The sequence below is a fragment of the Thamnophis elegans genome, chromosome 5, assembly GCF_009769535.1.
Source record: "Thamnophis elegans isolate rThaEle1 chromosome 5, rThaEle1.pri, whole genome shotgun sequence".
Classification (NCBI taxonomy): Eukaryota; Metazoa; Chordata; class Lepidosauria; order Squamata; family Colubridae; genus Thamnophis; species Thamnophis elegans.
Genome location: NC_045545.1, coordinates 13,560,316 through 13,621,263, shown reverse-complemented (window position 1 = coordinate 13,621,263; position 60,948 = coordinate 13,560,316). Strand labels below are relative to the sequence as shown.

General features: G+C 39.1%; 1 protein-coding gene across 4 annotated transcripts; it reads left to right on the top strand.

Moving 5' to 3' along the window:
- The first annotated feature begins 4,662 nt into the window (after positions 1-4,662).
- On the top strand, positions 4,663-31,711 carry ZNF326 (zinc finger protein 326). 4 transcript variants are annotated; one of them, XM_032218759.1, is made up of 11 exons: positions 4,668-4,784; positions 8,639-8,762; positions 10,670-11,075; positions 13,830-14,025; positions 17,461-17,562; positions 22,598-22,712; positions 23,482-23,629; positions 24,320-24,419; positions 25,575-25,705; positions 29,241-29,336; positions 30,953-31,711. In XM_032218759.1, the coding sequence occupies exons 1-11, from the start codon at positions 4,769-4,771 to the stop codon at positions 31,232-31,234; spliced, it is 1,716 nt and encodes a 571-aa protein (XP_032074650.1). In that variant the 5' UTR covers positions 4,668-4,768; the 3' UTR covers positions 31,235-31,711. The 4 variants fall into 4 exon arrangements, with proteins under 4 accessions (XP_032074652.1, XP_032074650.1, XP_032074653.1 ...); XM_032218761.1 differs by lacking the exon at positions 17,461-17,562 and having other exon boundaries at positions 4,663-4,784; positions 13,830-13,959; XM_032218762.1 differs by lacking the exon at positions 10,670-11,075 and having other exon boundaries at positions 4,671-4,784.
- Positions 31,712-60,948: the final 29,237 nt, after the last annotated feature.

Below are 60,948 nucleotides of genomic sequence, written 5' to 3'. Positions count from 1 at the left end.
AAACCCGGAGCAGTTTCTGCTGCGACAGCTGGACTGTGGGGCTGAGAAGGGGGCGGGAAGAGCAGCGGGGCTGGCGGTGGGCGATGGTGGCAGGCTGGTTCGCCTCCTCCTCCTCCAACAGGCAACAGCACTGCCGGATTCAGTTGCAGCCGCCTGCAAAGGACTTCCACACGTTTCCTTAAGAAATCTCTGCGCGGCAGATAAAAACTGCTGCACGGGATTTTCTTGCAACGTGCGCGGCCGCGCACGCGCGCACCTTAGAGGGAACAGTGCAAGCCACTCCCATCCAGTCACATGACTGCCAAGCCACTCCCACCTAGTCACATGGCTGGCAAGCCACTCCCACCTCATCACATGGCCAGCAAGCCACTCCCATCCAGTCACATGACTGCTAAGCCACTCCCATCCAGTCACATGACTGCCAAGCCACTCCCACCTGGTCACAGGGCTGGCAAGCCACTCCCACCCAGTCACTTGGCTGGAAAGCCACTCCCACAAAGCAGGCCACACCTACAGAAGAGGTTCCAAAAAATTTTGAAACCCACCACTGATGCAAGATCAACATCGGTCATAAGTAACAAATTTCTTGCATTAATGTATGGCACTGAAAAGCAAGGTGCTAAAATCCAGCGAAAAGGCAAGTCAGAAAGCTATAAATACCAAATACCAATACCAAATACTATCTCGTACAGATCATACAGATTAACAGGGTTGGAAGGGACCTTGTAGGTCATCTAGTCCAACCCCCTGCCCAAGCAGGAGACCTTACACCATTTCTGACAAATATCTCCAAGAGCTTAGTGAAAGGATAGGCCATATATAGAAATAGGAATCAGCTAGCAAAATTCTGGCCCCTCATTTAATTTATGAAATACATTCCACCCTTTCTTCCAGTCAATAGTTTGAATGCAAATCTCACTTTCCTACTTCCAGATCCCAGTGTTTTATGACATATTCTGTTTTTCTCCTTCCCTACTGTTTTAACACCAAACTTAAACAAGAATTCTGGATAATTCAAAAGCTGGCTGAAAACATTACATTTTAGTTGATCCTATTAAAGCACGGCATAATTGGATGTATTAAAACCAGGAACTTTAGAAGAACATTAAAAAAAGAAGATGACACAAAAAACCTTGCTTTTTTGCACAGTGCCTTTAGAAATGGGAAAAAGGATTAGAGGCTGTGGTAGAAAAGCTTAGGAAAATGGAATGTCATGGCAAAATAGGAGCATTGGGAAGAGAATTGGGGTAATAAACATTTTTTGAACGCTCTCACAAATTATATTTGCATGAATATCTTGATCTAATGTAAAAAAATTTGAATAATTTTTTTTTAATGTTTCATCCTAAAAGGTATTGTGCTTTGACCCAAAATAATACCAAATCCAGCAGTTTATATTGTGGGAAGTTATCATCCAGCCCTCTCCCAGAAAAATGAAATATCCTAGGAAATATTGAAAAGGCAGAATATTTCTCTGGATATGAAAAGAAACATGTTTTAAAAGACAGAATAGTTGCCTGTAGCTTCCTGCCCATCCCCACTTTGTCAATAGGCCATTGAGAAGGCCAGGCTAGTCCACTTTACATAATAAAGACTCCTCCACTGCAGCCCCAGGGGGGATGAGAGTAAAGGCATGATAATGTTGGAAATTTACTCAGCTGAGCACATGGCATCTGAGAGCTCATCCATACCTGGATTCAAAACACAGCCTAGAGAGTAGCCCCTGCATGGCCCCATGGGAGTCTGACAACCAATCAGAATACATTTCTTACATAGGAACAGGAAACAGAGAGGTGGGACTAAACAGGGTATAAAAAGCCTAACGAGCCCCTCCTTCAGCCTTCTCTTCTTCTCCACCAACATTGAAGCATGTGATCACCTTTTCTGTTCAGAGCTCAAACCATGTGGCCCTGTCCAACAATAAACCATCTTTCCAAGCAGCCTCCATGTCTCCAGTGTCTTCTTCCCCACTTGGAGCTGAACCCAGAAGGACATTTCTTTCATCAATATGTTTCTAACTTTAAGTGACAGCAAATGATTGACCTTGTCTGAGCTTGGAATTTAAATAGGTTTGAGCTGGTTAATACTTACCTAGACAGGGAAGTTGAAAAACATCCATGAACGAATCAATTCCATTGTATTTCCAGGAAAAGTACAAATGTTGTTACAAGAATCATATTCAACTAAGAGAAAACTTTATTTTTAACATTAGCTAAAATAATTGACTGGTAATTTATTAACAGTAGGAAAGAGAAATACTCCTTCAAGGTTATTATATAAACTATAAAATCAGCCTACACCAAATAAGGTTGTATGCTCCTTTTATTGTTTACGTTTCATCAGTAATTTATAAAAAGCAACAGAAAAGTGAGTTTTTGGTCCATTGTTCTGCTTGGTGGGAGGGACACGGTGGCTCAGTGGCTAAGGCGCTGAGCTTGTCAATCAGAAAGGTTGGCACTTTGGCAGTTCTAATCCCCAGCGCCACATAACAGTGTGAGCTCCCATTATTTGTCCCAGCTTCTGCCAACCTAGCACTTCGAAAGCATGTAAAAATGCAAGTAGAAAAAATAGGAACCAACTTTGGTAGGAAGGTAACAGCATTCCATGCGCCTTCGGTGTTTAGTCATGCTGGCCACATGACCACGGAGACGTCTTCGGACAGCGCTGGCTCTTTGGCTTTGAAACAGAGATGAGCACCGCCCCCTAGAATCAGGAACGACTAGCAAGTATGCGTGAGGCGAACTTTACCTTTATCTCTGCTTGGTGGCCATCAAACGTACTTGAATGTATTACTTTAATACAATCTGGTTTTTATGATATTGTACTTTGAATCCTGTGCTGCCAGATCCTGGATAGATTGAGTGGCGTATAAAAACTATTAAATAAGCAAATAATCTGGATCCACCAAAGTAGGAACAAAAAGCCCCTTTCTCCAGGAATACCTTTATACCTTTACATGCATGATTGTGAGATGGGCAGCTACAGTATACAAATGTGATGAATGCATAAAAGTGATCTATGCTAAGTTTTAAAACTTAAAATGTCTGTAACTGTCCCTCATGCACTACACGGAATCTCACCTGTGACATCTGTACAAGTGATTGAACACCACTGAAGTAACCCTTGAAATTTGGGTGGAATATGAGATGCATAAATGCATATTTTTAGACATTTCTTTTTTTTAAAAAAATCAATCAATTCTCGCTTACCAAGTGTAGGAAGTTATCACCTAGTCCTCTCCCAGAAAAAAAAGAAATATCCCAGGAAATATTGAAAAGGCAGAATATTTCTCTGGATATGAAAAGGAAGAAACATGTTTTAAAAGACAGAATAGCTTCCTGCAGCTTCCTGCCCATCGCCCTTTGTCAATGACCCATTAAAGCCTGAGCTAGTCCACTTTACATAATAAAGAGTTCTCCCCTTCAGCTCCAGAATGATGGGATTAAGACATGATAATATTGGCACTTTACCCAACTAGCCACATGGCATCTGAGAGCTCAACCAAACGTGGATTCAAAATGCAGCCTAAAGAGTTGCCCCTGCATGGGCCCAAGGGAGTCTGACAACCAATCAGAATACAAGCTCAAGATCAAAGGCCAGAGAGGGCATAAAACCAGGAATTCAGCATCTCAGTCCTCCCTTCTCTTTTCTCTACCAACACTGAAGCATGCGATCATCTTTTCTGTTCAGGAATCAAGCCACGTGGTCCTGTCCACCAATAAACCATCTTTCCAAGCAGCCTCCATGTCTCCAGTGTCTTTTTCCCCACCTGGAGCCAAACCCAGAAGGACATTTCTTCCAACAGCAGTCCATAGTAAATTGAATTCATTGTACTTAAAATCTACACGTGTAAATATATCTAATTTGAATAATGAAATAATTATTTTTAGTTTTTCCTCCTGGCTTCAAAATTTTAAGATAACTGTCACTTTTTTTTTTTTTTACTGCGAGCACACCTGCCCACATTAAAAATGAAATTCTGTTGTCTGCTCTCAAGAGCAAGTGTAATATATAAAGGTAAAGGTTCCACTCGAACAAAAGCGCTAGTCGTTCCTGACTCTAGGGGGCGGTGCTCATCTTCGTTTCAAAGCCGAAGAGCCAGTGCTGTCTGAAGCCGTCGCTGTAGTCATGTATCTGGCAGGACTAAACACCAAAGGCGCATGGAACGCTGTTACCTTCCACCAAAGGTGGCCCCTATATTTCTACTTGCATTTTTACATGCTTTCGAACTGCTAGGTTGGCAGAAGACATAATTAATATACCTGCAGTGTCCACCACTGACACACAGATAAGTACACACACACACACACACACACACAGACACTAATCACTGTCCATTTTGACAAAACTTTTTTCTCTATGCAAAAAAACAACAAACACATGTTGCACAACATCTCATTGTCCACAATTCCGATACCAGGAGTCTTAACATGCATGCGTATAAATATCAGACCACTAGGGGGCGATCAAGAAAGCGGTTCCTACTCGGTTTTCCTTCCCGGCCAATCTTCCTACAGCTGCTGTTATCTCTAGCGATTGAAACCTGCTCGTGCTCGCCCCACCCCCTCTCTCTCGCCTTTCAACGGCTCAGAGGTTTTTTTTTTTTTTTGACGTAGCCATTAAGCGTGCTCAGAAGCCGCACGTGGCGCGCCGTGCTCCTCTACGTCGCTCGAGCGGAAGCTACGTCACAGGGAACTTACGAACGCCGCGCGTAGAGCGACGCCACTTCTAAACCGCGCTTAGAAAACCCCCGAGGGCCGTCGTCGCCATGGATTACGGGGAAGGTGAGGTTTTTTGGGGGGGATTTGCCGTCGCGGCCGTGGAGCGCCTTGGCCTCCAAATGGCGGCGGGAACAAACCGCAGCGCCGGCGGGAAACGAGCGTGCCGGCCTAGTGTGGTGGTGGGGGCAGTGAGAGCAGGGGGGGGGCTTTTCCTCTCAGCCGGAGGCGCGCCATGTTAATTCACGAAATTCCCAGCGTGGGTTTCGACACAAAAGGCCCAGGGGAGCCTGAGGAGGCCGCGCTCCTCACAATCCCCGTCCCCCCACGACCCCCTTGGCCTAGTCTACCTTACCGTCTTTAATCCCAATCCCGGCGCGAATAATAGTCCTGCCTGAAGTCACTAGTCATATTGAAAGGAGGGGGGGGGACGATAAAGGGCGTGGCTTTCTGTAATGGCGTAGTAACTGATGGCGACGAAGACCCTCGTATAAACCTATTCCGAACCTATTCACCGGCCCAGGAACTGTTAGATTTTTTTTTTTAAAAAACTCGGGCCACATCTGGATGGCTGGAATTTTAACCGAGGCAAGAAAAAGGTTTTTTTTTTCCTACGGTAGATCTCCGGGCGGAGGCCCCGCTACGTCACCTGGCGTCCACGTGATCCTTGCAGTTTTAGGGAAGCTGGTCCTTCCCCACGTGGGGAGGAATGGGAGCGAGGGATGCCCTCCTGGAAGGGCCCCGGAGCCGAACCGAAGGGGGAAGGTTTGCTTTTTTCCCGCCTGCGGATGGGAGGTGGTTCGGCCTTCAGCGTTTCACAGGAGGAGCGTATTCGATTTTGTTTAGTTTAGTTTTATTATTATTTATAGGCCGCCCTTTTCCCTGAGGGGACTCAGGGCGGCTTACAAAATATAGGGAGGGGGGTACATTGTTGCTGTTTTCCGGGCGTTTTCTTTTATTTGATTTTAGAAAACTTATATTTTCTTAAATATAAAAAAATAAATACATTTATATTTATATATGGGTTTGGGTGACACCGGGCCGCTTACAAAGATAAAAACCCAATATAATTCATATTGATATTGTTTCCTGATTAAGTGTTTTACCTTATGATTCTTGACAAATGTTTTTTTTTTCTCTTTATGTACACTCAGAGCATATGCATCAAAGACATGTGTCCAATCACACTTGGCCAATAAAGTATTCTATTCTAACGAAAAATGGTAGAGGTAGTTGTCAACTTAATGACCACGATTGGGCCCAGAATGTATGTTGTTAAGGGAGACATTTGTTAAGGGAGTTTTGTCCCACTTTAGGACTCTTCTCACCGCATTTGTTCAGGGAATCACTGCAGTTCTTAAATTAGTAGCACAATTTTTAAGTGAATCTGGTTTCTCCACTGACTTTGCTTGTCAGAAGTTCACCAAAAAGAGACCACATGACTGGGACACTGCAACTGTCATAAATGTGAGTCAGTTGTCAAGCATGTGACCATGGGGATGCAGCAATGGTCATAAATGTGAAAAATGGTCATAAGTCACACTTTTCAGTACTGTTGTAACTTCGAACGGTCACTAGGTGAACTGTTGTAAGTCAATAACTTGTAATACCCCCTCCCCCACAGCAACAATGACTCAATCAAAGAAACCACTGGAGGGGCTGCATCACTTTCTCTCGGGTCAAAACCAGGTCTTTAGGGCCTTGCAAAAGCATATATCAAAGTGAGGGTCAATCTTATTTCTGTGTGGATGATGTTCCACAAAAAGGAAGCAGAACTTTCCTGGTATTTGTTAGATGAACCTCCTTAGGAGAGGGGACCCATAGCAAACAAACTTGCTGTTACTGCTGGTTGTCACATTCTGCTATCATAAGAAGATATTTATAATTTTTTTTTGCTGGAAACCTGCTTTTTCAGATATAATTTGCTAAATCAGCTGCACTTTATATAGGGTGGTCAAATGAATATATAATCCTGAATAAAAATTAAAATAACTCCTGAGATTAAACATTTCACTGATACTGTGGTTATTGAGTAGTTTCATGGAAGTAGTAGAATACTTTTATAGAAGTTGATAGTTTTGGCTGGTAAATGTATAGATACATATATAAAAGTTTATATGGCCAGAATTTATTTGCTCTGTGGAATAAAAATAGCTACCAAAAAACAATATAAGGAGCTCAACAAGAAACTTGCAATCATAGCTCTGCCTCCTCTAACATTTATTTGCTATGCATTAATTAATGATGTGATAAAAACAGAATAGTCATAAATTTCAGTGTAAGAAGTTGAAAAGTATTTAAATCCTCATGTATTATTTTTCCTCCCATTCTAGGAAGTGGGCATTAAACTAGTTACATCTCACCAGACCAGTGGTGGGTTGCAGACGGTACGCCCGGTATGGGCGTACCGGAGCCTACCCGCAGCACTGGGTATTGTTCCTGTATGGTGCTCCAGAGGGCCCACCCGCCCGCCCGAGCTCCTTACCTGTCCTTTTAAAGCCTTCTGCCCTTACGTGCACAGCGCATACAGCACTTGTGCGACGCTCCGCCAAGCAGCTGGAGCGTTGTGGAGGCCTCACTGGCATGTATGACACATGTGCGCAGCACGCGTGTTCATGTGGAGGACGCTGGGCCCCATTACAACTGTACGAGTTGGTACGGGATCCGGAACCCACCAGTGCACCAGACCTGGATAAGAGATAGATGAGGATAGTTACGATAACTGACTTGCTAGAATTTTCCAGGGTCTACTCATCTGGGAAAGTATAAAAGGTTTAGTCTGACATGATTCTGTCTATTGGATGTAGTGAGATAAAGATTTGGATTGTTCTATGTCTTTCTTGAGCTGGGCCTGACAATATGCCACTTGGGGACAATTGCTAGTAGCAAATTTGAAGTTGGAAGACATTTGTGTGGATAAAAAATATACTACATAAAAATTTCATAAAATATCCCTATAAACATTAATGAAATGTTCTTTTCCCAGATATTTCTTGGGTATGCCTCATGTATGGTCTCATTTTATTTAACTTTGTCTCTCTTATTATCAAACTTGTATGTAGCCAATTAAAGCATTTGCAACGGTTTGTTCTTTGTGCAAATTCCTTGCTATTCCATGTGTTCTTTAAATCACTGATAAAGGTTTTCTAGAATTTTAATTTTAAAATTTATCAGAAATGTTAATATGATTAGCTGACTTGCATTTAGTAGACCCAGGTAAAAAAATAAACTCTATATAATTTTAAACCCTGTATTCATAACAGCTAAAATTATGAGAAATGAAATATTTTATTGAGGAAAATGTAGTGCAGCAGGCATAATATAACATTTACTATTGAACCACAAATATATAACATTTACTGTTGAACGTCTTGGAAGAAGCAGAATTTTAATATTTTGGGCAAAAACCTTCTTGATCATCCTATGGCCCTTCTCTCAGATTTTATTTTTTTGGGGAAACAAATAAATATGGAATGTTTGTGCTTCATTTGCTTAGTCTCATCTCTTCTAGCTGCTTTTCTGCAAATTAGCGTTCTTAGTTGAACCAGAAAGCAGAGGACAGATAGTTTTCTTTGTGTGATTGAATTTGTATGGTCTTGCTGTCTAGAGGTAAGCATCTTGGTGGTATCTTTATTATAATTTCTTGGGACTGGAATTCAGGTAGGCCTTAACCTACAACCATTCTCATAAGCAAAATCAATGGAGAAAGCTGAATTCATTTAATGACCATATGAGTTATTTAACAAGCGTGTGGGTCACTTAACAATAGCAGTAAAATGGGGTGCAACTCACTTAACAACTGCATTGCTTAGCAACAGAAGCTCTGGTCCCAATTGTGGTTGTAAATTGAGAGTGCCTAATTTACTAATCTGCAACAGTTCAGTAATCTTAAATCTCTCTCTCTCTCTTTTTTTTTAAAGAAATGGACCGTGATTATGGACATGGTGCCTATAGTGCCCCAAGAGCTATGGACTCTTATATGAATCAGTCATATGGAATGGAAAGCCATGGAGGCAGCGGTGGAGGAGGAGGTGGCGCTGCCAGGTAAAATACTGAATCATTTGCTTTGTATGTCAAAGATAATATAAATATATTCTGAAGTATACCTCTATCCAGTTTAAGTGTTCCTTGAGCATATTGCAGGGTATGGTGCATTATTATGCAGAAATGTAATGTGTAGCCTATTTTAAAATAATTTTTATATGAAAAATAATGCTGCAATATATGTTTTATCTCATCTCTTTTAAAATCTATTTCAACAAATGATTTTTAAAAACCTAGCAATTAAATACTAGCACAGAATCTAGAACTGAAATGCTCTTAATTGTATCAGAACTGCTGTGTTTGCTTCCCATTCTGTTTGAAAGGAACACTTAAATTTAATTTGAATAGTAATATATTTTGCAAGAATATTCATTGGTAGACAGCTTTTCATGTCCAGATTATTTTATTGGCAGGTACTAATTACACTAAAACACACTTTTGTGCAGTGTTTTAAAATTGTTCCTAGCACTATAGCAATATTTCTGGCAAAGTTTGATTTTTCACTGTGCCTGCAGTTGATGTCTACTAACGTCAGATATAATTTAATTCTAAATTTGGCTTTCTTGTAAGAACTCTGCATTTGAAACAAAATAACTGTATGATATATTAAACCTGGTTACAGTCTCATTTGCATATCCTAATTCTTTGATGGCAGCAAGAAGAACATGGTTGACAATTTCGATTCTTCCAGTTTTTTGTGGCATTGATTGTTAAAAGAATTGGGAAATTAGCTGTATAAATGCACAGTGCTTTTCAACAAATAATATAACTAACACTGATGTAAACTATTTTGAGAATCGAGAAAATGTACCTACCATTTAGTAATCTGAATATGGTTGGAATTTACTGAATGCATTATATAAAAAGTTTATTGTTGTAATGGACTGCTTTGTAGTTGGTATTTTTAATATGAAAGTTTTGTATTTAAAGTATGAACTGGAAACAAGATAAAATTAGCTTTCTCATATTGTGATTTTTAATTACCTGCATTTGAAGTTTCTTTTCAAGTTCTTTAATTATGAATTAAAATATAGTTAATACTTTGGAATGAAAATGAATTCCTATTTCCGTGCAGTTTATGACATTGATGTTATCCTGTACCCTTTTTTCTGTTCTTCAATTAGTATCTTTTTTAAATGCTACATACAGCTTTTTGGTAATATAGTATTTGCATGTAAACAGCCTTTCTCTGTGCCAAAGGGTCATTAATATTTAAGATTTATTTTGACTTTTCAGTTCTATAAAGGGTGTTTGTCTTATTCCCTACAAACAGGCAGGTGAATCTACAACCTTCCAAATGTTTTCAAAGCCTAACATTTCTTAGCATTTCATTCTGGGGCTCATGTCCAACAACATTTGGAGGGCTATAGATTCCCCAGTCCTCTCTGATACATTGTAAATGTAATAGAAGATGAGACATAGTTAAGAAAAAGTATTTAGATTTCTTCTGTAAGATATAACAATTATGAACCATTGAAATAGCAAGTTAAAATAGTTGCATTATTGATACTGTCACAGCTTCTTAGTTGAGAGCAAAGTCTTTCAAATGCTATTGAATTGTTTTTGGCATGACTTTAAACAAAAGACTTTTATGAACCTTTAAAATATGCAGGTGCCTGCATTCGTTAGACTAGGTCTGGGCACAATAATGAGGTGAAATAATTTTAAGCAACAAAATTTAGTGAAATTTAGGCATTCTGAATTTTAATACTATCTTTAACTGAAAAGTGACTCAGATAGCTTTCTGTCTGATCACAGCTTGGAAATGCCCAGCCCTAATCAAAGCAAACCCTACCAAAGTAAAATATACATTGATTTTAGTTGATAAATGTCAACTGATAACTTGTCTTTTGAAATGTTTAACTTTAGTAAGCTTACTTTTTTTTTCCTCACTGCAACTTTTCCAGGTTTGGACCTTATGAGTCTTATGACTCCGGGTCTTCTCTGGGTGGGCGAGATCTGTACAGATCTGGCTATGGTTATAATGAACCCGAACAAAGCCGCTTCGGAGGTAGTTATGGTGGTCGATTTGACAGCAACTACCGGAATAGCCTTGACTCTTTCGGAGGTAGAAGCCAGGGCGGGTCTAGCTGGGAAGCACCTTACTCACGCTCAAAATTGAGGCCTGGGTTTATGGAGGACAGAGGAAGAGAGACTTACTCTTCCTACAGCAGTTTTTCTTCACCCCATATGAAGCCTGCACCTGTAGGCTCTCGGGGGAGAGGAACGCCTGCTTATCCTGACAGTGGATTTGGAAGCAGAAACTATGATGCTTTTGGAGGACCATCAACAGGCAGAGGCCGTGGCCGAGGAGTAAGTACAGAATCTTTTCAGATTCTTTTCACTAGTCACTCTTTTAAACCCTTTCAAGACCATAGCATTAAAACAAAAGCACTGTATATCACACTGCAGTTTTTGCCAAACTGTTAGGGTTGATGACCTTCCAATCCGGTTTGGTGTTTACCCAGAACTTAGTACCCTGTCTCTCTCTTCATTTACACAAGTAAATGTACTATAAGATTAGTTGCTAAGGTTTTATCATATCACTTTTTTTATGAAAAGTGAATATTAAGGTATTGGGTTTGGTCTAAAAGGGGTTAAAAGGAATTGCATTTTTCCTTGTTAACACTAGCATCTTGGCTAGTGGGAGAAGTCTTGAAACTTTGTAAAGGTTAATTAGAACCTTTTTTCATTTTAAGTAGGTTAAAGGTGCAATGTATGTATACTGTTTATGTTAAAGGATAAATGCCACAGAACAGATTTTGTTGAGGCAAGAAGCAATTAGTTCTTCCTACCCAATTTTAGCTTACTTTAAGGTCACTTAGACTTACATGGAAGGGAAGATTTAATACATTCAAGCATTAAAAAAGATAATTTCAAACCATTATTAAAGGGATATCAGAATTGTTCATGCTGAAAGAAAGGTAACACTGTACTCAACTATGTTAGTTGTGTTATAATTCAGTACTAGATGCGCTCACATGCTGGATCTAATGTTTTAGTGCACGTTCAAAGGAACAATTCAAAGATTATTAACATATCAAATATTCGCCTACCAAATCAAAACATCACTAACAGCATTTTAAACTTCAGAAGATTCAAGTTATAAGATGATGTCCCATTAACTTGCTTTATAATTTCATATCTGAATTTATATAGAGAGTTTCATTTCAGTTGATCATTAATAGATGCTCTCTTAAAACTTTTTAAATATTGAATTTCAAGAAGTTGGCCTTAAGAAAACAATTACAAGTTTAAAGTAGATTGCAGGATTAAATGTAAATTGGAATATTTTAAAAGTTTTCTGCATGCCTATTATATTTTAATTGATTTATCTAATGATACATCTGAAGAGAACAATTGGCATTTAATCCATAGATGTAGGAACCCTAGTAATCTTTCTATAATTTGTTGCTAAAGGAATAAGCTGATTTGTTTAGTCTGTAAACAGTTGCCCCTTTTCTTGAGCTTAGTGTTACTCTTAAGTACTAACTACTTTAAGAAATAAACTGCTTATTTCTGTGAAATGCATTGCACCTTTAATAGATTCTGAAAATATTTGCTCGTGCAAATCTACATCACCTAGAAAGTGTCCTTTGATGTATGTAATATGCAGGGTGAGAATATTGCTAGACTGTTATTTACTAGAACTCAGTTTGTTACAAAGTGACATATAGAACATATGCATGGATTTGTTTAGTATAATGATCTCTAACACATTGTGGCCTGCTAGGAATAAATGCTACTCAAAGTAAAGAAATATTGTATAGACGTACTGCCTTTATTGTGTCTAAGGTTTACTATTAAATATTTATGGCAGTTTATTTATTTCTGCTTATATAATATCACTCATCCAGTCAGATGAGCCTATATTACGGTCAGTAGAATCTTGTGTGTGTTTATTCAGAAGTAAGTGCTACTAACTTCCAAGTAAGTATTACAGATAATTTAGGAGCCTAAATTATAGCTATTATACTCATTCCTTTTCTTCAGTTTGTTTTATAATTCAGTGCCTTAAAATCATTGAATTCAATCATGTAGGTTCTATTATAAGATAGATGTCCAAATTAGGGTTAGATTTTTTTTTACTGCTTTATTGATATTCTAAACTTTATTTTTTCCTTTTGAAAAAATTTGATCTAAGAGGAGCTAATATTTTATTTTGCTCATTATTCCTTCTGATATAATTAATAGTTTTTTAAAAAAATCATTGAGTTTACATTTACTACACAATTATCTCAACACGGGATGGATAGACACACACAAGCTGCTGATTGGACTGAATTGTTCATAAAGATTGAAGATTTCTAATCAGTTTTAATATGTCATGCATTGTATTAGCTTTACTTGTTATATGAGTGGGAAAAGAAAAGACATTTTATGAAGGTAGCTTTTTATCTACCTAAATTAACTGCTTTAATGCAGGGCTATTTTACATATTTATAATATATAAATCTTAAAATCCTTGACTCACATAAAAATTCTATGTGTATTTACTTGGAAATTACTGTTTAGTGAAAATAGGAGTATATGAGATATACTACTTTAAATATATATTTTATATAAGTAAAAAGTTTCATAAATGAAACTGGAATCCCATTACAATTGTAAAGAGAAAAAAATATTTGGATATTAACAAATTTTAAACATAGGCAATATTATATACAGAAAACCCTACATACATATTCAATGAGCATATTTTAAACCAAAATATTTTAAAACTTTAATCATAGTAAAATATATACATATATACATATAGTTTTGTAGAAATAATTTTTCTTCTGTCTGTTTGAGGCATTATTTGGAGAATCCTGAGAATGAACCTGGGTAAAATTCTAAGGCTCATAGTCTGGACCAATGATTTTGAATAAGCAGAAATCCATTTGATATAAACACTTTAAATAAAATATTTTAAAAACTAATCAGTTTGCAATCCTGGTGTGTGTTAACTGACTAGTATTGCATTTTTTCTTGAGTTAAAATATTTTAAAATACGTTTTTATATAAGCTAGTTTGTTTATGGTCAGCCATATCATTTTCTAATACTTGGTCTTCACCTATTTACAGTATATGGGAGACTTTGGAGGCATGCATAGACCTGGAATTGTGGTAGACTATCATAACAAACCCAGTAATGCAGCAGTAGCTGCACGAGGAATAAAGAGAAAAATGATACAGCAGCCGTATAATAAACCAGGTGGGACATTTATCAAGAAACCCAAACTGACAAAACCTAATGTGAAGATGAACCAAAACAAACCTAGTAAGTAATTGAATGAAAGATGTGAATTACAGCTCTATTTAATATTTTCTGAGAGGATACATTTATAATGCATTGCTGTTCCTCATTTTCCAGTCTCAAAGCGTCCCTTCTATTACCAGTTGTTCATAAGGATTGACCTTGGTGGCACAAATTAAATTTGTTGAAAGATAGTTACAAGATATTTCACCAACTTTGTGCCTATATACTATGCTCTTGATTAAGGAAATTTAATCTGTTTATATGTATAATGATTATTTTCTGATTTTTTATTGTGAAGACTACTTGCTATGTGAGATGCTATAGGACTGTTATCAACAGAATAATAGTCCTCCCAAATTTAACATATTCTCTGCACAATTACATTATTATTGAAATTCATCCAGAATGTTATGCTTTTAAGGAGGGACCCAAGTGACATGCCAGTGAATGATTTTTTTGCATGGGTTTTTATACTTTAAATAATTATTGATTGGATGCGCCAAAAGGTTTTGATTTGTGTTATGAAATTTGAGAAAAAAATGGCCATAGTGCTTTTCTACTAATAAAGTATTGATAATATAGCAATAGCAGTTAGCCTTATATACTGTTTATAGTGCTTTACAGCCCTTTCTAAGCAGTTTACAGAGTTAATATATTGCCCCCCAACAATATGGATTCTCATTTACTGACCAGAGAAGGATGGAAAGCTGAGTCAACCTTGAGCCGGTCAGAAATGAACTGCTGGCAGTTGGCAGAGTTAGCCTGCAATATTGCAGGCTAATATCAATGAACAGTTTATATAAAAGAGGATAAAACAAATTGTAACCCAGATATAGAGTATATACAGATACTGTGTTTCCCCGAAAATAAGACCTGGCCTTATTTTTGGGGATGTCTTATTATTTTTGAGGTGCAGGTCGAAGCGATTGTGGTCACCTTATGGCTGCTGCTGTGTTGCAATATTTTTGGAAAGGGCTTATTTTGGGGGGAGGACTTATTTTAGTGCATGCGCTTAAAAGCCCTATTGGGCTTATTATCCAGGGAGGTCTTATTTTCGGGAAAACAGAGTAGTCCTCGAATTATGACCACAGTTGAGCCCAAAATTTCTGTTGTCAAGCAAAACATTTGTAAAGTAAATTTTGCTTCATATTATCTTTCTTGCCACAGTTGTTCAAGTGAATCATTGTAATTGTTTAATTAGTAACATGGTTGTTAAGTGAATCTGGCTTCCCCATTGACTTTGAATCTGAGAAAGCTGCAAAAGGGGATCACATAACTCCAGGACCTCAACTGCCATAAATATGAACAAGTTGTCAAGCATCTGAATGTAAATCATGTGACATGGGGATGCTGCAATAGTCATAAGTGTGAACTATTATTATAAGTCACTTTTCACAGTGCCATTGTAACTTTGAACAGTCACTAAATGAACTGCTGTAAGTCAAGGACTATCTCTTAATTTTAACATCTGAATTTCTAATAAATATTTAAATGTATTTTGAATAAAACTAAAACAGGAACTGTAAAAGCTTTGAAGAAGTGTTTTGCAAAAAAATTGAATTAGTCTAGACTTGGTTTCATTGAAAAATAACAGGTCTTTTCAGTTTCACCTGGTGAAATACCTTTATATAAAAGCTGCACATTATATAATTGTGCTATTTCTTGCACTACCTTTATGGGTTCAAGTTGATTGTTTTGATAACAGTAATCAATTAATGTGTCAGATAAATAATCTCTTGCTTGTGGTATACTGAGGATCCTTACTTTTTAGTTACTGAGAATTTTATCAGGTATTGATTTGAGAGTAGTCCAACTACCAGATGAATTTTGCCAAAAAAAATGACTCTGCTGCTTTTAGAATAACTTTTTCTAAATGCTTCAGTTGCTAAAATATATTTTGCAGCCCACAAGTACGGTAAGAAAACATCTGAAATTGAAATTTGATCCTAAATTTCTTTTCCCCTCTTGTGCTTTGTTGTTGTATGTACCGTATATACTTGAGTATAGGCCGACCTGAATATAAGCCGAGGCACCTAATTTTACCACAAAAAACTGGAAAAGTTATTGACTCGAGTATAAGCCTAGGGTGGGAAATGCTGCAGCTACCGGTAATGATGTCCCGTGCAGCCGCGGGAGCGATGTCCCGCCTCCTATGACACACGGCACAGTGATTCCTATCATTGGATCACTGTACCAGAGGAGGTGGGACATCGCTATGTGGCTGCTTGCCATAACAAGGAGGAGGTGGGACATCGTTGCAGAGCGGCAGGAGGGGGAGGAAGGGGAATCGTAAGACAGCCCTGCATTACATTAGAACTTGAGGAGGGGGGATGGTGCGCTGCGCGGCAAACTGACACAGAGGGAGGGGAAACTCACAGGGGCGCCGGGCCATTCACGAGCGTCACCCAGCGGCATGGCCCCGCCCCTTTTTCTCCTCCATTTCGGGCAAATTTTTCACTGACTCGAGTATTCAAGCCGAGGCGGCTTTTTTCAGCCCAAAAAGTGGGCTGAAAAACTCGGCTTATACTTGAGTATATACGGTAATCTGTATGATATGAGGTGTGCTGGAAATTTATTACATAAAGTTTCTTGTTTTCAAAAATTGTGGACATATCTCATACTGTGTAATAAGCTTTCCATTAAACTATCTTACACTGATAAAAATCTGCACTCTTCTTAATAATGAAGCTAAGTGGATTTATTTCTCCCTCCGATTGTATCATTTTCAGATTTAAAGTTTGTTTAGTCTGCCAGTATGTCTGTAGATCTATTAGGTAGTGGTACTTTAGCAATTGTTTACATGTTCCAATCTCAGCTCTCCAAATAGAGGTATCAAGTCCATATATGGACTTGAACATCCCTTCTCCAGGTCTCTGCTAGACTAGGATTTAAAGTTGCTGAGCTTGAAACCCAAGATGTAGCAATGTGTCTCTGCAGAAGTCAAGCAAATAACTTACAAAAAAATTAAACACAATTTCATTTGCATACTCTTTGAGCTTCAGAGATAAGATGCAACATTAGAAGTGTATCCCTATGGAGTATTTTGGGGGGGGTATCGGGGATGTTTCTGGATGGCAGGGGTTAGAACAGTGGTGGAGAATCATCTTTTTATTATCAAGCTCCATGATCGCAGGAGGGGGAAAAAGTGTTGGACTGTATTCTAAAGTTAAGCAGAGTTGGTAGTGGATCACGGCTTGTTCCTTTCTTCTCCTTGTTCCCCCCCCCCCCCCGCCCTGACTTTTCTTGGTTGCTTGTTAGGATTAAAATTATGTCCCACTTACATAAATAGTAGTTTGTTTTTATTTTGATAAGACTTTTAAGTTCTGCTGTTTTTTTATCATTCTCTGTGATTCACTACGGATTTCATACACAAGAGACCAACTGCTAAGCATCAAGCAATGTTTCTTTAATGGGCAGCTTTCTATCACTACACCCCCCCTGTCTTTACAAATGCAGAAGAGATTCTAATACAGGAAGAAGCAGCTTCCTCTGAACAGTGGACAAATGAAAACAAGAAGAGACCCCGGAGGCAAAGAAAGGGTGGAGCGGGAATTTTAGGTAATGGTACTTTAATTATTTAATTATCAATTGCAAACCATTTTATTCTCCACGAGAGTTCTCCTCATTTCTCCTTATTGCTGTGTATGTTTCCCCACAAGCTTGTGTAAACAATGCATTACGAACTCTAGCTGACCAGATTATGTGGGCTGAAGTTAAATATCCAGATTCACTACTCACTGTGTTAGGAAATTTCAACAGTGCTAATTTAAGAAAAAGCTACCAAAATATTTTCAACATGTCAGTTGTCCCACTAGAGGCAAGAATACTGTAGACCATTGCTACACAACATTAAAAGATGCTTATCGGTCCTTACCACGAGCTGTGGGACACTGATCATTGCATGATTCACCTTGTACCTGCTTATAGACAAAGACTTAAAACCATGAAACCAACAATTAAATCAGCGAGATCTTGGACTGTGGAGGCAAAGCTAAAGCTACAGGCTTGCTTTGACTGTACTGACTGGAATGTTTTCGAAGATATCTCTGCAGACTTGGGTGAACTCACGGAAACTTTAACATCATATGTCAGTTTTTGTGAAGACCTATGTGTGTCAACCAGAAACCTGCGAATCTACAGTAAGAGCAAACCTTGATTCACAGCTAAACTTAAGCAGCTGTGTCATACCGAACAGGAAGGCTACAGAAAAGGCAATAGAATGCTGTACAATCAGGCCAGAAATATATTAAGAAGGGAGATCCGAGCAGCAAAAAGAAGCTGCTCTGAAAAGCTATGGAATCAGTTCTCAACAAATGAACCAGCAAACATGTAGAAAACTCTTAAAAATATCACTGGTTACAGCAAACCTTCCCATGCTGAAGGAAATCAACAACTGGCAGGTGATCTGAATGTGTTTTACTGTAGGTTTGAGAGAAAACTACTGCCACCTATCCACAAACCCCATCTCAGATGCCCCAACAACAGCCAGGCCTCCTACAACTGATCCCATCCCACTGGGCCCACCACTTCTGGTGATTACAGAAATTGAGGTGCAAGGTCTATTTCACAGACAAAAGACGGGAAAGGCACCAGACCCAGACAAGATAACTCCTTCTTGCTTAAAAGCTTGTGCTGACCAACTGGCTCCCATCTTCACCCACATCTTTAATAAATCACTAGAGGTGTGTTATGTTCCTTCTTGCTTCAAACCCTCTACTATCATCCCAGTGCCGAAGAAACCATCAAGGAACTGAATGACTTCATACCGGTTGCTCTGACATCTGTAGTTATGAAAATCTTCGAAAGGCTATTGCTGGCCCACCTGAAAACCATCACGGATCCACTGTTAAACCCCTTGCAATTTGCCTACCGAGCAAATAGATTGACACATGATGCTGTTAATATGGCTCTGTATTACATCCTGAATGTCCCAGAACCTATGCAAGGATCATCTTTGTAGACTTCAGCTCAGCATTCAATATCATCATTCCAGATATTCTTCTAACTAAACTAAATCAGCTAGTTGTACCTGACCACACTTGTAAATGGATCTATCATAAGCTTCCTAACAGACAGAAAGCAGCAGGTGAAGCTAGGCAAAATCATATCAGATACCTGTACAATTAGCACAGCCCCCTGTCCCCCAAGGGCTGTGCTCTCTCCACTTCTCTCTATATACCAATGACTGTATCTCAAAAGATCCCTGGGTTAAAGTACTGAAGTTTGCAGATGATAGAACAGTGATCTCATTCGAGGCAATGACGATTCTGCATACAGATGGGATATTGAACAAGCCTTATGGTGTGACCAGAACAATCTTGTACTAAACACTCAAAACCATAGAAATGGTGGTTGATTTTAGGAGAAACCCTCCTATACTACCACCTCTTACACTACTAGACAACACAGGATCATACATATTATACATATTAATAGAGAAATCTTCACGTTTCTAGGTTGTCATATTTCAAGATTTGAAATGGACACCTAACATCAAAAACCTCATTGAAAAACTGCAACAAAGGATGTTCTTTCTGCGCCAACTCAGAAAGGTCAAACTGCACAAGGAGCTGCTGATTGAGTTCTACAGAGGAATTATTGACACTGTCATCTGTACCTCTATAACTCTATTTTGGCTCTGCTACCAAACAAGACAGACACAGACTTCAACGGAAGTAAGACCACACCTAGAATTCTGCATCCAATTTTGGTCACCACACTACAAAAAAAATGTTGAGACTCTAGAAAAAGTGCAGAGAAAAGCAATCAGAATGATTAGGGGACTGGAGACTAAAACATAGGAAGAACGGTTACAGGAACTGGGCGTGGCTAGTCTAGTGAAGAGAAGGACCAGGGGAGACATGATAGCAGTATTCCAATATTTGAGGCACTGTCATAGAGAGGAAGGGGTCTAGCTATTTTGCAAGGCACCTGAATGCCGGATAGAAACTTTACTTCCTCCCTTGAGTTTTAAAGAGGCTAGAATTTTTCTGCTGAGGAAATGGCTATGTGGTTATTTCTTCCTTTTCTTTTCCCTTCCTTTGGTTAATTACAAACACACTGGAACATCTGAGGTGTGTGTGAGCTACTGGAATCTGCAGACAGGCAGGCAGCCTTGAATATTCAGACAGTTCGCAGAACTCCACAATGAGTTAAAAGATGGTTCTTCCGAACTGGTGCGAACTAGCTGAATCTCACCAGTGACTATAACCTTTTCACAATTTATATTGTTTTATATAGTTTCCTAGTATGATTTGATTGCTTATTTAGTACCTATCTTATGATTCCTGATAAATGTATATATATATTTTCTGTACACTGAGAGCATATGCACCAAAGACAAATTCCTTGTGTGTCTAATCACACTTGGCCAATAAAGAATTCTATTCTATTTAGTGTTACAGAGAAAATTGTAAGGCTGCAGGCTGGATTCAAAATCTCTAAGGGCACCAAGGCTTTTAGGTTCGCAGTTCCCTGTGCTTTGGCTAGGTTATATATGCTAATAACAATAGCGCTTAGGTTTAGACACCGCTTTAGAGTAGGGCTTTTTTGTTCTGTAAAATAGAGTGCTTTTGCTGCTACAGGTTGCAGTGTATGACCAGGCAGGCCTATGTATCTCTCTTATCTTTTAAAAGGAATCGAAGACTCATTAACTAAAGCCTGATGTAAGATTCAGATTCTTAATACTAAAGAATTGAAGGCCGTTCAATTTGTTAGTATATTCAAATGAAACTCAATTTTTTTCCACAATGAATTCAGTACAGAGAGCACTCAACTTATAGAGAAGTTCGTTTGGTGACTGTTCAAAGTTACAATGGCACTGAAAAAAAAATGACACGATTGTTTTTTACACTTACGACCATTGCAGCATTCCCATGGTCACATGATCAAAATTCAGATGCTTGGTTACTGACTCCTATTTATGAAGGTTGCAGTGCCCTGGGGTCATGGGATCATGTTTTGTGAACTTTTGACAAACAAAGTAAATGGGGAAGCCAGGTTCATTAAACAACCATGTTACTAACTGAACAACTGCAGTGATTCACTTAACTGCTGTAAGGAGAAAGGTCGTAGAATAGGGCAAAACTCATTTAACATCTGCCTTGCTTAGCAACAGAAATTTTGGGCTCAATTGTGGTTGTAAGTTGAGGATTACCTGTATTGGTCATCCTAAACTTTCTTAATTTCAACTATTAATTTGTGACAGTTGATAGAGGTATGTGTGTCTTGTTCAACCAATGGGAATCAGAAAGCTTTCCCAATTTCTCTGCTATTAGATTCATATATTCTTTCTGCTCATGCCTAGATAATGGAAATTGTACAGTCATTTCCAAAAAATATTTGTGTAATGCTTTAGTTATTAGTTCCACATTAGATGGCTTTGTCAATTGGGAAATTGATAGCTCATTTAATACCTGTTTTTAATAAGGTAGACTTTTATTTCAAAGTGACAAGTAAGAGGGAACAGCTGTTTGGCTGCTTGAAAATCATGTCCAGATCGACAAATAAACCCCCATTTGACATATGGACTGAAAGCTTGCCTCCCTTATAAGAAGGCAGCGCCTTAAATAGAAAAAAATACTGAAGTTACTTTTTCTGGCATTCAATCAGATGTTTGGAAAAATAAGAAATGTTATACATTTTAATACGTATGTTGATTTTCCCTAGCCATGTAGGGAAAATTAGGAGGTCTATTTCTGATTTATTTATTTAACAAATTTTTGTAGAGCTGTCCATCTCACCGAATCTAAGACTGTGCAGCATACAACTAACACAACCATAAAAACATTTCAAAAATAAAAGTAAGCGTGCAGGATAAAAACATCCCATTAGACATAATACAACCATGGGATCTCCATATGTGCTGAAACACATACCTGCAGGTCGTTCCGAAAGGCTAACAAGGATGGGACTAACCTCACCTTAATGGGGGATGATGTTCCACAGGGTGGGAACCATAGTAGAAAAGGCATGTTGTTTGGGTCCTGCCAAATGGACCTCTTTAGCAGACAGGACCTTGAGCACCCCCTTCCTGCTGGACCTGGTGGGACAGGTAGATGTGGTTAGAGGCAGATCCTCAAATAGCCTGGCCCCAGGCCACGTAGGGCTATGTCACAGCAGAAGTTCCCCTTTTTGTTTTGTTTTGGGTTATCTTACATGCATTCTCTTGTCTGTTTCTGCAAGCTGTCTTCACAATAAAACCGGCAAATATTTAATTTTAACAAATTTTATCTAACAATAAACATGAAATTATGGTAATTATAGCCCCACCATTTGAGGCGATCTCCCATTGTTATTCTCAGCATTTACTTAATGCCTTTATTATTTTGTCACATTAAGGCTGGACTTCAATTCTAGATATTATTCCAGTGAATGTGGCCCTTAAACATAACATGTATCACAAAGTGTTAAAAATTTGCATTTTTTCCTTTTAATTCAACAGCATCGTAATAGATGCCATCATCCCATATGGCATAAATTATCCCTTCTTAAGATATTCTAAATAATGCTGAAAGGTAGTAGGGTAAGTTCAAATTTTCCCTTGGTTAAAGTCTAGAATCTAAGTATTTATTTAACTCTTAATTGTTTTTAGGCGTCAAGCCAGAAGTAAAAAATGAAGAGGAAGAAAAACGTCGAATTGAGGCAAGAAGAGAGAAGCAAAGGCGTAGGAGGGAGAAAAATAGTGAAAAGTATGGTGATGGTTACAGGTTTGTAGAGGAAATATTGTGAATTTGTCCCACCCATAATTTAAGGGCATGTATCATAACAATAGCACTTGCTCTAAACTGCCTTGGCTCTGTTTGTTTCATGGTGTTGTCTATTCAAATCTCAGTACTTATTCTATCATGTCTGCATATATCTGGGGTTTTGCTGGGGGTAGGGAAGGATGATTTATGGGCATAATAAGCCATTATATGCAGGAAATATTTTGAAATCCCCAAGAAATCTTCGACAAGAATAGAATGCCCATAAGCCATCTTGAGGAGTCATCTTAATTGTTTAGATTAAATAGTGAAGAGTGGTTTTGTTAATGGTACTTTTTTCTGATGCTACTAGATCTGATCTGTAAAAATCTGGATAGCAAAGAGAGAAGAAAATTCTAGCCTTCTGGTGCCATCTGGTGGTTGTCTGGTTTCTTACAGTTCAGACTAAGTAACCCTCTTTTAAAAAAAATGCATTACAGAGTTTTATTTTGCTTTATAAGCTAGTATGGTAGCTAAATGTTTGAGCCAGGAAATTTTAGATTCAAATTTCGCTTTGTCCATAAACTTGTTGCGATCGTCAAAACACTAACTCACAATCTCATTACGATGGCTACATTTGTCATATAGTTGAAAGATGTTAAGTACAGGGATGCATTTTCATTAGTGTTTAAATGCTTGATAAGATAATTTCATTAATCAGAATATCTAGTTCTCCTGATTCCATTAAACTTTCTACATGTTGCACTGACAATGTGCCTGTATCTTCTGCTAGAATGGCATTCACCTGCTCATTCTGTAAATTTCGAACCTTTGAAGAGAAAGACATTGAAGCTCATCTTGAAAGTGTTGTACACCAGGAGACTTTAGAGCACATTCGGAAACAGACCAAATTTGACAAAGTTGTGATGGAGTTTCTACATGTGAGTAGCTATTTTAATTCTGTAAATTCAGCTAACCAGTTCAATTAACAGTTTAATCTTCTGGGTTAAAAAACAGCATCTTAAACAACAGACTGGTGTAAAGCCAAGCATAGCTATTATCTGTTTAAGAAATATTTCTACAGTGTGCTTTTAAACGATGAGGTTCATTGTGCGCATGTTGAAAATGTTTGATCTTCTAATGTTGTCATCCTAAAACATTTATTTCCTGAAATCGAGCTCGGATGATAAATTCGCTTTCTGCCCTCCTGCACCCTTCATCTCACTGCTAAATCCAATGCTTGGTTGGTTATTTAGTCACATATTTTTACCTTTATATTCTTCATAGTGCCATTTGATCACAGTCTATCATGTGATAGGATTGCCAGGTCTATTCACAGCCACAAAGCTAAGAGTGTTTTGTTACTGCAATTTGTAGAAGTGCCTTATTCTGGCTGTGCAATTTTTGAGGTTTTTCCTGCATTCTGTTGGGGAAACAATTTATGTAATATTTTTCAAGGTGGGCGATGAAGAGGACTCCAGTATTGCAGAAAATTATATTATTCTTTCCCTAATTCTATAGTTATTTGAATCATAACTGTTGAATCTAGAATTCCACAATGTAGGAGATGACTGGGGAATAAGTGAAAATAATTTACAGTTCCTCCAAAATTATATTAATTTCTGTTTTAGGAGTGCATGGTGAATAAATTTAAGAAGACGGCTATGCGTAAACAGCAGACTACAAGCCAAATGGAAGCTGCTCAGATAACTGAAAAAGATGTGATGGAAGGCAAGTAGCCTATGAAAATAGGTGTTCTGTTTCAACACTGCTGTTCTAGCCTATATAGCCTCAGTATGCTGGAAGGTCAAATTGTAAAATCTTGGTAACTTGTTAGGAAGCAAAAGTAAACAATCCTGTTTTTTTCTTCCAACTTAGTTTTAGATCCTTGGATTTCTGAGGATTTGAAAAAATTCATTTAAGATTCATTGGTTCTTATCTGTCGAATTAGCATGAAGGAAAAATTAGAAATCTGAACCTGTTTTTGAAACTTAAAATTAACAGGTTTTAGAATTCACAGTGTGAGGAAGAAGTGCTGAAAAATTTAGCACAGCTGTATAGAATATATTTGGGGATCACTCATACATTTTATAGTTGTATGGTGCATACTAGTGAATTGTTTTGAATATTTGTCTCTTGGTTCTATTATCAGCAAGTGGACTGGCCACAATAAGGCTCTCATTCTCACTTCAGATAGTTAACAACCACTCATTCAATAGCCGTTCAAGTGGGATCTATGATAGATTTTCAAAGTTCCAACTCTGTCCCAGCACCATGACAAACTGAACACAAACTGTTCCCGCTCTTGCTTGTCCCCCCTCCCTCCCCCCAAAGAGCCTGGCTGTGGAGTATGAGATCATGGAGATCTGATACACTGTAGTGCATGCATGCCCATATTCCATAGTGTCCATCAGGCAGCATCCACTTCTGACCATGCTTGTACCACAGAAGCCACGTACCCACCTGCTGGCCTTCTGGCGAACCACCCAGGACTTGCAACTTTCTGTAGGCTTCTCCGTTGCCTTTGCTTGTTGAAAGCAAGCAGGAAGAAAGATGCTAGCTTAATGTTCTGAAATCCTCACTTATTGATGGTAACCAAGACTGCCAGGATTGCTGTTGCTAAATGTGTAGTCATGTTACACACTTCACAGTTGCATTGTTTAGCAGTGGAAATTTTGGTCCCAATTACTGTTGTGAGGAGTTACCTATATGTAATTTCTTCTTCTGCTCCCCCTTTTTTATATTACGCAGTAATTGAATACTTGGAAATGTTCCCCATTTGGCTGTTCCCTTTTTAACTTTACAAAATCCATATTGCTTCTTTTTTATATATTGAACCTTTTTTCTTTTTGACCAAATCTCAGACCTCCATTATGTCTTTACTAGGTGTTACGGCTGATGATCATATGATGAAAGTTGAGACTGTCCTTTGCTCTGCATGCAGCGTCTATGTTCCTGCACTACACAGTTCTGTTCAGCAGCATCTAAAGTCTCCAGAACATGCAAAAGGAAAACAGGTAAAATGTATCTACTCAGTACAATTTCAGTAGAGTTGCAGGTGGCTAGAGATATATAGTCTGACTATTTGTCAGTTCTTTATGAAGAACCTTGATGACTATATAAAATATTAGCATGATTCATTCCACTGCAAAGTAATCAGAAAATGTAAACGATATAAGTTATTATATTACTTTCCCTTGATTACATCTTTCTTTGAAAGGCCAATCTTATTTGATGTTGATCTATTCTTCAAATATATGAGAACTGGTAAAAAATAACATTTGTGTAAAGATGCTTAGTTTTTCTTTTCTTTCAAGGATGAAAAAAAAGATTGTTGCTGAGTTTTCATAATAAATATTGTTAATACAATAAATAGAGCCTTCTCCCTCCATATAAATAAGAAAAAAAAGTAATTTTGCTCCACTCTTTTTCATTTTTCACTTTTATTGAGATTTACTTTGTGTAACATTTGTATTCATTTTTATGTGCTTTTAAAAGTATAATATGGGGAGGATGCAGTAGCCTCCATTTGTTACCTTATGAATGCTAATCACACATCATCTTGTAAATAGAGGGGTCAGTCAAAGGGAAGGAAGGTGTGAGTTCTAGTCCCACTTTAGGCATGAAAGCCAAATGGGAGATCTTGGGCTAGTCCCTCTCTCTCAGCTCAACTGACCTCACATGGTTGTTGTTGTGAGGAAAATAGAAGGAAGGAGTATTAGGTACCGTATTTTTCACACTATAAGACGCTCCAGACTATAAGAGGCACATTAGCTTTAGAGGAGGAAAACAAGAAAAGAAAATCTGCCTCTGTCTCCCAGCGTCCATCCAGTATTTATCTGACTAGCGTCCTTGCAGCAAATGGCAAACAGCCTGCCTCCCTTGTGTCTGCTATCTCTGCCAGGGAATGCTGCACTCTTCTCTTCTGAGCAGCTGATTGGTGGTTGGATCGGCCTCCCAGAATACTGCTGATCAGCTGTTCTAGGCGGCAGGAATTGCCTATCGCCGCCACCGCCCATTTACCACCACCAATAGGGCAGGGGCAATAGGTGATCCCCGCCACCTAGAGTAGTTGATTGGCAGAGAAGGCTCCAGTGTTCCCTGGAGGAGGCAACCTCCATTGCCTAGAACAACTGATTGGCGGTATTCTGATGAGAGAAAATTAGTTTGGTTCAGGATGGGGATATCCCTCCTTGACCTCTCATTAGTCTTGATACATTGAACATGGTACCCTTCTGAACTGGCAGAGAGGGCTGGGTGTAGGGGCCACTGTTTTGTGGTAGTTTTCTTTCCTTCAGAGATTGTTATAGTTATTGATAGGGGTAGGGGAAAGTAATCTAATCAGAATTATTTCCTTTTTAACATCTACACAAAGTGTTAGATTTACTAATTTGTGGGCACAGAATGCAGTACCAGTTTGTTGATCGTTATGCATTTCTGAGCCTGGGTCACTCAAGTGAAATTGTCACGGTTTGGTCCTGCTATCTTTAAGCTCTGAGGATCTAGATGTGGGTTTTGGCCTTCACGGGGCCTGGAGCTGGAAAGATGTCATCTTTGACTCCGGTCAGGGTTGTACTACCCTGCTTGCATTAGTGTACAATTTGAGGGGCTTCCTGCACTGAAATGTGACTTTGCAAAATTTCACTCTGTGTTCCAGTTGCACCTGTTCATGGATTGGGGAGGGGAGCTTACTATGGTCATTCACATTTAGTTATCACCTAATTGGATTATTGCAATTTATGTCCTCTATATGGAACTGCCCTTGAAAACCTGGAAACTTCAGTTAGTCCATTCCATTGTGTACATATCACAAGGTCTCTATAGATTCCAGATGTATTTCAAGGTGTTGGTTAGCTCCTGTAAAAACCTATAAGCATTCGACTGGTTTATTAGTGAGACCACCTTCTGCCTGTCCCATACACTCCCAACAGGAAGGCTGCATTCATGTCTCTTCTTAGAAACAGTGTCATCTTGTGTGACCCAAGGGGTGCCTTTCTAGCAGCTGTTCCTGCCCTTTGGAATGATATGCCTTCCCCCCAATATGTGATCAGCCCCAGCCCTGTAGTCATTAGAAAGGCAGGTGAAAGCAGGCATTTGTGCCCAGGCACTTGGGTCAGGGTAAATAAAATTCCCAGTTACTGAGTTATATATTTTAGTGCCAATCACCATTCGTTTTGTAATGATTTTGCACACATTGTTTGTGTAGGGTGGCTTGGAATTAGAACTTTTAAATGAGGAGAAACTGTCCACTTTTTTTTTTTTTAGAGCACAGGTGCACACAATTCTTTAGTTCTTATTAAGTTTGTCATAACTGCATAAGGACAAAATGGGGTAGAAAAGAGATGTTGAAATGGAAAGTTTGTATAATGAGTAGAATGTAGTTTTCAAAGAAGTACCCACTTCTTTCCTTCCTCAAATTTTTCAAGGTCTCGGGGCGTATCAGAACATACCTTTAAAGTAAAGCCAGGTTTAGTTCAGATTCTAAAAATATGTGAAAATCAGTTAATGAAATTCTATGCATACGTATTTAAGTTTTTTCCCCATTTTATCAGCCTAAACACTGTAGCTGCTTTAACATATAAGGGTTTAGGGCTGTTTGCAGCCCTGGCCTTTCAAAATGATCAGTTCCGTAACATGCCTTTCCCACTTTTCAACACTGGAGATTCCATAGAATTAGTAATGAGTTGTAGTCCCTTCTTGATCAGTTTCAGTATACCGTATATACTCGAGTATAGGCCGACCCGAATATAAGCCGAGGCACCTAACTTTACCACAAAAAACTGGAAAAGTTATTGACTCGAGTATAAGCCTAGGGTGGGAAATGCAGCAGCTACCGGTAAATTTCAAAAATAAAAATAGATACCAATAATGTTTTTGAATATTTATTTCAAAGAAAAACAGTAAACTAGCGGTGTATTCAATGAAATACTTCACTCACCTCATGATGCTGATGTCCCGCTGTGATGATGATGTCCCGTGCAGCCGCGGGAGCGATGTCCCGCCTCCTATGACACACGGCACAGTGATTCCTATAATTGGATCACTGTACCAGAGGAGGTGGGACATCGCTATGTGGCTGCTTGCCATAACGAGGAGGTGGGACATCGTTGCAGAGCGGCAGGAGGGGGAGGAAGGGGAATCGTAAGACAGCCCTGCATTACATTAGAACGTGAGGAGGGGGGATGGTGCGGTGCGCGCTGCGCGGCAAACTGACACAGAGGGAGGGGAAACTCACAGGGGCACTGGGCCATTCACGAGTGTCACCCAGCGGCATGGCCCCACCCCTTTTTCTCCTCCATTTCGGGCAAATTTTTCACTGACTCGAGTATAAGCCGAGGCGGCTTTTTTTCAGCCCAAAAAGTGGGCTGAAAAACTAGGCTTATACTCGAGTATATACAGTAGGTAGTAATAACAGATATTTAGATTTACAAGAATTAGTAAGAATTCAACTTTTTTTGAGATTATTTTTTTTCTTCAGTGACAACTTGATATATATGGCTAACTCAACTTTTGTTGTGATATTTTTTGAATGTTGCTTTGGAATATTTACAGACTTACAAAGAACAAATTAAAAGAGAAAGCGTTCTAACTGCTACCAGTATTTTGAATAACCCCATAGTGAAGGCACGGTATGAACGTTATGTCAAGGTAAGTTTGCAATATGGATTAATTTTACCATCAGCAGCAACAGCGATGATTAAAATTGATATGAAATTAATTTATTTGTATTTAACAAATCCAAAACTACATTTGATGTTGCTGAAAATGTAGCTCACATATTAATAGAAGGAAAGGCTGGAAAATTAAATTATTGTTAATAGATTAATCCACTAAATATATTTATACATTAAGGTAGTATATATTTTATGTTAAAATATTTCTGAAGCAAGCATAATAAGTATGTTGCATAATTGTCCCAAGGGTGCTTTTTTCAAGAGGCAACTGAACTTTCTAGTTTTTCTTTGAAGACATTTTTCTTCTCATCCAAGAAGCTTCTTCAGCATAATTCTACAAATTTTAAAATTGCATGTGTCAGTTGCTGCTCCAAATGTATTTTTTTAAATTTGTTTTAGAATAATTTTAATGTATGATAAAAGGAAAAGAAGCCAAAGACAAGCAGGAAAACAAACAGGAAAACCCAGAAAGTTACAAGTGACGTAATTAAATCTTAAGATAAAAATGCTGATCATTCTTTTCATTGTACTAGTTGAGAGCTAGCTCATAAAAAGTGAATATATTAGAATGATCCAAAATTCATTTTGCTGTCTTAATGGCATTGAAAAGTAATCGTTTTTGCTGCTTTTGCTCCTTTCGAAATACGCCAGGTAGTTTAACAACTTGATGGCAATAGGTTTATTGGCTAGTTTTGATTTTAATTATTGCATGCTGCCCAGAGTCACTGTTGCAAGATGGGTAGTCATATAAATTATTTAAATAAATGCACATTAAAAAATAGTGACTTCCAACAGAAAACTGATATTTTCTATTTTGAAACTGAATTATTCTAGAATTTAAGTTTATCATGTAAATAAAGGGTAACATATTTTCACCATTCAATATGCTTCATGATGTTTGATCTAGGAAGTACAATGGAATTGTCAAATTTATCCTTCTGAATCTTTGATTGCTGCTGTTAAGCTACACTGTTACAATGTCTGGATTTTATGTCTCATCTAGTTGAACTGTCTAGAAGAACTAGATAAGGAAACATAGTTGTACTTTCTGCCCTACTCAGTGTATTCTTTCTGTAGGTAATACACTTAATTTCAGTAATAATGGCACTAGAACTTTTGAGTTCTGCACTGAGTTGTATTGCAACTTCTAGGTATTCCAGATTAAAAAATAAGCCATTGGAAAGAAGTGGTTGGAGATATACTGTACAGTATATCAGTTAAAAATGTGTGGTTTGTTTGAATGAATTACAAAGAACACTGCAAATAGACTTATATGATCGGTACATGAATTATGCTTATTGTATGTTCTTGATTGTAAAGTAGTCTAAATTTAGTGGAACAAAATCGAGAAAATATAGCATGAAATGTAATTGTGGTTTTGTGTTATTTGCATTTTGATTTTAAATATTGTTAGCCACCATGTGAAGTAGTAGATGGCCATATAAACTGTATAAGTAAATATTGAAGCTACTCCTGCTTGTTTTCACCATGAATTGAGAATCCAATTTTAGATTTATTTATTTTTATTCCTGTCAGTACATATTTCAGTGAACAGTTCGTTTTTGATTAACTTTAATTACTGCTTTTTAGGGTGAAAATCCATTTGAAGTCACTGATCAAAGTGCAGAACAGCAGGCAGAAGAAGAAGAAGAAGACAAGGCAAACGAACCTGCAGAAGAGGAGGAGGAAGAAGAGGCAGAAGGGGAAGAAGAGGCAGAAGGGGACGAAGAGGAAGAAGAGGCCGAAGCCGAAGCCGAAGCTGAAGCTGAAGCTGAAGCCGAAGAAGAGGAAGAAGAAGAAGAGGAGGAGGAGGAAGAAGAAGAAGCAGAAGAACAGACTGACTTCACCCTGGACCAAACGGAAGATAATTAAATAGGAAACATTTTGCACAAGCAGAGGGAAGTCCTACTTTTATTTTTCGGGTTCATATGGCTAACTGTAAAATTTATTAGCAATTACAACAAGATTATTGTTATTGTCAACCCCCTCTGCATGTACTTCATTTGAAGAATTTGTTTTCACTTTTGCTTAAAATTTTTTAATAGAACCTTTCTAGTGATCTCGCTTACTATATTGTGTATCTTGTGAACATTGATTTTTTTTGTTTTGTTTCTTGATGTTAAGATTTGGATATAAATAAAGTAGTAAGTTTAAATCATTTCACCACAAAGCGTTTTAACTAAATGCAGGGTAAATAGTTCTAGAAGCCTATTAAATATAGAATTATGTTGTGAGTGTGCCTGTCTCCTGGACTGTATCACTCATTGTAAAGTACATGTTATGACTTGTATTTTTGTGTGTATGTGTGATTCAATCTACTTGTTTGTAACAATAAAACATTTTAGAGAACAGGATGTCCAGTTTTAATTGTAGACCCAGCAAAATTTAGCCTATTAAACAATAGGGCCTTTTTCATTTCCAATATGTAAATATTTGCTCTGAAATACAGTACATTAGTTTTCTAGTGTAATCTAAAATTTTCATTTATAACTAATTAATAGTGTTTTTACACATATCTTCACAACTTTGATCAGTATTCATAGAATCTATTTATACTGAGCATCTCACAGTAAATCTGTCGGTCAGTTGTCCTTGATTGAGTTTCTTTTAGATTTTCTTAGCAACTATTACATTCCAAAAGTGCTGTTACTTTATGTTGCCTGTAAAAGAAAAAAATAGAAGTGCTGAGGACAAAAATTAGTGAATGTAAGGGTGAATGCACGTTTGGCCCTTTTTAATATAAGTAAAAGCTACTTGACTCTCACTATTTATGATTTTTCACTTAAACTGCACATTTTACTATTGAAATATGGTCTAATGCAGTCATTCTTCACCTTTTCTTCACCAAGGGCCCCCTTTAAATACTTTTTGTGGCCACGGACTCCGAAGACTTAACTCAAGATTCAGATGATAAGATTTCTTCAAGCATTTGTAGACTCTCTGTGATGACATGGCATCCCCTCCAGGGGTCCACGGACCACAGGTTGAGAACCCCTGGTCTAAAGGATTCTTTTTACATTAAGAAAAGCCACGAGGCAGGATTTATATTTTAAAAATATCATTTGATTTGTGGAAATGTCTATGAGTGATTTGCTTTCATGTGTTGAACCCACACATATTACAAAGTCCTAAATTTTTTAAAAATCTTAAAGATTACTCTTGGAAGAGTGCAGGAACAAGATTAGCTTGTCTCCTTAGAACTGAATAGAAGGGCTTAGCCATGATAACTATAGGAAAATATTACATCAGAAATGGTGTACATGCAAACAAGCTCCAGAATAAAGAAAGCAATGCAAATGAAAGTTCAAATATGACCCTGATAAAATATACATATTTTATTATCCTTTCAAGTTATCGTAGATCTTCCCTTTTGCATCTTAAATCTCTGCTAAAAGATACACATGCCTGTGTGCACGTGCACACACACGCATACACACACACATTGGCTTTTAATGAAAGGAGCCTATTCAAATAAAATATTAGATTTACGAAGTTCTAGAGTGCCCTAGAAATAGGAGTTATATACGATATTAATACATTCCGGTTGAAATGGAAACCATCAAAACTGAATTAAAAAGTTGCTAGGTTTATTATTCCTTGATTCTAGAATTTTGCATGCTTTGGTATATTCTAGTTTTAAGCATTATACGTTAAGCTTATAATACTTTGTGTATATTAGTAGCTTTCTTTTATTTATTGCTGGTTGTGCAATTTATGCTACACTTTAGAAGAAACAATAGCAACCAATGAAAGAAGTGAGTTCCCTTGGGTGAGGGGTACAAAGGAAGACAAACACTTTGTTTCTTTAAAGTGGAACCTACTTTGAAAGAAGGCCTGGTTATGGAGGCCTATGTCACTGCTTGATAAAACTGAATTGGAACATGAACTGCTGTTGGGCTCACTTGTCTTCATTCTGCTCTCCAAATACTGGCCGCACTTAGAAATGATCGTGGGAAAAAGGAAAATTGCCTGTAATACATTTTTTTATGTGTATGGCATATTTTTTAAATGAAAACACTTTGTTTTCTGTAATGTCCTCTATAACTGGAAATGGATATTGTGTAGAAATTAACTTTTCTGACCTTAATTTTACCTTAATCATGAATTTTTTGTTATGAAAAAAAAAAGGGAACTTAAACTTTTTCGTACCATAATACCCGTTGGGTATTTAAATCCACAGATATCGATTGTATTGCAAAGAAAACTTCGTCTATTAAGCTGCAAAATAATTTTTGAAACAGCTGTGTTGACCATTGCCAACTTTCTGAGAAAGATACTTTGCGCAAACAAATGTATTCAGTTTTTTTCCTTTTTAAGCATAATCATTTTAGATAGTTTAATTGAAGTCAACATACATTGTTGCCTATGTCATTCAGTGGAAAACAAAACAAGAATTTAGTGAAAAATGAGCACTGCCTGTTTGCGCTTGTGTTGGTGTAAAATTTCCTAACAATCGTGTTGCCTTTGTAACCTGTGGAAGCATGGACAACAGTTATTGTCCTGACTTCCAATAAGGGTTAATTTGCTTCCATATCCAACCCTAGATGTGAATTGGCTGTTCTCACTTTTAAATGATGAAGGTCCTCCGAAAAAAATCTCTTGCCTATATTCCTTGTGATACATCGTTCAGCAATTGCAATAATAGGATGGAGTTCTTTAATAACTGTTAAATTGATCCTTTAGAGATTTATTTGCTAATCTTCTATTGCAGGGGTGTCAAACTGGCGGCCCGACCCCAGCTCCGCGAAGGGGAAAAACATTGCAAAATGTCACCTGACACGGTGAATTTGACACCCGTGTTCTACTGCTTTTTAAATACTCTCTGGACACAAAACTATGCCCTTTCTCCTTGGGCACGATGCCTGTGGATTTTAAAGTTGTATAATGTATAGACAGAGGTGGGTTGCTCCCAGGACAGCCCAGATCAGCCGAACCGGTATTGGGGGCAGTGGGAAGCTCCGCCCAGATGCTTCTGTGCATGCGCAAAAGCATCGTGTGTGCGTGTGAGCACGAGCGAACCGTTAGCGCAGGGATTTGAAACCCACCGCTGTGTGTAGCCCCCAGTTTAGTGCTGTAGAAATACTTGCAAATCTCATTTCTTCTAGTGTTTTCATGCAGCAGTTGGGATATGATAAGTAATCTCCCCCAAAAGGTTCCACCACAAAACCGCGGTCGACTAAAGCGCGCTCGACGAAACCGCGTACCTGACGTCATCACAGCGTGACGAAAAAAGCACGCTGTGAGCGGTAAAGCTAAAATTAACACGTAAACCTAAACCTAACCCCCCGAAACCTAACCCTAAACCTAACCCTTAATCTAACCCTAAACCTAACCCTAAACCTAACCCTTAACGTAATGCTAAACCTAACGCTAATCCTTAACCTAACCCTAACGCTTAACCTAACTCTAACCCTAACCCTTAACCTAACCCTAACCCTTACCTTAACGTGAATCTGCTTGCTTTCAAAGCGCTTTTTAAAGCGCCCCTTTTTCTCCGCGGTCGTTTGCTGATGACGTCAGCGACACGCTTTAATCAGGCGCGCTTTAGTGGACCGCGCCCCCAAACAGCCTTCTTGGTGTATACAGAATGCCCAATCATGAGCTTCAGTGTCACTTTGAATGTTGAAGCTCAAGTAACTTTGTAATCCCCAAGAAGTTATATAATTATTTCTATTTGTATTCTCCAGAAAACCTTTTACGAGTTGACCTTTGTATCAGCCAGATGTTAATTCGGAAGAGTGTTATCATACAGAGAACTATAGGATGCTCCAGCTTCCTTCTTTCATTTTCTGTCTCACGGGTGAGATCCTGTGGCTTTTCTCCATGCACAGGGCTGGCTTTTTGTTCCAGTGAAGTCATCTGAACATTTGTTGCAATCATTACTTCAGGGATCACACGCTTAACTTCATTCTTGTAGAAATGGGACTAACCTGTGTTGTGTATTTGGAGGTAGAGATTTAACCAACTGTTCACAGTTAAAATGCTAATGGTTATTACATCTTCCTGTCCTCTCTAGTTTTTCCAAGCCCTCTGTTTGTTATAATTAACCTTCTTTTAAAAAAAACGGTAAGCAAATTTTGTTCTGTGGTTGCTTTTATCAACAGCTCGTTAAACACAGCACCTGCTAAATTAATATTTGCCAAGCATGTTTCTATGGATGAAGGTTAGAATTTTGACTTGAGTTCACAAACTTTGAGTACCTCTAGATAACAGCAGTCAATCCTTTGTAACCAAAGTATCATGTGGGCCAATGGTCAATATTGGGTTATAGTTAATATATCAGGCAAAAAGTGGATAGATTGTTATCTAGCACTAACATTGGGAAATCAGAGCACACAATTGGGCATTCCCAAGTGGCCTACCTGATTTTCCAAGCAGCATTAACATTTTTCTGTTGTACACATTTGAAGGTAGACATTTCTGTAATGTCTACATTCAATTTTGGTTGGCTTTTTTTTTTTAGAGAGATGGACTATCTTGGGCCCAGATGTAGGACTTTCCACAACCCTGGAATTTATGTGAAAAGAAGTGTCTGCAACTGAATCCCTATCCTTGATGGTTTCATTTATAGTTTCATGTAAATGCTCACATTATAGAGATCCTTTGGCACTCCATAGTATACTTTCAAAAATAAAATACAGATGCAATTTAAGTTTTTTTTTTAATTAAAAAAACTACACTATGAAGGCTCCACAGTTTTGCTTTTATAATTAAGCTGCCAAGTGTGTATTCCAGTCAATCAAACACGGGCTTCGACCATCTTGTTAGTTTCTCCTCCACAATCTGTTCTGACCTAGGCTTCCCCAAAAAGCACGAAGCAGATTCCTGGTCCCGACAAAACCCCTTTTATTAAACGAATGTGAATTCCTCTCATTCACATTCAGCAAAGGCCTGGTAAACCATCTTTCAAAGGTGAAGTTATGACCACAGACCTTATCTAGCTTGGAAAGCTGCCATGTAAATATTTCCAAATGCAATGCTGTGCAAATACTTGCCACAGAGTCTCTGAGATTCACAGATCTTTATACTCTTGAAATGAATGAACGGACGAATGAATTGTTTCCTGCAAAAGCCCACTCCCCTTTCGCTCCTCTTTTATTTCCTATAAGAGGGGCCAATCACCTTCCACTTGTGACTTTACTCCCAAGTCGACCCTGATTTCTTAGCTGTTCTTTTGGCAGCTCTGCGCATGCGCACATTGGGAACAGGCTCCAGCTGTTCTCTGCCTCACTGCTGTTTAGCTCCGAAGGCAGCTGAGAACTGCCAGACAGCCTCAGCCCTGTCTCTGCCTCAGACGCAGAGCCCTCTTCCAAGCCTTTCCCAGCCTCCAGGACTGGCCCATCTTCCTCCCCAACCTCCTCACTGTCAGACTCAAAATACAATCCATGATCTTGGGTATGACCCAGGGGTGGGTTTCAACCGGTTCGCGGCGGTCCCCGCGAACCGGTTGGTCGGCAAACCCGGAAGTAAATAATTTCCGGGAACGGCGAAGGGCCCACCCGCCCGCCCGCGCTCCTTACCGGTCTTTGAAGGCTTCTGCGCTTCCACCAGGCGCACGGCACATACAACGCCTGCGTGATTCTCCGCGAGCAGCTGGATGGCACATACAGCGCCTGCGCGAGTCTCCACGAGCAGCTGGAGCATCGTGCAGGCGTTAAGACGCATGCGTGAACTGCGCGCATGCACGAGGACGCCGCCGGCCCCATTCCAACCGAACCGGTTGGAACAGGATTAGCAACCCACCACTGGTATGACCTATGGAGCTGCTCATTAGGTCCTGTTGCCTCCTAATACTGACCCATGCACTGAACCTTCTGTAGATTTACTGGCCAGTGGAAGATGAAGGCATCTTCAGAGGTTGGGCTCTTTCTTCAAGGCCAGTAACTATGCAGCTTTATTAGAACAGAAACTAGAGCTGGATGTCTTGTTTGGCTGCCTAGACTAAAATGGTTAGGGTTTTTTTTTTAATGTGAGCATTAGATTTTTTGACTCTGCTATTGTATCAACTTAACTTTGGATGAATGAGAGCTTTGTGATGAGGCAATGGCATCCTAACATCCATTTTGTGAATGGCAAATCTTGGTGCCTGTGCTGTTGTTTTGAGCAAATGCTTGTGACATGCAACGTCCCTCAGATCTGCAAAGGTTGAGGAACACAGGTTTGTTCAGGCATTGATGACTTTTGAGTGCTGCATTTGTAGAAATGAGATAGATGTTCAGAAGATCCATCCTACTGCAAAATGGTATATTAGGAAGGGGTTGTGAGGGGAGGTTCTGTGCATTCTTAACTGAATTTAGTCTAATTTAATAGAAAGAAGGACTAGGGGAGATATGATAGCAGTGTTCCAGTATCTCAGGGGTTGCCACAAAGAAGAGGGAGTCAAACTATTCTCCAAAGCACCTGAGGGCAGAACAAGAAGCAACTGGTGGAAACTAATCAAGGAGAGAAGCAACTTAGAACTGAGGGGAAATTTCCTGACAGTTAGAACAATTAATCAGTGGAACAGCTTGCCTGCAGAAGTTGTGAATGCCCCAACACTGGAAATCTTTGAGAAGATGTTGGGTAGACATTTGTCTGAAACGGTATAGGGTTTCCTGCCTAGGCAGAGGGTTGGACTAGAAGACCTCCAAGGTCCCTTCCAACGCTGCTATTGTATTGTAATGTATTGACTTCAAATGCTTTAGAGCAGGAGACATAGAAGGTGGCTTTATTTCTGTTAGTGAACTTGAAAGCTACATATGTGACCCATTGGAAGACGGCGATGAAATTGCCCCCACAATTCTGATGCACAAGGTGGAAATATGACAGCTTCCTAAGGAGTTTTTTAAATTGTCTCCCTGGGTAATGAATGGCACTTAAAATAAAAAATAAATAAAAATAAAACCAAAATTTGACTTTCTGTAACTTCAGTCCACTATTCTCTGTCTTGCATTCTGGAAAAGAGAGAGGTCCGAATTTGAATATTCTTCCATGCTTTCAGGTATTTGAAGAATGCTATTTTTTTAAAATCAACCTGCATCCCCCATCCCCCATGTAATTCTTTTCTTGGGATTAAACTCATCCAGCTCCTTCACCTTCTTTTCCTATTGTTCATCTTCCGGTTTCTGTGTCGTTTTCATCGAACCAGTTAATGAGAGAAAAATCCCCAACGTCAGCAGAAATAGAAAGCTGGTTAGTGAGGTTGCAGAAAGAACCATCAAGTGGACCAACTTGCCTCCAGAAGGCTGGAAGTTTTTAAGAAGAGATTTGGACAATCAAATGGTGTAGGACCTATGGCACACGGAACCATTTGTCAGGGCACGCGAGGCGAACTTCCGGTTTGCCTGTAGGGCTGGTTTTTCGCACCCCGGAAGCCTTCAGGGAAGCTCCTGAAGCCTCCGGAGGGCCTCTGGTGGGGGAGGTTGTTTTTGCCCTCCCCAGGCTCCTATAAAGCACGCCAAAAATGGGAGGGAGTGATTGGTCATGTGTGCATGCGCACTGGGGTCATGCGCATAGCATTATGGGTGTGGCATGCCCGCGCATGACTCCCATGCACTCCCCCCCACTTTTGGCACACGAACCAAAAAAGGTTCACAATCACTGGCATAGGGCTTCCTGCCTGAGCAGGGAGTTGGACTAGAAGAGCTCCAAGGTTCCTTCCAGCTCTGTTTATTCTGTTATTGGCATGTATGCAGTGGTGGGATTCAAATAATTTAACAACCGGTTCTCTGCCCTAATTACCAGCTGTGTAGGTATGGCTTGGTGGTCAAGTGACTGGGTCGGCGTGGCCAACTCAATGTCACTCACATGGTTGGGTGCTTCGCTTTAGCTGTTATAATGTAATAAGGCAGTTTCTTTTGATGTAATTCTCATTTTTATTTTCCATTTTCATAACATACAATCACATGTATACTATTACATAGCCAGTATCCTATTGTATTAAGTAGTAATTACATCAGTTCCTCTTGTCATCAACGCCCGAAAAGATAAAAACCCATTATTAGCTCTTCTGCTCTCCATACACCTCTTTCTTCTACCTCTCTCCTACCTCCTTTCTTCCCTCCAGCATCCTTTCCTACTCTACTTCCCCTTCCTTTCTCCTTCTCCTCTCTCTACATTCCACTCCTCCTTATCCTCCTCATCTTCCCCCCTTACCCTCTCCTATCCCTCTCTTCCCACCTTTCTTCTGCCTTCTGTTTCCCACTCTTCCTCTCATTGGTGTATTTCCGCTTCTGAGCAAACTCCAATCTATGTTGATGGTATTTATACTTCCATAACAATATACTTAACATATCCTAGTTTTAAAAAAATAAATAAGAGAAGACAGTATACATGTGCAATCATATTACATTAAAATCTAACACCCCTCGTCGAACCTAATATACATCCTTCCCTCCCCCCTCCCCCCAACCCTCCCCCCCCAGCCTTCCCTCTCCCGACTTCCCAGAACCCATACATGGTATAAATCTTTAACCAAAAACAGTCTAAAATATATTGGAAAAAAGAATAGAAAATTGATAACATCTTTACATTGAGCTTAGCTCCTCCTTGTTAAGCTAACTTTAAACAATTTATATCATTCCTGATCTTAATCCTAAACTATCTGGAATTTCTTAGTCCCGTAATACGGGAATAAGGCAGTTTCTGTAAGCAGGGCAATAAAGATTTTGCTAGAAACAATACCAGAATGTTTCCTTCCTGCTTTCCTTACAGGATTAGCTCTGTAAAGTTAAAAAAAGGAACAAAATGAGATTTCTTCCAACAGCTGGTTCTCTGAACTGCTTAGGAAGTTAACAACTGGTTGTCCCGAATAGGTACGAACTGGCTGAATCCCACCACTGTATGTATGAGAGAGAAGGGATGGAGGGATGGAAATTGACATTATTTTGTAAGCTGCCCAGATTCCTGCTAGACAAGATGGGCAGCACACGAATCTAATAATATTTTCTTCTTTCGGATTTAAAGGACTATTCTTGCTTTCTCTCCAACTTGATTTAAAGGAGCTGCTTGAATAAAATCCACTCCCCTATTTCTCATATTGATAGGCAGAGGGCAGCAGAACTCCATTTGAAAAAAGTCCTCTAGTTAACGGAGAAATTTATTTTGTATCACACAGAGCTGCTTCGCATTTGCAGGTGACTTGGTCTTTTTATGTATTGATTGAAAACTTTTTAAGTCTGGACAATGCTTTGTAAAAACAAATTAAAGAAACAAAATTTGAATATAGAGGCCAAGCAGAGGCGATACAACTCCTTCCCCTTTTCTGAAAGCCAGCTTATGTATCAGCTGTTAAAATAATGATGATGGGAAAGTGGTATTTTGCAAGAATAAAAACAGGATATACTAAAATGTAAAGGTCATGCTAACTGCTGGGGAAGAAAATTGGGCAGAAGGCCACATTGGAAGTATGGCAGCTAAAACATCCTGCGCTTGTTTTAATATGGACTTAAAAGCTATCATATATCAAATTCCAAGTTTCATTTAGTTGAATGGACATTATAGTATAAATCAGTGTTTCTCAACCTTGGCAACTTGAAGACGTCTGGACTTCAACTCTCAGAATTCCCCAGCCAGCATTCGCTGGCTGGGGAATTCTGGGAGTTGAAATCCAGACGTCTTCAAGTTGCCAAGGTTGAGAAACACTGGTATAAATCCTTGGTGGCAAAATAAGTGTAGTTTTTCTGCTCCTGCATTCTTTAAAATGAATAGTCAAAGTCTTGCATCTGGCTGAGAACTGATTTTTTTTTTTAAAAAAAATAGATTATATGTTTATTTTGTAGCAACGTGAAAGCACTGATATTATTCAGTGGTTGATTCTATCCCTATTTCTAGCCTTATGTATTTGTTGTGACTCAGCAGTTCTGCTGAGAGTTTTTTCAGGATACAAAATTCAGTGTTGTGACTCAGCAGTTCTGCTGAGAGTTTTTTCGGGATACAAAATTCAGTATGCAGCTGGGGCTTGTGGGAGGAGGTTTGGGGATAAAAGGACAGATGCTGCCACGTCCCAGTCGCTGGAGTCAACGTCGTTCCTTTGTGTGTTCCGTGTTTGGTAAAACATTGTTTGATTACTAATCGTGATTTATGCCTGTTACATTTGGAAAAGTGCTTTGGTGTTTCATGTAAACCTGATCTGTCAAGACTGTGGAAGAACTGCAGCGTTTGTAAGAGCTTTTGTTTTGAATTCTTATCGGAGACTTGTGTTTATGTTAGTTCTGGGCTCGAAGCCAGTTTGAACTGAAAACTGATAAAGAAAAGTCCTTTTAAGTTATTTTGCCTGCGTTTGTTAACGAGCCGTGTGTGTGGGGGTCAGAACATGTATTTATAAGCAGTTCAGTTATTCAATCAGAAGGAAATAAATGTTGAATACTGCAGATAACAGAGTATTCACACATAACAGCACCAAATCATTTCTATAAGGTGCTGAATTGAAATCTGGCACTTCCTGACTGTACATGTGATATGAATTCAGCTCCTGTATTGCAACACAAGTAGTTCTTGACTTACAACCACTCATTTAGGGAGAAATTCAAAGTTACAACAGCACTTAAAAAAAATGACTTATGATTGGTCCTTCCACTTACAAACATCATTCCTACAGTCCCATGCATCCATTCCTAATAGTTGCAGCGTCCCAGGGTCATGGGATCACTATCTGCAATCTTTCCAACCAGCTTCCAACAAAGGTAATGGGAGAAGCTGCTTAATAACTGTTTCATTTAACAACGGCAGCTAACAACCGTGGCCAAAAAGGTGGTAAAATTGGGCATGAGAGCATAAAAAGTAAGCAATCCATCAGACACCAAGAAAATGCTAGTTGCTTGCTTAAAAACACACCAACTTGCTACACATTCCATGTTGGTCTACACAATGCAGTTCATGTGGTTTTAACAACTGCCTTGCTTAGCAACAGATATTCTAATCCCAATTGTGGTCGTAAGTCAAGGACAACCTGCAAGGAAGAAAGTCTCCTGTCTAGAACATGTAAAACGTAAAAACCATCTTTATTCATCCAAAGAACTGCATCATGATTTATTGACTCCTCCTCAGCTTTAATCTGACAGCATAAAAAGTAAGCAATCCATTAGATACCAAGAAAATGCTAATTATTTGCTTCCTAAAAACACACCAACTTGCTACATATTCCATCATCACAGCAGCATCCCGTGACACATCAGGGCTTTCCCCCCTTCACTAAACCATGTGTGGGCGTGGCCAGCCTGTGACACATCCAGCCCCCTGGGCCACAAGTATGACAGCTCTGGTCTATACAATCCACACAATCCAGGTAATCTGCTTTTTATTGCTCTGGGTCTCATTTGACCTCTGTGTTGGACCTAGTGGCTTTAATAGAAGGTGATAATTCCTCATGAGTACAATAGCAGTCCAAATCCCATATATTTTTCTGATATTTCTGAATTTTTGTGCATGATTCTTTTATGCCCAAGACATAGACCAGTGGTAGTCAACCTGGTCCCTACCGCCCACTAGTGGGCGTTCCAGCTTTCATGGTGGGCAGTAGGGGTTTGCTGTAACTCTGCTTTATAAATTTTATAAAGTAAAGTTACTTCCCTATTTTATAAATCACCATTACTGTGAAACCGGTGGGCGGTTAGAAAATTTTACTACTAACAGAGATACAAAAGTGGGTGGTAGGTATAAAAAGGTTGACTACCCCTGACCTAGACAGTGGTTCTTGGATGAATATATCTAGTATTGAAATATATAACATAATTTTTATTTGGTGGGATGGAATAACAGCTGCCTGTCTCACTTTTGTTTGTAGCTTTTTAGGAGTTCTTTGTATGTCTCAACAGGCAATAAATATTATCTAAGGAATTGTCTTTTCCCAAAGACCTTTTTTTTTTTTAAATCAGCGAATGCCTGTATACTATAGATTACTGTACAGGTCAAGATTGTTGTTGGTTAAATAAGGGTATTACTGGTATATTTTAATATTCATGAAAATAAATATTGCACATTTTTGGTTGATCTCATTTGATAAATGCTTAAAAAACCAGGAACAGGGAAGTGGACAGCATAAAAATTTAATAATAAATTTAAAAATTAAGGACATAGCAGGTTCACTAATCTTTGTAAATGAATATTTAAACATATGTATATTGATTTCATCCAAGACTTGCACATTTTATATACACAGTTGTTGTTTTTTTTAAATATCTTTGGTGATGTGGAACTTAGCCCTACCCCTCCTTTCTTGAAAAATGAAACAAATTCAATGAATTGTTGTATACACGTACACAGGATTGTATTCTTAATTTTCTATTTTCAGTTCTAATGCCACGAGTGCTAGAAGAACAGCAGAAACAAAAGGACAACAGTAACATTGGCACTGGATTTAGTTGCAATCTTTGTGGCTATCAATATTTAATAACCAGATCAAGGGTGTTTTCCATTTCTGAATTCAAGCATCCCATGTTTTTTAAAGTAGCGTTATATTTCGAAAGCTATATGAATTCCAAAAGGTCCGATATATTTTACTGCAGCAACTGACCTAAGTACTTTTCTTGGATCATGTTAGATAATGCCTAAATATAAGCGACGGAGAAACAATGATACAGTTGTAGTAGCAGAATGTTAAAAGAGTGGCAGCAATAATACTTAAAATATTACATTTTTCACCAGCTAGCCTGTAGTGCTACCAGTGAATAAAAGATTGACATTTGGTCATTATTTCTTATCAAGGGTGTTTTACTTGTAATGCTATTTGACAGCTATATTCTAGCTCTGACAGCAGTGAACCAGCTTAATTCCCACTGAACTGCTCTAAATACGTGGTATTGCAATCAGTTTAACAACCCCTGGAGGCAATGAAATCTCTCCTTTGAACACACTCTAGGAGAAGAAATCTAAGATTTATAAAGGGCAGCAAATATTCAAGAAGGGGCAGAGTTTATGTGGGAGCCTATAATTGATGTTTCCTTTGTTGAAAAAGAAAGCAGAGGTATGCTTTAAAATTAATCTTTAACTACTCCAAATCTGCACTAACAAGATGACCAAGAGAGATGTGATCCTCATTTTGTGTGTGTGTGTGTCAGTTTTGGTCTAAGAAGGTAATGGAGTTCAGGTGCACAGCATTGAGATAAGAAGTGGGGAATCCTCACACTGGCGTGGAAAGTGATCTCCTTCTTGTTACTTTGAAGAGTATAGAAAGAAACCTCTTCTGCAGATTAGCAGCTACAAACATTGGGCAGGTCCCCTCAGGTTGGCTACTGAAAGCTAGCAAAGCAATGAATTAGGAGCTGTGGTGGCGCAGTGGTTAGAATGCAGTACTGCAGGCTACTTCTGCTGACTGCTGGCTGCCTGCAATTTGGCAGATCAAATCTCACCAAATTCAAGGTTGACTCAGCTTTACAGCCTTCTGATGTGGATAAAATGAGGACCCAGATTGTTGGGGGAAATATGCTGACTCTTTACAGACCTCTCAGAGAGGGCTGTAAAGTAATGTAAAGCGGTATATAAGTCTAAGTGCTATTGCTATTAAAACTGATGTATGTGTCAGGCCTGCATTTATATTCCTTTTAGAATTTTGGCCTGGCACACTTTCTCTTATTTCATTATGCTGTTTCTTTAAGTATAGTCAATGGGAGGGGGGATTAGAAGGAGTAGGATTTTGGAATGTGTTGTTTTTCATTCTTTGCTAGAAGTCAAGGTCATCCTTTGTCTCTGCACTTTCACACCTGACCGGAAGAAGCTGGGCATGGACGCCAGGGTGGAAGGAGAAGATTGGACCATGTGATTGACTGTGGGTGTGGGGACAAGATCATGAACTTTTAACTGGGTGGAATTCTGATGTAACTTCCAGAGTTGGGATCCCCACAGCTACGTGCCAACATGCCTGCTTTATTAAATTGGAACTTTAAGCATAGTTTTGCCTTAGACTCTGATTTAATTCTACATGGTGTTTGGAACGCTGACAGTATGTTTTATGAGCAAAGGAACATAGTCTTTGCTATGTTGCCATTTTACCTATGTTGGTAGGAATGAGCATGTCAAATCCTATTCATGATTTGCCCAAGATTCAAAGCCTATAGGAGAATACTTGGCAGAATTAGAATTTCTGGAGGACTTCTGGAGATACCTCAAGCTGGGTTTGGTGTGAGATTTGAGAGAAGCTCAGGATCTCCTTGATAGGAAGCTATGTTCAGCCTTTCTTCTAACACTCTTCTGTTGACTTTGGCTTATGAATTGCCTCCAGAAATAGGAAGGTCACTGTTTAGGAGCAGAGGAACTGGCCAAAGCATCAAGAATTTTGCATCAATAAATCTCTTTATGTACCTGGATAGGTGCAAAGCTAACAAAGAATTCAAACCTTGGAAAACTGCTGCATACTAATATGGATTTAAGGTTTAAGGTTTAAGGTTTATTGGGATTTATATGCCGCCCTTTTCCCTAAGGGGACTCAGGGCGGCTTACAACCACAGGGGAGGGGGGTGCAAGGTCAGAAACAAACAATATGTGCACAAAGAAAAAATAATAAAACACAACTTTCATTCAGCAATCAAACACTCGGGCGGGTAATTGGAACCTATCCCCAGGCCTGCTGGGAGAGCCAGATCTTGAGGGCTGCGCGGAAGGTCTGGATAGTGGTGATGGATGATGTTGAACTAGATGGAATAATCCAGACTAGTCTACTTGTATAGACCTACCTTGTTAGTAAGTTTTATTTGGCTAATTTTTTAATGTTTCTCTGGTTTCACACCTCTTTGTACAACCTTTTCCCCTCAATATGACGTAGATTGTTGTTAATTGTCTTTACTGCTGAAAAGATATAGATCGGTGTTGGCGAATCTTTTTGGCACCCAGTGCCGAAACAGGAACATGTGGGCAGGGGAGCATTGGAAACCGGAAGAGCAGGTGGCTGGCACGGATCCGTGTTCTGGGAAGCTGAGCTTCCAGTTTCCAGAGTGTGCATGCATGCCAATCACCTGCTTTTCCAGTTTCTGTCATGCATGTGTGCAAAAAGATCAGTTGGCTGGTGCGCATGCTAGAAACTGGAAGCTCAGCTACCCGGCGGGCACATGCGTGCCAGCCAATTGCTCTTTCAGTTTGAGGCACTCCCAGGTGTGCATGTATGCTTCAGAACCCAGAAGAGCAATGAATGATGGCGTGCGTGCCCAGAGAGATGGCTCTGTGTGCGATTTCTGGTATGCGTGCCATAGGTTTGCCATCACAGATATAGATGATGTGATGAAATAAAGAATTCCTTGCTATTCTACAGGACTTTTCCATTCAGAAGTTAGATTAGGTAATAACACCACAATGATGTTTCCATTACTGATTCGCTTGTGGTTCTTTCCCCTCCATCTCTCTTAAACACAATTGCAGATACATACACTCTAATACGTGAATTCACACCTTAAAAAGATCAATATGTTGTGTAGATGTATTGTAATACATGAAAACAAAAAAAAAGCAATATGGTTAAGAATGTATATACTAAATATGAATAAAGTCAGAGCTTCAAATATTATAAGGCAGGTTGCAGTATGGTTATGTTGTTCTGCGCTAAATATGTATATACTTCGCGCTCTCTCTGTGGAGGCATAAAACCATCCAGATGTACTAGTAAGATGGGTGATCTGGCTAAGTTAATTTAGCTCCAGCCTACAGCAGAGGACTAGATGCATTTGAGAAATTCAGAAACAGGACCAGGAACTGTTAGCCTATTTCAGTGGTGGGATTCAGCCAATTTGCACCTATTCGGGAGAACCGGTTGCTAACTTTCTAAGCAGTTTGGAGAACCGGTTGTTGAAAGAAATCTCCTTTCGGTTTTTTCCCATTTTACAGGGCTAATCCTGTAAGGAAGACAGGAAGGAAACATTCTGGTGTTGTAGCCTCATCTTTATTGCCCTGTTTACAGAAACCGCCTCTCCGGTTAACCCTTATGACATTGTCACAGCTAAGGCGAAGCACCCATCGACCAGATTGAGGTTGAGTTGGCCACACCCACACATTCACATGACCACTGAGCCACGCCTACCCAGCTGGTCATCAGGGCAGAGAACTGGTTGTTAAATTATTTGACTCTCACCAGTGGCCTATTTCCATGGTTGCTTTACTCCAACTGTGGTTTTAAAGTCCTTCAGTTTTCCTCTATGAACTAGGCTTAGCTGCTTTTTGAAAAGATTCAACCAGAACCCTAACTCTAAACCTAAATGATTAGCAGAGATATGGCCTGTTTTTTATTGACTTTCCCCATTTTCTGGTTATATTTCTTGATACACTGAGGCAACTACAATTCTACTCTCAATTCTGACTTCATAATATGCCTATAAAGGACATAGTTCTTAATAGACGTTGTTTTGGAATGGAATGACCAGACAAAACTTGTAATGCAACCACAAAGCTGGTGATAGATAATACAGTAGTAAATTTTCAACTGAATGTTGAGAACAGGGAGTTTGCCTAAGGAGCTCTGTTGTGCCCCAGCAGGAGCGATTGGAGCTACCACCAGACTCCGACAGCAAGTGGCCCTATAAGTCGGCTCTGGAGGATGTGGAGGACCCTGGATGCACGGCATCGAAGAGCTACTAGGCGTCAGGAACAATTACGCAATTACAGGAGGTAATTGCACTCAGCTGGTGGTCATTAGACTCCTCTCCAGACTATAAAAAGCTACTTGTGCACACGCTCCTCTTTGCAGAAGTCAACACAGAATCGAATGTCGGAGAACTTTGTATGAGCTTGGCAGGCTGGATTGCTGCCAAGCCTTATCTGTGTTTATTGCTGCCCAAGCTTGTCTGTGCTGGGTTGCTGCCAAGGACCTGTTTGTCTGTTAATTAAATGCCGTAATTTATCTCTGGCTCGGAGTGTGCTTTGGTGTGGAACGAGGGGGGTCAGAACAGAGCTCCATCCCGGAAGCACTGGATATACTCAGAACTGAGTAGGTACACATACTTGTATGCCACCGAAACTACAAAAAGAGCCGAGGTGGCGCAGTGGTTAGGGTGCAGTACTGCAGGCCACTTCAGCTGACTGCTAGTTCAGCAGTTTAGCAGTTCTAATCTCACCGGCTCAGAGTTGACTCAGCCTTCCATCTTTCCGAGGTGGGTAAAATGAGGACCCAGATTGTTGTTGGGGGCGATATGCTGACTCTGTAAACCACTTAGAGAGGGCTGAAAGCCCTATGAAGCGGTATATAAGTCTAACTGCTATTGCTATTGCTACAATGACTGCTACACGTAAGGTTCTTCTTTTAAAAACACACTGGACTGAATGGGTTACAGGCTTTCCAGTGGATCGTTTTAAATACTAAGTTCAACTAGGTAAGCAAGACTGACTGTAAATTGGATTAATTACTGTAGCTTAAAATTTAGCTCAACAGCTTTTAATTTCAACTTCCAAAGGCTACACAAACCAATTTTGTACTTTTAGATTTTAATGAGGAGACTTGATTCTTTAATCAGTTTATCCGGTAGCTAGCTGTCTAATATAACATTCCTTTGAAGCCTACAAAGATCTAACATAATTGAAGACAAGTCGAATTGCTTGACTCCCTTTCTCTCTCTCTCTCTCCGTCTCCACACACCCAGACATATGTAAAATCAGACTTTTGCATTTCAATTAAAACAATTAAAATTACCACGGAGTGAAACATAGGCTGGAACAGGTAGCTTTAAAAAAAAATTCATAAGAAGGTCTTTTAGCCTCATGACAATGTGTTAGGCGTGTAGGTGGGAGGGTGAGGTGGATTACACATTTATAAGGCAAATGGCATCATAAATACTTCATTTCACTGGTACCCCAGAAAGGCACCATTTGGCCTTGTGGACTGATGCATGTACACAAAGTCCATATAATTACTAATAATTTGTAACAAGTGTTAATTGATAAACATCTCCCTCTGGTAGCTTAATTAATGCGGCAGGATATCTAGGCAATTAACAACTGGGATTGATCTCAATTAGACATCAAAAATCTGTGTAATCTGTTCAAAGTAGAGGGAGAAAATTTAGCCCTGTGAGGCTTTGGGGATTTTTATGTTTTTACCCTTTACAGTTTCCTTTAAAAAAGAAAAGAAAAAAGACAAAATAGCAAAACCCATACACATCTAGTTTCACCGACAAATGTGCGCTCAACAAAAGCGCGCCCGATGAAACCGCGGTGTGAAAACCGCGAGTTTGAAATCGTGCCGACGAATGAGTGCAGAAGCGCACTGACAACAGCGCGCCGACAGAAGCGCGCTCTAAACCTAACCCTAAACTTAACCCTAAACCTAACCCTAAACCTAACCCTAAACCTAACCCTAAACCTAACCCTAAACCTAACCCTAAACCTAACCCTAAACCTAACCCTAACCCTAACCCTAAACCTAACCCTAACCCTAACCCTAAACCTAACCCTAACCCTAACCCTAATCCTAACCCTAATCCTAAACCTAACCCTTACCTTAACTGAAATCCCTAAACCTAACCCTTACCTTAACTGAAATCCCTAAACCTAACCCTACCTTAACTGAAATCGCGCTTTTGTGAGCGTGGTTTTGTTGGCGCGTTGTTGTGGGCGCATTTGTCGGGTCACACACATCTACACTAGTAGTGATTATCTATCATGGCTTTCTCTTGACAATATTTTCCCTCTTGATTGATTCATATAGAATAATAAAGAATAGTATAATATGCAATGGGAAAGATGTCTGGTTATAAACATGGGCCTCTTGGGGACAAATGACTAATCATGTGCAAAAAAGTCATCGCACAAGTGCCAACTTTGGTCATTGGAAAACAAGTATGTAAGGTCTGTGTGATGACATCACTGCCTGGGTACCATTTGAATCAGAGGTGGTATTCAGCCAGTTGTGACATGTCCTGGAGAACAGGTAGCAGGAATTTTGAGTAGTTCGGGAACCGACAAATAGGCTGGCCTCACCCCTGCTACCTCCCAGCCTCCTAGTTGATCTTCTTTTGTTGCCCTGAACACGAGAACTGAGCTGGAAAGCAGGTTAGTGGAGTCAGGAGGAAATGGGGATTTTGCAGTATTCTTCCCCTGCCACGCCCACCAAGTTCTGCCCACAGAACCAGTAGTAAAAAAATTTGAATCCCACCACTGGTTTGAATGTCATTACAGTTTATGGTGGCCGCTTGCTGTATATAAATGAATAATGTGCAAATTTTTTACACCGTCATTCAAGTGTACAAATAAAACTAAAACTAGGTTTTAAGTTGTGTATGATCATAACTACTACAATATTGGTCACAGTGAACCAGAGGTGGTTCCTACCAGTTCGCACCTATTCGGTAGAACCGGTTCGTCAAATCTACCGAATCGGTTAGAAGAGGTTCCACCAGTGGACCCGGAAAGCAGGCCACACCTACAGAAGAGGTTCCAAATTTTTTTGAAACCCACCACACACACACACACAGACCGACAGACAGACAGACTGACACAGAGAGAGAGAGAAAGAGAAAGAAAGGAAGAAAGAAAGAAAGAAAGAAAGAAAAAAGAAAGAAAAAGAGTGAAACCCAAAAGGTCACTTTTACCCAACAATAGAAATAACTCCAAATACAGCAACAAAGACCAGCCTAACACCCCCAAACTGGCCACTCAATCAGAGCCCTAGGATTTCCTTCCTCATAACCTTCAATTCTATAAACATCTTTCTTTTTTCCCCTTTGTTCAGGGTCCCTCTTTCTTGAGAAGCAAGCACCCAACAATCATTGCAATGAACATCCTTCTCAGTGTTGTGCTGTGAACGTCTGAACTGTTCACGTCATCGTTATATCACAGCATTCTGGGAAACCTATGGCACAATCAGAACAGGCTGGGTTTTTTGAGGAAAAGAAAACTTTTGAAACGCCAAAGTTTACGGGGTTTGATGAATAAAGGTTACAGAAAGAAATGTGTCACATTATAAATGCAATGAGATATTGAATGTCAAAGTCACAGGAGGCCTTGATGGTAGGTTAAGATATCTTGAGTGCTGCCACCCCTCAGACCCGGGTTAGCTCATGATGAATGTGATACAGACTCTTCCAGCATTGTTATGTATTTTCTTGGCAGCTACCCATAAATAAACCACATTAATCTTTAGAGGTTTGTTGCGGCATCTAGGATTGCACAGAATGGTAGTGGAAGATGTAAAACATGGAGTCATGAAGTTGGAAGAATGAAGAAAAAAAAAAAGGTAAATCAGTACTTCCATCTCTCTGGTTAGCTTGAGTCAAAAATAAACCCTATTGAGACTTTGCTTATGAAAATTATTAACCTGAACAGAAAAATCAAATCAAGAAACGAAGCAGGAAAAATGCAGATGCCAAGGCGGAAATTCTTGCTGCATAAAACCTAATGAATGCAACCCATTTATCGATGTTATATAGGCTTTTTCTTCTTTAGATACAGAAGATCATATCAATTTTTATTCCTTTATGCTTTCTGCTGGAGATTTACAGAGCTCAAGAACCAAGCCTTGAAAAGGATGCCTGGCAAACATGATTGGAGTGATCCTTGCATTTTAATAACTGACAGTAATTTATAAAAAGAGAAAGGGAAATAATTGTATAATGTATTCTGAGTTGAAATGACTGTTTCTGTATTTGTCACAGCTGAAGCCTCTCTGCACCAGTGGTGCTATCAGTCAAAGCCTTCCCCTGTAGTAAGTTCCTGACACACCAACAGTATGGTTCTTTAATCATCTTCCTGCTCTCAGTAGGTATTCCTTTAAAGCAGAATTTGGCTCATATTTTACTAAAATAATATCTCCTTGGAACTACTCACTGTCTCTCGCAGTCTTTTGGGTGGCTGTTGGCTTCTGTTATTTGGAGCAGAGTTCAATGGAAGTGACAACAAAGTAATGAATGGGGGGCAAAAATATTTGCAATTCAGTGTGCACAACCTCCATCTTCTGTGGAACTCCTTTGGATGTAGTATGTCTTTCGACTTTGCCTTCAAACAAGGAACTTCTAAACACAGTTAGCATGTGCTGCATTGCCCTGTTATTTCTACTGAGCGTTTTGCCCAGTTCCAGGAAGAGAACGTTTCATATATTTTCCCCAGGTGTCACAGAACGGATAACATGATGTTTGTCATAAGGCTGCCAATTAAATTGGTACACGCCTCACGATATTATTCCGTAGATTGTGATTCATCATCCAGATTGGCTATAGCGTCTGGCAAAAAGCAAGGCTCTACATTTGGGCAAGAAAAACAAAATGCACAGATACAGAATATGTGGCACCTTGCTCAAGCCTTTTCAGTAGTAGCTCCGACCCTTTGGAACGACCTCCCTGTGGAGATTCGTACCCTCACCACCCTCCAGACCTTCCGCACAGCCCTTAAGATCTGGCTATCCCGCCAGGCCTGGGGTTAAAGATTAGGATCCGTCCCCACCCGAATGATGAATGAATGTTGCTTCTATTTTTTAATTATGTACTGTCTGTATATGTCATTACGTGTATCCCCTCCCTATAGGTTGTAAGCTGCCCTGAGTCCCCTCAGGGAAAAGGGCGGCCTATAAATAAAAGCAATCCAATCCAATCCAATCCAATAGTGGTGACTGTGAGAAGGATCTTGGAGTCCTAGTGGACAACCATTTAAATAGGAGCCAGCAGTGTGCAGCAGCTGCCAAAAAAGCCCACACAGTTCTAGGCTGCATAAACAGAGGGATAGAATCAAGATCACCTGAAGTGTTAATTCCACTTTATAATGCTTTGGTAAGGCCACACTTGGAATACTGCATCCAGTTTTGGTCACCACGATGTAAACAAGATGTGGAGACTCTAGAAAGAGTGCAGAGAAGAGCAGCAGAGATGATTAGGAGACTGGAGGCTAAAGCATATGAAGAACGGTTGCAGGAACTGGATATATGTCTAGTTTAATGAAAAGAAGGACTAGGGAAGACATGATAGCATGTCTCCAATATCTCAGGGGTTGCCACAAAGAAGAGGGAGTCAAGTTATTCTCCAAAGCATCTGAGGGCAGGACAAGAAGCAATGGGCGGAAACTAATCGGGGAGAGAAGCAACTTAGAACTAAGGAGAAATTTCCTGACAGTTAGAACAATTAATCAGTGAAACAACTTGCCTCCAGAAGTTGTGAATGCTCCAACATGGGAAGTTTTAAAGAAGAGATTGGACAACCATTTGTCTGAAGTGGTGTAGGGTTTTCTGCCTAAGCAGGGGTTGGACTAGAAGACCTCCAAGGTCCCTTCCAACTCTGTTATTCTATATTCCAAAATACTGGAAGGAGGAAGGTTGCTTGTCATGAGGTCTGTTGCTTTCTGGTGTTTTGGAGGGGGCCATCTCATTGACCATTCTGAAAAAAATATTCCGGTGTCAGTATATTTACCATGGAATGGAATAAGGGACGTCTCTTTGTTCTTTGTTTTAGAACAACCTTGCTCATCCTTAAGACACTCCCCAACGATATGCCATCAAACATCACAAGAAGGGGATTCTCAGAATAAGTATTTTTCATATTAATGCAATTCCTTTCAGGCACTGAAACAATGCAAGGAGGTTTAGCAGAATCATGGATTTCTCCCAAAGCATCTGTTACAAATCCTTTAAAAAAATACTTATATTAAAATTTACTCTTCTTCTAACCCAGATCCAGGCAGCTCCTAGATAGTTTTCTGCCCAGCACTAGTCATACTCATAGCAATTTAGGTTCCAAAAGATTATTATTATTATTTTTAAAAAAAGACTTTCATTCTAGTCCATTCTGTATCTTGCTGGAAAAGATGAGAGCCTAGCTAGCAAGCTCAGTTAAAATGATAAAACGTTTCTTGGCTTTCAGATTAATAGCATATACTAGCATCTTTTAAAAATTAGAAGAAGAAGAAGAAGAAGGAGAAGGAGAAGGAGAAGGAGAAGGAGAAGGAGAAGGAGAAGGAGAAGGAGAAGAAGAAGAAAAGAAAGAAGTAGAAGTAGAAGTAGAAGTAGAAGAAGAGAAGAAAGAGAAGAAGAAGAAAGAAAGAAGAAGAAGAAGAGAAAGAAAGAAAGAGAAAGAAGAAAGAAAGAAAGAAAGAAAGAAAGAGAAAGAAAGAAACAAGGGATTTCAGCCTACATCTTTTTTATGTTCAAATGCAAATTCTTCATGCTTGAATTGAAAACTCATACCCTTGTCTAGTCTGAATTTCAGATTCAGGGTGTTTATTTGAAGACCATAAATCACTAGCAATTATTCTACAAAAGTGTTCTGGAAGTTTTCGTAAGGCCCAAGTCCACAAGAAAAACACTGTTTCAATAGCTGGTGTGATATATTATTTAAAGCTAGTTTTCCCAACAGATTTTCCCCAATTACAGATCTTCTTTCTGTAGTTATCTGGACTTCGTTTTAATCCAATTCTGAACAAAAGGCCATTTTTTTTTTGAAGGCAGCTCTGTCTTGTGAACGATGTGTGTTTTCAGTTCTCACATCTTGGGAAGGGGGCAAATTTAACATAATTTGAGCTGGAAAGACAGAGTTGGCATTTGGTGATTAAAACGGAAGGGTACTGGTTTTTATATTTTTTCAGGATTTAAGCTTTTGCACCTTGTTATCTGCCTTAAGCCCTAAAATTGGAGTAAGCCACAAATGAAATAAATTTGAAATTTATGCAAAATAAATTAATAACCATAATATTGCTCCTGGGGCATGAAGAACTGCTTAAAACCTGACTTGAGTGCTTCCTCTGGGCTTAGTAACAGAGAGTTCATTGTAATTGTAAATTTGTCCTTTTCATCTTAGAGTATGTAAGGAGTAACTTTTGCCCTCAGGGCTGACTTGTAAAAGAATGATTCTTATACAAAAAGCTGTTTATTTGGTTTGGAGTTTTCTCTGATCCCGTTGTTATTATTTAAAGTATTTGTAGAAGGCTAAGAGCAGCCGTCCCTTCAGCTTCGCCCCGTTTTCTGAGGTGGATCAGAGGATGAAGATGCAATGCATCAATTAGATTTCATTGGTCCCCTATAGGGATTTCCTCTTCAAAATATTTAGGCAGCCAAACTTCAGCTTACACAGCACTCTGGCAATAAACAAACATTTATTACTTAGATTTATATCCTGCCTTTTCTCCAGAAGCTCAAGGCAGCTTACATGCTGATCTCCCTTCCTTTTATCTAGGGATACCCAATGGTGATCCATATGGGATGTAGTTAGTTACATAGATTATTGGTATGTGTTTGATTTTCAGATGCCCTGATTTCAGGATGATGAATGTAAAAAAATACAAATAGCATCCAAAATTATTCAACTGAAACATTTTATAAACATGTATTCATCTAATAGAGTGCTTGATCCACGAAAGTCTTCTTTTTCTTGATTCTAATGGGACTTTGGCATAAATGTTCAGAGGATGGGCCGGGCCTATGTTAGCTAAATAGAACACTAAAACTATTAATGTGCCTTTATTTAAAAAGTTAAATACAGAATTATGTGGAGATATGGTTTGATCTGAGGACTTACTTGATGATTAACACTGGGTCCCACTAGGTTTTTCAACGATGCCCTCCAACTGTATGTTCTGTAACGAGGTGGCATCTATTTTCATAGGATGGCCTGCAATTTGCTTAGGAAAAAAAGAACCCACTCCGATATGACATGACAGAAGAAAAGCTATACAATTTCTCCCCCTTTCCAGGTCCTCACCATTTGCAATGTGTTGGAAGAAATGTCCTTCTGGGTTCGGCTCCAAGTGGGGAAAAAGACACGGAGACACGGAGACACGGAGACATGGAGGCTGCTTGGAAAGATGGTTCTAATGGTGGACAGGACCACATAGCTTGAGTCCTGAACAGAAAAGGTGATCACATGCTTCAATGTTGGTGGAGAAGAAGAGAAGGGAGGAAGAGAAGCTGAGTCCCTGGTTTTATGCCCTCTCTGGCCTTTGATCTTGATCTTGTATTCTGATTGGTTGTCAGACTCCCTTGGGCCCATGCAGGGGCAAATCTGTAGGCTGCGTTTTGAATCCAGGTTTGGTTGAGTTCTCAGATGCCATGTAGCGAGTTGGGTAAAAGAGCCAATATTATCATGCCTTAATCCCATCACTCTGGAGCTGAAGGGGAGAACTCTTTATTATGTAAAGTGGACTAGCTCAGGCTTTAATGGCTCATTGACAAAGTGGGGTGGGAAGGAAGCAACTATTTTGTCTTTTAAAAAATGTTTCTTATTTCATTTTTCTGGGAGAGGGCTGGTTGATAACTTCCTACACATGGATCACATGAAAAATGTCAACCTCACTTTGACAAGCACTGTCCTCAGTAAAATTGTTCTTCCAAAGTTACCATTCTTGAATCACATGGAGAACATGGAGAACAAATACGTACCCTGTGTAAAATACAATATTATTATCATTGTCTGTATCATCATCATTCTCAGCACTACCACCATCAAACCATCGAACCGGTTGGAACAGGGCGAGAAACCCACCCCTGGTGAGAACCATCTTCCAACCTGTGGAAAACAAAGAGAAGGGGGATAGAAGATTCTAGGATTCTAATCGGCTGAGGGAATTTAGAATTTCTCTAATGTGTCGGGTACCAGATTTAGTTCTGATGTGGACCACCTAGTTTCATGCAGTTACTAGTTAATAACGAGGAACCCGATGAAGATTTTTTCTCCGTAAAATATAATCAAATTATTATTCTTGTCATGGAGGCAGAAGCCCGCAGGAGGCTATTTAAGGACAAACTAAACAATGCCTATAAATTACAATCGAGACCTCAAAGGATATTACAGAAGCAAAACTAATTTCTGTTTCCTTATAACATTTCAGCTAGTGTGGTAAAAGAGTGAAGGACACCATAAATCCGTTCATGTATTTCAAAATTTGCAAAACAAATCCCTTATTACACATAGTATTTGTCCAACACAAAATATTATTCAATAAGTTGACATTTTAAACCTATTACTGCCTAACCCATCTATTACGAAGCTGTTCAGAGCACTAAGTTAACATTTACCAGGGCATAACACCGAACAATCATGGAGAGATCAAGCTCAAATCCTTTATTTCATATCAGATCTTGTTGGGTCAGGACTGAAAACTCCTATCTTTCTGATACTTTGCAGAAAAGCCGAGGCGAAATCCACAAAAGAATTATTATCAAGTAACTGCAGTTATTCAGCTAGATGTTGACTTTGATATGTCAACTCTCTGATCTTTAATAGAAAATTGATGGTCTTGCCCTGAGGTGCAGTCGTATGGATGACCGAGCTGAGCAAGGCTTGAATTTACATTACGAGGAAGGCTACATTCTGATTCTCTGGCAAGGAAGCCGCAGCCAATGGATCATTTGTTAATTTTGTTTTCTCGTTTGGTATTGGGCTATGGATTTAATTCCATAATGCAGGCTGTTTGTGCACAATCGGATTTATTGATTTTTCTGGATTGAACATTTTTTTTAAAAAAACCAGATGACACCCAGAAGTATAATACAGTAGAACAAAAGCAATAGGTGCAATCCTTTATACTTTCTGCTCTTGCATTTAATCACTGCAAACTGATTTTGTCCCAAGAAATCATACAACCCTATTCAATTTAAATTTCCAATTAACGTCTCCCCCACAAGCATAGTATTCATTAGAATAGGATCAAATAGAATAACAGAGTTGGAAGGGACCTTGAAGGTCTTCTAGTCCACCCCCTGCTTAGGAAGGAAAACTTACACCACTTCAGACAAATGGTTATCCAACATCTTCTTAAAGGACTTCCAGTGTTGGAGCATTCACAACTTCTGGAGGCAAGTTGTTCAACTGATTAATTGTCCTAACTGTCAGGAAAATTTCCTCCTTAGTTCTAAATTGCTTCTCTCCTGATTAGTTTCCACTCATTGCTTCTTGTTTCTTACCCTCAGGTGCCTTGGAGAATAGTTTGACTCCCTCTTCTTTGTGGCAATCCCTGAGATATTGGAACACTGCTGTCAGTCTCCCCTAGTCCTTCTTTTCATTAAACTAGACATACCCAGTTCCTGCACCGTTCTTCATATGTTTTAGCCTCCAGTCCTCTAATCATCTTTGTTGCTCTTCTCTGAAGTCTTTCTAGATTCTCCACATCTTTTCTACATCATGGTGACCATAACTGAATGCAGATTCCAAGTGTGGCCTTACCAAGGCATTATAAAAGTGGTATTAACCCTTCATGTGATCTGATCTAGAGGATAGCAACATCCTTTCTAAAATGTTTGTGTACGTATAGGTAACAATTTAAATTGGCTCATGGACCTCATATATCTTTTCGGAGCTACTGTATATCCTATTGAATTCAAAAGTGTAGCCGTGAGTTTTTTCCCTTCTAAAAAGCAATATAAAGCTAAAAGCATAGGGACAAAGAATCCACAATGAACACAGTGACTGTCAATTCAAACTGATTTATTGAGTAAAGTAGTTTAATTGCTCACTGTTGCAAGATGTTTGCACAGAACTAACTACAAACTATAGAGTTACAAGTAGCAACAATGGACACTGAATATCTGCAAGGAATATCATTTGCCTGCAACCAAGAACTGGTAGTTCTACAAAATAGACAAAGTAGTAGAAAATGAAGACGCTCTAGAGCTTTAGACTTCAAACAAACAAGCACCTTCACACACAACAGCAACAAAAAAGACAAATTGTCAAAACAAAGAAGTCAGGATAGTTGTAGTACCTAAAGACAGCAGAGAGAAGAGAAAGCACTAGAGAAAATAACAAAATCTAAAGACCTGCAAATAGAAGTAGAACAACTGTGGCAATAGAAAACAAAGATATGACTAATAGTTAAGAGGCAATCTCAAACATCTGGAATATCACCGGCATGACAATTCCCATGAGTCAATTGCAAAAGGCAGGGTTTACTTGGAATAGCTTGCATCCCGTTATTAACACCGATTAATAGCAATAGCACTTAGACCTGTATACCGCTTCATAGTGCTTTAACAGCCTTCTCTAAGCAGTTTACAGAGTCAGCCTATTGCCCCCAACAATCTGGGTCCTCATTTTACTGACCTTGGCAGGTTGGATGGCTGAGTCAACCTTGAGCCTGGTGAGAGTAAGTAAGTAAGTAAGTAAGTAAGTAAGTAAGTAAGTAAGTAAGAAGTCAGAAAGAAAGAAAGAAGAAAGAAAGAAAGCAAAGAAAGAAAGAAAGAAAGAAAGATCTTTATTATGGTCAAAGATCAGCAATATACATTTGTTTTTACACTATATTTAAAAAATACTTAACATTAAAATATAATTAAAAAGTATTGAGATTAAAAGTGGATAATAACATAATGGGTCCAAAGATTGTTAAGGTATGTTCAGATAATTGGTACAAGATGGTACTATACTTCTGTAGCAATTTTTTTCTTATGGACTTGCAGCAGCACAGAACTTGCCAGTGCATACGTGGTACCTGGTTAGTGTTTTGGAGGAGAAAGCCTAGATAAAAATTGTCTGCCCTCCTGGCAATCTTTCTAATAAGGGGAGGAATATATGCAGACCTACAAGCTCTGTATAGCCGCGCAGTGTAACAGAAATGTGAATTATCTTCCACTTCTCCTTTACCACATACACAAACCTGTTCTGCTATAGGTGTTCTCTTATACCTGCCTGGAGGAGTGCTGAAGGAAGAATGTTAAATCTGGCTCTGAAGAAAGCTATTCTTTGTTTTGGGGAGATCAGGTCATTTAGATATCTTGCCCATTCCCACACACCCTGTTGATTCTGTCCTGCTGTGGAGAGGCAACCTATTTAGTTCTTCTTGGAACTCAGTCCCTCTTCTATTCGTTACTACTTGCTTTGCTTGTTCAAAGCCTAGGGACATTAAGAATAATGGTGACGAAGGCCCATAAGAGCCTGGTGAGATTCGATCTGCCCAAACTGCTGGCAGCCGTGATCAGCAGAAGTAGCCTTCAGTACTGCACTCTAACCACTGTGCTACCATGGCTCCATATTTGTCTGTCCCAGGTCTTTGGAAAGAACAGAATAAATGTAAAAATGTCAAATCCAGTCTAACATCTGGTTGACTGTCCGATGAACCATAACAATAAGCTTACTACAGTGTAATTGATAGACCTTGTATCAGTAACCAATACTGATAACTTTAGCACTATGTGCACCATTTGTAAAATGTATTATTCTGATTTATACTTAGAGCATTTGTGATTGTCCAGCCCTTAGTCTTCTTAACACAATTGAATTAGTTATGGTTGCAATGGTCCTCCACCTATGGACAAGCTGAAGAAAATATCACTATTGGTTTTTATCTGGCCAATGACAACATCATCAGTAAATTTTATGTAAATGAGATATTCTGCTGGCCTAATCAAACAAACATCTGGGATAACACTTTAATTTTATTTATTTATTTATGATGCCAAAAGAGAAATTGTAAAAGGCTTCGGCAATAATCAAATGTTAATAGTTTGATAGGATAATGCTAAGCTATCGGTCAGTGTTTCCTAATCTTGGGAACTTTAAAATTATAGAGAGTTGTACTTTAACTCCCACAATTCCCCAGCCAGTATTACTAAGGGTGTAATTTCTTTTTCTCTGTTGGATCAATGCATTATTTTTCCAAACCTGCATTTCCTTCTTCTTTTGGATGGAAACGATAAGGAGAGATAGACTTGAAAAGGGAGAACTTTTCAACTTATTCAGTGGCCTAATTTGTATTATTCATAATTTTAAAAAACACGCTAACAGAAAAAAATT

What these genes read in the sequence shown, in the direction of transcription:
- ZNF326 (XM_032218759.1), top strand. An exon ending in GGGTGGAGCGGGAATTTTAG is followed by an intron (nt 17,563 to 22,597) that starts GTAATGGTACTT and finishes AATTGTTTTTAG; the next exon opens with GCGTCAAGCCAGAAGTAAAA. An exon ending in TTGTGATGGAGTTTCTACAT is followed by an intron (nt 23,630 to 24,319) that starts GTGAGTAGCTAT and finishes TTTCTGTTTTAG; the next exon opens with GAGTGCATGGTGAATAAATT.